This window comes from Triticum aestivum, chromosome 3D (genome assembly GCF_018294505.1).
Source record: "Triticum aestivum cultivar Chinese Spring chromosome 3D, IWGSC CS RefSeq v2.1, whole genome shotgun sequence".
Taxonomy (NCBI): domain Eukaryota; kingdom Viridiplantae; phylum Streptophyta; class Magnoliopsida; order Poales; family Poaceae; genus Triticum; species Triticum aestivum.
In genome coordinates, this window is record NC_057802.1 from 532,255,416 (window position 1) to 532,327,504 (window position 72,089).

Consider the following 72,089-nt stretch of genomic DNA (forward strand, 5'->3'; position numbering starts at 1 on the left):
GTAATGAATTGTGGTTAATGCCCTGAATACTGCCCTCATGATTGAGCCCCGATAACCGCTCGAAAACTGATCTACCGTCTCTGACCACCGTGGAGTAGCTCCGCTGATCACCGGAGTGAGGAACAATTGCCTTGCCCGCCCTACCCACCAGAGTCCATTCCTTGTCAAGCTCAGGATAGTAAAGAGCTTCTTCCCGGCGCCAGTTTGGGCCACCAAAGTTCCAAAGGCTAAAAACCAACTCAAAATCCTTTTCAATGATTCTACCCACATTATATTCTCAAAACCTACAGACTTTGAAGCTACTGGGAACTTGTAAGATTTGTCCCGTAGGAAACGAACTCGAAATCCTTGGGCATAGCCACCAAACGTGGCAAGAAGAGAAACACTAACCGTGTGCACATAAAGCTTGAAAGATGCTCGGCAAAATGATACCACCATGGTGAACTCCTTTTGATGAAATCCCGGAGAGAAAACCACCGGGTGACCAAACTTGGTCCTCATCTCCACTTGAAACTTCTTCCCACGGTCGAAGTTGAGAGAAAAGGGCACCATCTTGAGAGGAGGGTGGCTACCAGGGCCGGAGTGGCCACTGGTAGGAGTTGAGTGGCCGCCGGGGCCGGAGTGGCCGCCGGCGCAAGGAGGGTGGAGCGCTTTAATCCAGATATTCCTTAGCAGTCCCGAGATTCGATCGTCGGTATCTCAATACCTAGTTCAATCTCGTTACCGGCAAGTCTCTTTACTCATTCCGTAATACATCATCCCACAACTAACTCATTAGTTACAATGCTTGCAAGGCTTATAGTGATGTGCATTACTGAGTGGGCCCAGAGATACCTCTCCGACAATCGGAGTGACAAATCCTAATCTCGAAATACGCCAACCCAACAAGTACCTTTGGAGACACCTGTAGAGCACCTTTATAATCACCCAGTTACGTTGTGACGTTTGGTAGCACACAAAGTGTTCCTCTCTTGTTTTTGTAAATATTATTAGTTCATCGGTCCCGATTCAGCCTATTATGAATGAACATGTTTGCAATGACAATTAGAGATTATAGTTGCTCGTGCCATGCTTGATTAGCTATGAGTTATAATGGTTTACCTTGCGTGCCAACATGCTATTAAAATGGTTGTGATGTGGTATAGTGGGGTGGTATCCTCCTTTGAATGATTTAAGTGACTCGACTTGGCACATGTTTACACATGTAGTTGAAACAAATCAACATAGCCTTCACGGTTTATGTTCATGGTGGATTATATCCTACTCATGCTTGTACTCAATGTTTATTAATTTTAATGCATGTTCATGACTGTTGTCGCTCTCTAGTTGGTCGCTTCCCAGTCTTTTGCTAGCCTTCACTTGTACTAAGTGGAATACTGCTTGTGCATTCAATCCCTTAAACCCCAAAGTTATTCCATATGAGTCCACTATACCTTCCTATATGCGGTATCTACCTACCGTTCCAAGTAAATTTGTATGTGCCAAACTCTAAACCTTCAAATGAAATTCTGTTTTGTATGCTCGAATAGCTCATGTATCAACTAGGGTTGTCCGTATCTTCCATGCTAGGCGGGTTATTCTCAAGAGGAGTGGTGAAAGAACATGCGGTGCCCCCATGTTTGGTTTTGGTAATTGATGACAATCTCTATGGACTAATGGTTGCCTTGAGTTATATTTGAAGGATTTGTCCATAGGCATTTCTTGAAGTTCATGTGTTGGTTTCAAGGAGTTTATGTGGTGACCAAGGTATTATTAAGGAATTATCCAAAGATTGGTCATGTGAGAGTTGAGCTTATTGCAAGCATGTCTTGGAGAAGAAGATTGTGTGATCATTCATGTATATCTTCAAGACATCATCCAAATGAAGAGAGTTGAAAAGATTCATGGTTGATCAAGACTAAGTCAAGAGTGAATCAACTTGATCAACTCACAAAGCGTAGAAGATGTACCGAGAGGGATCAAGCGATCCCATGGTGTGGTAAGCATTGTCAATTACGCTTTGTGTACTAACCCATGATCTTCGTGAGAGTTCTTTGTGGGGTTAGGTTGCGGTGTGCAAGTTCAAGTGAAGCATCATGAAGAGATCAAATGCTTGAAGCTTGCCGTCCATTGTGGTGACAATGGACTTGTGAAGATGTTGCGGTGTGCAAGTTCAAGTGAAGCATCATGAAGAGATCAAATGCTTGAAGCTTGCCGTCCATTGTGGTGACAATGGACTTGTGAAGATGTGCGGAAGAGTGGCTCACCCATAGTGGAGCATGGGGGAGCAATCAACTAGTCTTCATCGAGCCAACGCAACCAAGAAAGGTGGTCCAACTTGAGGGAGTCAAGATCGTCATCATCTAGCTCAAGTGGACCATGTGCAAGGCAAAGGTTTTCTCTTGATAGGTTTTCTATTTTACCGGTCTCATGATGGTAGTTGGGAGACCGGGTTATAGGATCGATTGCCGTACTATCAAGGGGGGCTCTCGATGAGTAGCTTGATCGTATCGTTCATAGAGAGCTCAAACCATTGCATCCTTGCATCATCTTTTTTGGTTATTGTTTGGTTCTTCTCTTTGTGAGTTTTGGAGCTTATGGTCATCTTGATGACAAGCTCGAGTTCATCGAAAACGGAGTTCACTCGCATCTTCTATGATGTTTTCGATGTTGGAGGTTATGCCGGTTCTTCACGGTTGGAGGTTTCACTCCTCTATTTGTTGGCACTCCTCTATTTGTTTTGATGCTACTCGTCTTCCTCTATCCAACAAGCTTGATTTTGCTCAATTCGGAGCTCATATGCAGAAGTTATGGCAGTTTTGGTTTCCTAGCGGTAGTACCGCGGGCCGGAGCGGTAGTACCGCTTGGGTGCTACAAGCGTTAGTACCGCTCTAGAGCGGTGGTACCGCTCCTGAGCGGTAGTACCGCTGGTAGCCCCCAGCCGTAGTACCGCTGCGGTCTCGTGCTAGTACCTCCTCGATTCGAGGGGTCTTTTTTCGTGTCGGGTTTTACGGTACTAGCCACGGCAGTGGGGGCCGTTGTACCGCTCGTATGCGGTAGTACCGCCCTGCCACCGCGGTAGTACCGCTCTGGGCCCAGCGGCAGTACCGCGAGGGGGAGCGGTAGTACCGCTTATAGGGGCAAGCGGTAGTACCGCTGGCCAAGCGGTAGTACCGCTCTCTGCGGGGCTGAAGTGGGGGTAACGGTTGGATTGTTCCCCCCACTATATAAGGGGGTCTTCTTCCCCATTCTACTTTATCTCTTGAGCTCGTGTTCTTCCCCCATTGTTGACCTTCTTCGAGCTTGCTAACTCTCAATCCCTCCATGGATTCTTGCTAGTTTTTGAGGGAAAAGAGAGAGGAGATCTAGATCCACATTTCCACCAATCACTTTCTCCTCTATGTGAGGGGAACCCATTGGATCTAGATCTTGGAGTTCTTGGTGTTCTCCTTCTTGTTCTTCCTCTCATTTTCCTCCCTAGCATTAGTTGCTTCGGTGGGATTTGAGAGAGAAGGACTTGGGCACTCCGTGTGCCCTTGCCATTGCATTTGGTGCATCGGTTTGAGTTCTCCACGGTGATACGTGGAAGTTACAAGTTGAGAAGCTTATTACTCTTGGGTGCTTGGTGCCCTTGAGCTTGTTCCTCTTGGGTGCTTGGGCGCCCTAGACGGTTGGTGGTGTTCGGAGCTCAATCATTGTGGTGTAAAGCTCCGGGCAAGCGTCGGGGTCTCCAATTAGGTTGTGGAGATCGCCCCGAGCAATTTGACGGGTTCCGGTGACCGCCCCCAAGGGTTGCCAAAGTGTACGGGTTCGGTGACCGCCCCCAAGGGTTGCCATTTGTACGGGTTCGGTGACCGCCCTCAAGGGTCCCTTAGTGGAATCACGGCATCTTGCATTGTGCGAGGGCGTGAGGAGATTACGGTGGCCCTAGTGGCTTCTTGTGGAGCATTGTGCCTCCACACCGCTCCAAACGGAGATTAGCATCCGCAAGGGTGTGAACTTCGGGATACATCGTCGTCTCCGCGTGTCTCGGTTATCTCTTACCCGAACCCTTTACTTATGCACTTTACTTTGTGATAGCCATATTGTTTCTTGTCATATATCTTGCTATCACTTAGTTGTTTGTCTTGCTTAGCATAAGTTGTTGGTGCACATAGGTGAGCCTAGTTGTTGTAGGTTTTGTGCTTGTCAAATTAACCGCTAGGTTTATTCCGCATTTGTTCAAGCCTAAACCGTAATTATTTTAAAGCGCATATTCACCCCCCCCTCTAGGCGACATCCACGATCTTTCAAGTGGACTCCGCTCCTCATTCACAAGAAAATGGCTGGTCACCGGGATGCCCAGTCCCATGCTTTATGCAAACTAAATCAAAATAATTGCAAACAAAACTCCCCCTAGGACTGTTGCTAGTTGGAGGCACTCGTTGTTTCGAGCAAGCCATGGATTGATGCTTGTTGGTGGAGGGGGAGTATAAACTTTACCATTCTGTTTGGGAACCGCCTATAATGTGTGTAGCATGGCAGATATCGCCATCTCTTGGTTGTTATGTTGACAATGAAAGTATGCCGCTCAAAATATTATTTATCTCTATTTGAAAACTGAGCTCTGGCACCTCTACAAATCCCTGCTTCCCTCTGCGAAGGGCCAATCTATTTACTTTTATGTTGAGTCATCACCCTCTTATTAAAAAGCACCAGCTGGAGAGCACTGCTGTCATTTGCATCCATTACTATTAATTTATATTGGGTATGACTATGACTGGATCTCTTTTACCATGAATTACAATGTCTAGTCAGTCCTTGATCTTTAAAGGTGCTCCGCATTTATGTTTTGCGGTCTCAAAAAGGGCTAGCGAGATACCATCTTGTTATATCATATCATGATTGTTTTGAGAAAGTGTTGTCATCCGAGATTTATTATTATGGCTCGCTAGTTGATTATGCCATTGATATGAGTAAACATGAGACCTAAGTGTTATTGCGAATGTGGTTAGTCATAATCTTTGCTGAAAACTTGAATGCTGGCTTTACATATTTACAACAACAAGAGCAAACAGAGTTTGTAAAAGTTTTTCTTTATCACTTTCAGTTTATCAACTTAATTGCTTGAGGACAAGCAAAGGTTTAAGCTTGGGGGAGTTGATACGTCTCCGTCGTATCTACTTTTCCAAACACTTTTGCCCTTGTTTTGGACTCTAACTTGCATGATTTGAATGGAACTAACCCGGACTGATGCTGTTTTCAGCAGAATTGCCATGGTGTTATTTATGTGCAGAAACAAAAGTTCTCGGAATGACCTGAAACTCCACGGAACATATTTTTGGAAAATATTAAAAATACTGGAAGAAGAATCCACGTCAGGGGGCCCACACCATGTCCATGAGGGTGGGGGCGCGCCTGCCCCCCTGGGCGCGCCCCCCTGCCTCATGGGCCCCCTGACGCTCCACCGACCTCAACTCCAACTCCATATATTCGTGTTCGGGGAGAAAAAAATCAGAGAGAAGGATTCATCGCGTTTTACGATACGGAGCCGCCGCCAAGCCCTAAAACCTCTCGGGAGGGCTGATCTGGAGTCCGTTCGGGGCTCCGGAGAGGGGGATTCGTTGCCGTCGTCATCATCAACCATCCTCCGTCACCAATTTCATGATGCTCACCGCTGTGCGTGAGTAATTCCATCGTAGGCTTGTTGGACGGTGATGGGTTGGATGAGATCTATCATGTAATCGAGTTAGTTTTGTTAGGGTTTGATCCCTAGTATCCACTATGTTCTGAGATTGATGTTGCTATGACTTTGCTATGCTTAATGCTTGTCACTAGGGCCCGAGTGCTATGATTTCAGATCTGAACCTATTATGTTTTCATGAATATATGTGAGTTCTTGATCCTATCTTGCAAGTCTATAGTCACCTACTATGTATTATGATCCGGCAACCCCGAAGTGACAATAATCGGGACCACTCCCAATGATGACCATAGTTTGAGGAGTTCATGTACTCACTATGTGTTAATGCTTTGGTCCGGTACTCTATTAAAAGGAGGCCTTAATATCCCTTGGTTTCCATTAGGACCCCGCTGCCACGGGAGGGTAGGACAAAAGATGTCATGCAAGTTCTTTTCCATAAGCACGTATGACTATATTCGGAATACATGCCTACATTACATTGATGAATTGGAGCTAGTTCTGTGTCACCGTATGTTATGATTGTTACATGATGAACTGCATCCGGCATAATTCTCCATCACCGATCCAATGCCTACGAGCTTTTCATATATTGTTCTTTGCTTATTTACTTTTCCGTTGCTACTGTTACAATCACTACAAAACCCAAAAATATTACTTTTGCTACCGTTACCGTTACTTCCATATTACTTTGCTACTAAATACTTTGCTGCAGATACTAAGTTATCCAGGTGTGGTTGAATTGACAACTCAACTGCTAATACTTGAGAATATTCTTTGGCTCCCCTTGTGTCGAATCAATAAATTTGGGTTGAATACTCTACCCTCGAAAACTGTTGCGATCCCCTATACTTGTGGGTTATCAAGACTATTTTTTGGCGCCATTGCCGGGGAGCATAGCCGATCAACGGGCAAGTCAACCAAAGTAACACTACTATCAGCGTCCGTCTTCCTCTTGAAGATCCATTTATTTTCTATGGCTTGCCGATCAACGGGCAAGTCAACCAAAGTCCACACTTTGTTCTCATACATGGATCCCATCTCAGATTTCATGGCCTCAAGCCATTTTGCGGAATCTGGGCTCACCATCGCTTCTTCATAGTTTGTAGGTTCACCTTAGTCAAGTAACATGACCTCCAGAATAGGATTACCGTACCACTCTGGTGTGGATCTTACTCTGCTTGACCTACGAGGTTCAGTAGTAACTTGATCTGAAGTTTCATGATCAATATCATCAGCTTCCTCACTAATTGGTGTAGGTGCCACAGGAACCGGTTTCTGTGATGAACTACTTTCCAATAAGGGAGCAGGTACAGTTACCTCATCAAGTTCTACTTTCCTCCCACTCACTTCTTTCGAGAGAAACTCCTTCTCTAGAAAGGTTCCAAATTTAGCAACAAAAGTCTTGCCTTCAGATCTCGGGAATTGTCTTATTCATCCCTTGCATGTTATAGTTCATCTCTTCCATCTTGCAGCTGTAGAACTTATTGGAGACTTCATATCTCTCAATCCGGGCATTTGCTTGAAATATTAACTTCAACTCCTGGAACATCTCATATGCTCCATGACGTTCAAAACGTCGTTGAAGTCCCGCTTCTAAGCCGTAAAGCATGGCACACTGAACTATCGAGTAGTCATCAGCTTTGCTCTGCCAGATGTTCATAACATCTGGTGTTGCTCCTGCAGTAGGTCTGGCACCTAGCGGTGCTTCCAGGACGTAATTCTTCTGTGCAGCAATGAGGATAATCCTCAAGTTACGGACCCAGTCCGTGTAATTGCTACCATCATATTTCAACTTTGCTTTCTCAAGGAACGCATTAAAATTCAACGGAACAACAGCACGGGCCATCTATCTACAACAACATAGACAAGCAAGATACTATCAGGTACTAAGTTCATGATAAATTTAAGTTCAATTAATCATATTACTTAAGAACTCCCACTTAGATAGACATCCCTCTAATCATCTAAGTGATCACGTGATCCAAATCAACTAAACCATGTACAATCATCATGTGAGATGGAGTAGTTTCAATGGTGAACATCACTATGTTGATAATATCTACTATATGATTCACACTCGACCTTTCGGTCTCAGTGTTCCGAGGCCATATCTGCATATGCTAGGCTCGTCAAGTTTAACCTGAGTATTCCGCGTGTGCAACTGTTTTGCACCTGTTGTATTTGAACGTAGAGCTTATCACACCCGATCATCACGTGGTGTCTCAGCATGAAGAACTTTCGCAACGGTGCATACTCAGGGAGAACACTTATACCTTGAAATTTAGTGAGAGATCATCTTATAATGCTACCGTCGATCTAAGCAAAATAAGATGCATAAAAGATAAACATCACATGCAATCAATATAAGTGATATGATATGGCCATCATCATCTTGTGCTTGTGATCTCCATCTCCGAAGCACCGTCATGATCACCATCGTCACCGGCGCGACACCTTGATCTCCATCGTAGCATCGTTGTCGTCTCGCCAACTATTGCTTCTACGACTATCGCTACCGCTTAGTGATAAAGTAAAGCAATTACAGGGCGATTGCATTGCATACAATAAAGCGACAACCATATGGCTCCTGCCAGTTGCCGATAACTCGGTTACAAAACATGATCATCTCATGCAATAAAATATAGAATCATGCCTTTGACCATATCACATCACAACATGCCCTGCAAAAACAAGTTAGACGTCTTCTACTTTGTTGTTGCAAGTTTTACGTGGCTGCTACGGGCTGAGCAAGAACCGTTCTTACCTACGCATCAAAACCACAACGATAGTTCGTCAAGTTAGTGATGTTTTAACCTTCTCAAGGACCGGGCGTAGCCACACTCGGTTCAACTAAAGTTGGAGAAACTGACACCCGCCAGCCACCTATGTGCAAAGCACGTCGGTAGAACTAGTCTCGCGTAAGCGTACGCGTAACGTCGGTCCGGGCCGCTTCATCCAACAATACCGCCGAACCAAAGTATGACATGCTGGTAAGCAGTATGACTTGTATCGCCCACAACTCACTTGTGTTCTACTCGTGCATATAACATCTACGCATAAAACCAGGTTCGGGTGCCACTGTTGGGGAACGTAGTAATTTCAAAAAAAATCCTACGCACACACAGGATCATGGTGATGCATAGCAACGAGAGGGGAGAGTGTTGTCCACGTACCCTCGTAGACCGAAAGCAGAAGCGTTAGCACAACGCGGTTGATGTAGTCGTACGTCTTCACGATCCGACCGATCCAAGTACCGAACGTACGGCACCTCCGAGTTCAGCACATGTTCAGCTCGATGACGTCCCGCGAACTCCGATCCAGCAGAGCTTCACGGGAGAGTTCCGTCAGCACGATGGCGTGGTCACGGTGATGATGTTGCTACCGACGCAGGGCTTCGCCTAAGCACCGCTACGATATGACCGAGGTGGAATATGGTGGAGGGGGGCACTGCACACGGCTGGAATAGATCAACAGATCAACTTGTGTGTCTAGAGGTGCCCCCTGCCCCCATATATAAAGGACTAGGGGGAGGAGGCGGCCGGCCAGGAGGAGGGCGTGCCAGGGAGGGGTCCTACTCCCACCGGGAGTAGGACTCCCTCTTTTCCTAGTTGGAGTAGGAGGGGGAAAGGAAGGGGAGGAGAGAGGGGGAAGGAAAGGGGGCGCCCCCCCCCCCTTGTCCAATTCGGACTAGAGGGGGAGGGGGGCGCGGCCAGCCCTAGCCGCCCCTCCTCTTCTCCACTAAGGCCCATCTTGGCCCATTAAACTCCCCGGGGGGTTCCGGTAACCCCCCGGTACTCCGGTATATGTCCGAAACTCCCCGAAACCATTCCGGTGTCCGAACATAGTCGTCCAATATATCGATCTTTACATCTCGACCATTTCGAGACTCCTCGTCATGTCCGTGATCATATCCGGGACTCCAAACTACCTTCGGTACATCAAAACACAAAACTCATAATACCGATCGTCGTCTAACTTTAAGCGTGCGGACCCTACGGGTTCGAGAACTATGTAGACATGACCGAGACACGTCTCTGGTCAATAACCAATATCGGAACCTGGATGCTCATATTGCCTCCTACATATTCTACGAAGATCTTTATCGGTCAAACCGCATAACAACATACGTTGTTCCCTTTGTCATCGGTATGTTACTTGCCCGAGATTCGATCGTCGGTATCTCAATACCTAGTTCAATCTCGTTACTGGCAATTCTCTTTACTCGTTCCGTAATACATCATCCCGCAACTAACTCATTTGTTACAATGCTTGCAAGGCTTATAGTGATGTGCATTACCGAGTGGGCCCAGAGATACCTCTCCGACAATCGGAGTGACAAATCCTAATCTCAAAATACGTGAACCCAACAAGTACCTTTGGAGACACCTGTAGAGCACCTTTATAATCACCCAGTTACGTTGTGATGTTTGGTAGCACACAAAGTGTTCCTCCCGTAAACGGGAGTTGCATAATCTCATAGTCATAGGAACATGTATAAGTCATGAAGAAAGCAATAGCAGAATACTAAACGATCAAGTGCTAAGCTAACGGAATGGGTCAAGTCAATCACATCATTCTCCTAATGATGTGATCCCGTTAATCAAATGACAACTCATGTCTATGGCTAGGAAACATAACCATCTTTGATCAACGAGCTAGTCAAGTAGAGGCATACTAGTGACACTCTGTTTGTCTATGTATTCACACAAGTATTATGTTTCCGGTTAATACAATTCTGGCATGAATAATAAACATTTATCATGATATGAGGAAATAAATAATAACTTTATTATTGCCTCTAGGGCATATTTCCTTCACTAGGGGACGGCCGGCCCTCCCCTCCTCCCTCCTTTATATACGTGGGGAGGGGGCACCCTAGAACACAGAAGTTGATCTTTTAGCCGTGTGCGGTGCCCCCCTCCATAGTTACACACCTCGGTCATATCGTCGTAGTGCTTAGGCGAAGCCCTGCGCCGGTAACTTCATCATCACCGTCACCACGCCGTCGTGCTGACGGAACTCTCCCTCGGCCTCAACTGGATCAAGAGTTCGAGGCACGTCAGCGAGCTGAACGTGTGCTGAACGCGGAGGTGTTGTACGTTCGGTACTTGGATCGGTTGGATCACAAAGACGTTCGACTACATCAACCGCGTTACTAAACGCTTCCGCTTTCGATCTACGAGGGTATGTGGACACAGTCTCGCGCTCGTTGCTATGCATCTCCTAGATAGATCTTGCATGATCGTAGGTAAAAATTTTGAAATACTGCGTTCCCCAACAATTTTTTCACAAAATGATATGTATCCGTGCTCCAAGTGCATCGACTGAGTTACGCTTGACGCAGAATTATCCTCCAAACGGATATTTTACGTACAGTAATTTCAAAATGAAATAATACAATGCTCAAATGATAGTGCCTTCTATAATTACGCTTGACGCAGCAAAGATACACAGGACTCTAGAAATGCAAAAGAACATGAGCTGCATATGAATGACATGGAAGAAGCCGAGATACCTTTGCAAAGGATAGCAGGCTGACACCAAGCACAATCGTCCAGCATAGATGGCATGAAATTTACATTGTCTGTGTAGTAATGCAACATGCCTATATCAGCAAGCATGTCTACTAATCACCTATAATAGAGTATCAACAGAGTGCAGTGAAACAAGATACCAGAATATCTATTTACAACCCACATATTCAAAAATCACAAAATTAATGTCTTTATGCATAATAAAACACCATATATTTTTTTCTTAAATATATCCAAAGCTTTTAGGCTAAATATTAGTACTATATACCATGAAGAAGGATTACTCCAGTAGACTTTCCAATCATCTTCACATGGCTGATGCTAATGAGTCCATCCCTGCTCTTATCACCTATATAAAACAAAGACCATCAGTTACAAAAACCACATTATACAATCCATGAAACATAGGAGGGATCTCAGGGGCAGGAGGAGAGGGGGATCTCACCTTGGCTCCGAGACTGTTGGGTGCCGTCGTGGAGGTGCTCTGAACCAGGAAACACCAATAATAACCACAAAGGACTGGAAATAACCACTTCCATGTAACTGAGAACTGAAAAAAAGATACAAAAAGGAAAGGTGGATTGAACATTTTCTCACAAAGCGTATAGAATTAATTCCTTGGATAAAACAATACCATCACACCAGATAAACCAACATAAGATCATTTTGATTAACGGAACCATAAACACGTTAGGCATAGAACCTCAATTATCTTCCTAACCAACCATGTGGGCTATCTAATCCCTAAGATAAATAAATAAGCAAGGATCAATCAAAACAAACCAACACCGCTCAGATTTGTAGCATTAGTTGAACCAGTGATTAAGGAGCGAGAATGTGTCCCTTATGAAAAAATAGCATTAGTTGAACCAGTGATTAAGGAGCGAGAATTTGTACTCAAATTTAATATGTGTGGTATTCAAAACTACTAAACTCTAGTGTCAAAAGAGATGTGATGCATAGACCTTTTCAGGACCTTAACCTTGTTTGGATAAATGCTCAGGTTTAACATCATATTTCAGGATCCTAAAGCATTCCAATCTTTTCTCTAAAAACTGACCATATGTGCGAACCCATGCATAACAGTCCTAAGTTGGACAACACTCAATCTTAGTACATAGGAAAATCAAAGGATAATAAGCAGGCCACGGTATTTCATACCAAATGAAGAGATACTAACCGACTGGACTGGAGTCATCCTTGAAGTTTGAGATCTGCAGAATATGCCCCCTTTGTGTAAAATTAAGAAGTTCTTCCAGAATACGCCCATCTGCAGAAGCCTATGAACCACTACAATTGTCTTCAGTGCTACCTGTACGCTGCAAAAGATGGGATGGCGAAAATCAATTGACTGCTTATAAGATTCTGAAAGATAGGAGAGGCTGAGGGCTAGAGCAGATCAGAGAGGAGGAGGATGGGACGATGAACTCACCGGAAAAGGAGGAGGCCAGTCCGATGCGCCCGTGCAAGGCTGTACCTCATGGCCAGCGGGAAGCGGAGCCACGCATGGGGTCGAGGGAGGAGACGAAGAGGAGCGGCCGGAGTCCACCAGAGCCGCGGTAGCCGGGGCCGGGGCGGGACGTTAGGGTTTGGGCGGCGCCAGATCGGAGGGGTGGAAGGAAGAGGTCGTGAGGGGAGGAGGCCGGGCGGCGGCGGGGAAGGAGGAGAGGGAGGCGCGGGTGCGGGAGGAGGAGGCGGCGCGAGGGGTGGAAGGAGGAGGCCGTGAGGGGAGGGGGCCGGGCAGCGGCGTGGAAGGAGGAGAGGGGGCGCGGGTGGGGAGGAGGAGGCGGAGCGAGCGGGAGAGGAGCCGGCCAGGGTTGTCTCCATGGGAGCAGCCCTTTTATACCCCCAGTGCGCGAAATGAAGAAAATGCCCCCGGCGGGGCAGGCTATCTACGCGCGGTGGCACGACCGGGGCTGACACGGTTTATTGCAACGGTCTCAGTTTTTATCCGACGGACGAGGTCAACCGTGGGCGCGATCCAACGGCCGAAAACGCATCAGGAACGAGATCGGACGGCCCATATGCTCTGAGCTCTGAGGAGGCTCGGTGCTCCCTTCGTTTCTTCTCTTTTGATTCCCATTGCCAATACCAACTTTCCCCCTTTCAAATAGATTCTTTTGATATAAGTAGTTTCGTTGTTATGGTGTCTTCCAAGGATAAATATTGTTTTTTTAACAGGGGCTTCTACAGTGCACACATGCACGATATACATCCACCCTCCTTCACGGTCACTTGCAGCATGGTCAAATACACAAGACGTCTTTCTCAACAAAAGAACAGACACACACAAGAAGACCCCATCAGAACAGAAGCGCGCAAGATGCTTGGTCATATCTCCTTGGAAAAAATTGTAGCTGCAGTGAGCTAGCCATCGACTTATCATGATCGCAACTGACACTGACATGAACACACTGTTATGAACATAACAATCCAAGGAAGTCTTCCAGACAGACAAGGCAAATTAAACTAAGGATCACAAGCGTGCAGTTGCTCCTACCCAGCCATAAACAAACCGGAGTGGATCGAACGGTCCAAAGCCGCACTGATTGATGTTGGTTTTTCGCATGCGAATTAATGCGCGTCCGAACAAGAACAATGACACCATACGCTCTCTGTCAATCAGTCACAACTTTTCCAAAATTTTAGCGGGAGGAGACGTCTTCGTCGACTACGAGGCGCTTACGGTGATTTAGTAAAATCTCATGATGGTATGCCGATTCGGTCTCTCGGATGTGCTCAGAGAGGTAGGGTGTGCGCATGTGCGTTCATAGGATTGAGTGTATGCGTGTTTACATGAGCGCTTACGCGTACTGTGTTCGAAGAAAAACCGTTTCAAAATTTACATCCATTCCCAACATTGTTTCTTATTCCAAACAAATTAACCCATGACTGAACATCGGCGACATGCAACTATGCATGGCAGAGGATCCAGTTCAGAAGATGTGGAGGATGTCCTGGATGAAGACGTTGCAGAGCGGGCAGTTGCCGCGGGTGTGCCGGAGCTCGCGGGAGCAGAGGCGGCAGAAGGTGTGGCCGCACGGGATGAAGGCCGCGCCCTTGTGCCGCACCATGCACACGCAGCACACCTGCAGCTCCTCCTCTTCTTCCTCTTCGTGGCGCTCGCCGCGACCGTCCTCGTCGTTGTCCTCGACCGAGCCGCACCGGGACGCGCCGCCGTCCTCGCCCGCTTCGTCCCAGTGGCCGTCGGCCTGCTCCATCAGCGTCATGAGGGACGTCGACGCCGCGGCCGGCGGCGGCAAATCATTGTCCTCCGCCTCCTCTTCGACGTCGCTGCCGCCCTCGTCGTCGACCACGGCGCGAAGCGACGGCGCGCGGGAGAAGGCGGCGGACGCCTCACCGGACGTGTAGTTGCTCTTGCCGCTGCTTCTCGGGGCGGCACGGCTCGCCGCAGCGCTAGGCTTGGTCTCCGACCCCGCCGCGTGCCACGCCCCCGCGGCGCGGCGGAGCCAGAGCCGGTGGCGCAGCGGCCTCCAGTTGATCGCACCGCCGGCCCCGCCCTCGCCTCGAACGTCCCGGTCGATGGCGTCCATGAGCGTGCACGGCCTTTCCTCGTCGTCGTCGTCGTCCGGGATCCTGAGGAAGTCGCGGATGGCCGGTTCGGCGGGCGTGGAGAGCTGCTCCTTGAGCGTCATGGCGCGCCGCAGCTCCGGCCGCCGGTCCATCGGCAGGCCTCGATCGGCGGCACGGCGTCTCGTTCGCGTCGGGGGGTGGTGACTGCGGTGGTTGAGAGGACAGAGAGGCGGGCTGCGGTTGCGCGCGAGTGGGGAGGACGGGAGACGCCGTGGACTGGAGCGGGTCTCGCGGGGTTTTTAAACCCTGGAACGCAATTACCGCAAAGGCGCGCGGATGGGAGCTAAATTACGCTGGGTGCCACGCTAAGTCTGACTTACTACGGGCGCCTGGCTTCCACCATGCTATTGGGCAGTGGAGTAATTTGCCCACTTGATGTACTAAAATTTGACAACGGAATCGCTGGAGGTCAAGAAAACTATTTCGAAATCCTGTACTTGCAAGTCTGCCCACTTGTGATCTAAATTTTGACGACGGGATAGCTGGAGGTCAGGAAAACTATTTCGAAAATGGGTACGTACTTGCAGATTGCTGGTGAATGTGACGGTACGTTGTAGTAGAGAAAATATAGCAGCGCCTGCCGCTTGAACAGTGGGTTTTCAAACTTTGAAGAAACAGAAGTACTGGAACAGTGCGCGCACGGCACGGACGTACGCGATGCGTGCAAGCAACGGAACCTGGTACGTACCACGGCAACAGGAGCGGGCTCACTTTGTTTACTGTCGCCCAGGCATGCATGAGAGTTGGTGCTACATGCACCTCGAAGTAATTGTGGTCGCGTCGGCCAAGATGAACCTCGCCTCCTATTTATTTGCCAAGATGGAACTGCATCGCCATTCTGGGTTGATGAGCGCGCACCTGGAAGTGCCGTGCGTACTGCCTAGTATCTATTTTCTGTACACTGTTAGCATGATGCTGTAGACACTGAACATTGCTGTTGATTTGCAGTAGGCACTGACTGAACATTGCTGAACTGAAGCCCTGCGCACCTAACCCAACCCGGTTTTGGCCTGCATGTGTATAATATGCTGTAGCGAACGTATGTACGTAGAGGACGCGCGTTGGTTGGTTGGTTGGCCGGGGTCCGCGACAGGAACCGAAGCCATTGATTGTATCTCTACTCCGCTGTAGTGTAGCGAGCGTGCGTGCGTACGTACGCAGCCAGCCGTGTATTCGGCTGGGTAATGAACCCCCTCCCCGTCGTACGTCCACGTCCGCTACTGCAACCACTAAGGCAGCTACGTCTGACTGACCTATCCGCAGCATTGCCCGTCTGTCCAGCACTGTATGGCTACGCGCGTGGCCCGCACGCAGACAGCGGGAGGAAAACCAGGCGAGACGATGGGACGATGGTCCGATGATAGCACCGTCTCAACTCCCACGACGGATGGTAGTATACACTGTATACTGCGTGGTGAACCTGAACCTGGAAGGCAAGGAAGGAGGCGGGGGCGCGCGCCGTAGCCCGTAGGTGGTGGCATGGCCGTGGCGATGGCGACGGCGACGATGCGCAGGGGAGGACGCGTCTGGCACAGTCTTCTCCGCAGGCCCGGGAGCGACCGACCGCGACGCGCCCGTGGCCACCGTCGTCTCGTCGTCGTCGTCGTCGTCTGGCCCGTGATCGAGGCGGAATCATCGGGTCGATGGGGCCTTCGAGTTTTGGCGATTTCCTCCTAGCTCGCCTTGGCAGCCGGCCAGCCTGTGCCCTCTGGTCGATCGGTGTCACGTACGCTTACATTCCGTTGTGGGGTTTACGGATTTTGTTGGTATATACTCCTACATTGCCACGCTACGTCGGGCCTCGATCGAGTTCCTGCACAAGGCCTCAACATATATCTACCATTCTTAAAAAGTTGCTCCCTACTTCTCCCTATTCTGTCAACATGCAGCCCGTCCACATCATCATCTAGCCATGTCAGCAATTCCTCCTGATTTTCCTCGTCTATTTCACCTTAACTATCGCGAGCATGAGTGCAATAGATAATTAGCAAAAAACTGAACGCAAGCGTCCATGCGTCCCTTGCTTGCCATGCATAATAAACGATACTCCCTCCGTCTAGGTGTGTAAGTCACATTAGAAGGTGCATCGCGACCTAGGTGCAAGCTGATTGGAAGAGAAGAAAATTTGGACTGGTTCTCCTTCCAATCAAACTGCAGATTTCTTTCTTCTAAACGTAGCATTTAATCGTAGCAATTAAGAGGATGATGTTTTAGCTACCCACGCAGGCCCACGTACTTCTAGCATGCAAAGCCGCTTTAATTTATTGCCTAATCAACGCATAGACGTGCTGCATGCATTGGCCATTACCTGAGAAAAAAACAGGAGAAAATGAGTTTTCGCTGGAAGATAATGAGGCATAGGAGGCAAAGCTCGCTGGCGAACAAGACCGGGAGGGAATCGAGACGGAAAATTGATGAACGGCGCCTAAACGTTTTGGGAAAACCTGATTTTCGTAAGGTGACTTACACACCTAGACGGAGGGAGTAATCAAAACTTGGATGCGTTGGTTTCACAGATATAGCCATTAATATAGAAAACTGCTAACTATGTACACAGGACATGAATAAGGAAATTGCTTTGACTAATGAGAACAGTTTAATACTCCGACGACTAGGTTCCTTCGTCTTCCTGAAGGAATAAATCTCCAAGGGTTCCCTACAAAAATCCCAACTGATTCTCCCATATATATATCTCTACCCCCCTCTCATACTGTGCCGCCGCCGGCCATGGGTCCATAGACGTTGGAGTCCCGCAAACTGCTGCCATAATACTTGAATGTGTATGCCCCTGGTTTGTTCACATCCGCAGTCGAACACCACGTCGAGTGGCACCGTCCACTCGAACGCGACAACCCGCACCCTTCTGGCCGGTCAGATCTCCGATGAGCACTACTACTCGCAAATCAGCTGGCACTGGTCGTGATCTTCCGACTCACGTCCGGTACACTCCCAAGAAAGGCGCCATCCTGGTGGTGATTCCGGACCAGTACATGGTCGTCGAGCGCTTCTGCAGTGCTCGCCACGGCCTCCACCGCTTCTCGGCGCGAACGCCGACGCCGGGTACGCCTACGCGTGGGTGGGTGATGCCGAGCGCGAGTGCCCCGGCCAGTGCTCGGGTATGCCCAATAGTTTATGGACTGGTATTGCACTGAAAGAGTGTCAGGTTCTCTTACCTTCTACTCATGTGCTCATGTATTTTTATGCAATGGAAAACATAGTGATTTTTTAATCAAGTACTTCCTCCGTAAACTAATATAAAAGTGTTTACATCACTAAAATAGTGATCTAAACGTTCTTATATTAGTTTACAGAGGGAGTATATTGGATGCATGCCATCATTCTATTTTTGTTCATGAAATGCTTCCATGGATTTTCAAGGAGATTACCCGACGCTTCTATTTTTGTTCTCTTATCTGCTAGCGAAGGCTTGAGATCTGCTAGCGAAGGATTGACAATTTGTCCCTAGGCTCCCCCGAGTCGCCTACCCGCGCCGCCGGCGGACCTCCCCCCACCCCATCCCCTGCTTCGCCGCCGCCGGAGGGGACGCGGGCTAAGCCGCGCGTACTCCAGGGATGGTGGCGGCGGGGCTCTCACGGCTGGCGTTCTCGCGGATCCGAGGCGGCGGCCTCTGCTCAGGCGGACGGTGGGCGTCGGTAGCAGCGCCACGCGACGGATGCCGCTCGGTGGTCGGCGCTGAGCGCGGATCTGGGTCGCCCTGCGCGAGGTGAGGGCGCCCGGAGCTCTGCTCGGCCTCGGGGCCGCGGTGCCGGCCTCCGTGCTCCGGTGGTCCACCTTGGGTCGCGCGGCGGCGTCCTGCCCATGGCCTCGCCTCCTGATGGTTCTGGGCCAGCCGCGGTTCGCGTTGGGGGTGGATCTTGAGGCTTGGTGGTGATGTGTTTCGCTGGACTGGCTGAATCCGATTGGATCGGCCCATGGTCGTCCGGCTTGGGGCAGAGGAGGGTGGTGGCGGCTCGCTGCTGGAAGCTAGGCTGTGTGCTGTAGGTGGGGGTGGCTGCGTGGAGGAGGGGTGGTGGGCGGTGGAGGTGCTGCAACAGCAAGGTTCGATCCCCCCGCCTTCAGTCTGCATTGCGGGCGCTTTGGATCTGGCCTCCCGCAGGCGTGCGGTGGCGCGCGTGGGGCGCGTCGGCGTGCCTGATGTATGACTGTAGCCCGGAACCATGGTGGTTCTTGGCCTCGGGCAGCGCCCCTCTGCTCCTTGCCTGCATGGTGCTTGGTGGGGCACGGTGGCTCACGTTGCGTCCGGTGGCTCTGCGTCCGGCCGGCCATTGGTGGATCTGGCGTCGAGTGCTGAGTTTGGACGTCGGTGGTCTCCGCGAGGTGCGGCTGGCTGAGGCGGTTCGTCGTGCTTCTTCATCGTTGGAGGGTTCGACGGCAGTGGTGGTCGGCTGCCGTCTTGCTGTAGGGATGTGCTCAAACTCCGGGTGAGAACCCTGCATCGGCTCTGTTGATGCCGGCGGCAGCAGCGTCTACGGACGTCGTTTTTCTCGTAGGAGGTGCCATCGTGGAGCTACATCACCTACAGTTCTTTGTTTGTGGTCTCCGAGTGAAAACCCAAGATCGGGCTTGCCGGATCGGATGACGGTGTTGTGTGCTCGACAACACTACCTCCTTGGAGGCGTCGTCTTGGAGACCCAAACAACGGCTTCTGTTGCTGTGTGTGGTGATGTGTGGTGCGTTTGGTGGTGGTGGTGCGGCCTGCTCAGGACTGAGGGTGGTGTGTTCTTCTTCAGGTGTTTCTCTTCGACTGTCCTACGTGTGGTCTCCGGCCTGCTACTATGCATGCTCATGACCCTGTTCTGTTGAGGCGAGCCTCGGGCTCTTGGTCTCGTCTTGGTTCACCTTTGCTCAATGATGACGCAATGACGCCTCCCCGACTTGCTAATCGTCTTGAACTTCCGTGACAGAGCGCTCAGTCAAGGTTCGTGTTAGTTTTGGCACAAGGTTCGTGTTAAGCTTTGGCACTCGTTGATTGTGGATGCTCCTCTGTTGTGCCGTGGGGTTTGATACGCACGCCGGTGCGGTGCGTTAGGCTGTTTATAGAGTCTTGGTATTGTGATCCCTCGACGCACCCCTCATCTACCTGGTCCTGTTAGTATGCTAGCTAGGTCTTGCCTTATGTTGGGCGTCATGTTCCTCTCCTTTCCTTATAACACTTGTTACTTGTCTGGTTTTTGGCTTGGTTTTCCTCATAAACGGGGTCAATTTGTTAAGGTTTTCGATCCGGTTTTCCTTATAAACTGGATCACTCTTCTAGCATTATGGCCACTTTGAGCAATATATTCAGGTGGAGGGACTCCTCCCCCGGTGATTCTAAAAAAAAGGGGGGGATTATCTTTATATCTTCCTAAGTGACTTGCAGCTAGCAATGCTGGATTGGTATCTATACCTTTTTTTGCAACGAGGTAACTATGCACTAACTCTTTTTGTATGATGATTGGTTGTTAATGTTATACACTAATATTGGATTGATTTTTTTCTGCCATAGTATGCTGCTTGCCAGCCGTTTCTACACTGGAGCACCTTCAGTCATTTGTGCACCTACAGATGTGTAATCCAGATTATATATGTTTGATATTTTTCGACAAAACTGTAATCTTAATTTTAAGTGACACCATTAGTTCAATGGCAAAATCTGTCCGAGCATTTTATATGCCTTAGGTATTGTGACAGGATTAATGTAAATACTTTTGCCTCTCTTCATAGCCGTCTTAAATCACCACATTAGTTCTCATAATGACCAGTAACATCTTATTGCAGAGGTTACATCTTCTTCAAGTTTACTAGTGATTGAGGCGCCATCATGTGGCGTCGCTTAAGAGAAAGCTGTGTCCACGTTTTCATTTAAAGAAAATACATAGAGTCCTCGAGTCCTCGCCTCCTTCTAAAAAACATGTCAAAAAAAATATCCTCACCTTCATCTAAAAAAAGGTAAACAAGAAAAAAGAAAAAAAAATACCACAACAACCTACCAGCGAGTGCCACTTTGCATAATCAACCATTTAAAAAAATACCAGAGGTCCTCATCTTCATCTAAAAAAATACATTTAAAAAATGATCCATGCCTTCATCTAAAAAAAATTGCAAAAGATTTCTTACGTGGCCAACCAGCTTGCGCCACGTGGCATAGCTGGTTGGCTGCCCTTCATGTGTAGCTTAATGGTTTGCAAAAGCTTTCTCACCGCGGCCAACTAGCTTGCGCCACGTGGCATAGCTGGTTGGCCGTCCTTCACGCGTAGCTTAATGGTTTGTAAAAACTTTCTCACCACGGCCAACCAGCTTGCGCCATGTGGCATAGCTGGTTGACCGGCCTTCACACGTACCTTAATGGTTTTAATGCGGGGCTTAAAGGGAGAGCGCTGAGTTACATAACAATCTTGCATTATTATACCCGTGGAGTATCACTATGATAGTACCTTACATCCTTGTGGTTGGTGTAGCATCTTATGCTTAGGTAGTTGGTAGTTACTCGCTTGGAAAATTATATTATGTTCTGTATATACTTCACCGGTGGTCAGTAGAAAATAATAAGACATGCATTTTGAGGTTCTAATGTTTGTGATCCTGAACCTGAATATTCTCTATAATTATATTATGTTTTAGAGATTGCTTCCGCTTAAGATTTTCCATGCGCATTATAGCCGCTTTTTACAAATTCCCGCCGCAACGCGCGGGGTATCTTTTAGTGTACCTAGGGATGAAACCAGAGCGGAAACGAGCGGAACTAGACGCTATCAATTTTTTTTTACAAAAGCAAAAATGAATACAGAAATGCGGAAAATAGATTACTATCGAAAACAAACACAGGGCGAATACAATGCGGAAACGGCAACAAAAACAGGTGCTTAGAGCATCTACATCCGGGCGTCTCAAACCCGCCTCATACACTCGGGCAGGCCGCGGGGTCATGATTTTTTGACCCAGACGGGCTCCTTAAACAGGCCTCAAACGTCTGGACTGACCGACACCCTTCATATCCAGCCCAAATATGGGGTGGATATGGGGGTGCCCGGTCGCATCCGCCACGTAGGACTGACGAAGGGGTCCCACGCGGACTCGCCCGAAAACCCAGCGGTTCGACGGATGCCTCCTCCGTCGCCGCGGTGTGAATGCCGCGTGGCGCCGCTCTGGCTCGCCGCCCAAGACCAAATCCGCTTATTTAACCCAGCCGGCGTCCCGCAACTCTAGCCCATCCACCTCCCCCCTCTTCGCGCCGCCAGTACGAGTCCATCCACCTCCTCCCTCTCCCCCTCCGTCGCTCTGCCCATGCTCCGGCGCTCCGCCATCGTCCGGAGGAAGATCACCTACTACGCAATGCTCATGCCGGAGTGTCGGTACGAGATCCAGCAGGAGATCCGGGCGATACAAGCCGCGCGCCGCCCGCATCGCTGCCGGGTTGCCTCCGGACTCGCCGGAGCTGGAGGAAGAGGAAGAGGAGAGAGAGGAGCTGGCTCCGATGGAGGTGGAGGAGGCGGAGCAGCCGAAGCCGAAACTGCCGGAGCAAGAGCTGCCTGGCTTCAACATGGAGCAGGCGGAGGCGGAGTTCGCCGCCGCCGCCCAATTGGAGGAGATGGCAGAGCAGCAGGCCATCTTGGAGTCCATCCAAGATGAGACCTATGTGGAGGCCAACCGGGCGTTCCTCCGGCAGGAGCAGGCGGCGTCCGACGCGCTCTTTGCCGAACTCGACACAGAGATAGAGGAGGAGGAGGCCGGAGCGGAGCAGCTGGAGGCGCCGAAAGAGCCGGAGCTACAGCTGCCGTCCATGCTGCCGGAGCTGGGCACGGAGATCGTTGGCATCTCCGACGAGGAGTAGCTAGGTGATCAACGTAGTACGTAGGTTTATTTCGTTTGCATGTCTTTGTATGAATTTAAGAATCTAGTATGAGATGTCCAGATGCAACTCGTATTTGAGGGTCATATTGGACATATCCAGCTGCAGATGCTCTTATGTTCCGCTGTGGGTGGGGTTTACGGATTTTGCTGTACGTCCGGCCTCGATCGAGTTCCCGCACAAGCGCCAACATGGACGTGCTGCTGCTCGGTGCGTAGCGCGTACGCACTCGACCAAGATCGCGATGCGTCCACCGCCGATCGATGATGCAGCGCATGTCCGTCCGTTGGAAGCTCACGGAACCGGGTGGTCACCGCGCTGGTCGGCTGCTGTCCCCGCCCTGCCGCGCCCGTGCAGGAGTTGAATTGTCGAGAGCTTGTGAGAGATCGTACGTACTCCTACATGATTTCCATGCGATGAGGTGAGAATGAGATCGATCCCTGTGTATGGCCCAAATAGGACCTGAGCAGAGCATAGATCCACATCCACCCACCCATGCATCGTACTCACGCACGGATCAGAGTAAATGGCCATCACAGGACAGAGGCCGCGGGATTTAATCCTCCTCCGATCCAGGGCCCGTGGATCGGTGGATGAGCCAAGGACACCACCATCATCACCACTAGGGCAGCATCAACTTCTCTTCTGGACTTCGGACCGTACGAGGCTGCACATGCTCATCAGCCTCCTCCGTGCTACCGCTAGGGTACCACATACTGCTGCTGCTGATGATGGTGAAGAGCTCCATCAGTGGTAAATTTGACATTTTTGACCTATAATCGAAAGCAAATCACAGAATGAACTGGTTCCGAAACTATTTCACACCCCTAACCCTTTTGTGTAGCGCCCGCCACGCCGGCGCCACACCCTACGGTGCAGCGCCTAGCTCCGGGGCGTTGCACCACTGTCCACCGTGGCAGCCCACGGGCCCGCACCCAGCCGTGCAACGCCTCCGAGCTAGGCGCTGCACCTGTAATGTGCAGCGCCTAGCCGCTAGGCGTTGCACGTGTAATGTGCAGCGCCTAGCCGCTAGGCGCTGCACTGTGACTTATATGCAAACGCGCCAGCCCTCTCCTCCCCCACCCTCCCCATTGGCAGTTACAGAAAAAAGGGCGGCGGCCATCTGCACTCCCCCTCTCAATCCCCTCTCCCAAATCCTTCCGATCCGACGATTTGGTCCGTGCATTTGTTCACCAATTCATCGTAGAAGGTACTCTCCTCCGATCCCCTTCTTTCTATCCATAGAAAATATTATGTTTTGAAGATTTGGGGAACCCTTGTTTGAATCTTGCATGTATTAGATTTGGGCAACTTTTGTTTGAATCTTGCGTATATTAGATTTGGGGAACCTTTGTTAGATTAGAATGTGGTTTGGATAGATAGGTTGACATGTTATTTATATAGTTTGGATACATAGATTGACATGTTTTTTGTATGGAGAAGTAGATTGACATGTTATTTGTATGGAGAAGTAGATTGACATGTTATAGTTTGGATACATAGATTGACATGTTATTTGTATGAAGTAGGCCCAAGTAGGGGGAAGCACCATATGCTTTGGATCTTGCATGTAGTAGGCCTACTTTAGTTTTTTTGAATTGAAAAGATAATCGTGTTGACAAGAAAGCTTTGTTGAAATTGTTAGGATGGTTTGGCTTCTCGATGATCACTGGGACCATCAACACCGGTCGTACGCTATGGCGGTGCAACAGCGGGTAATACTGAAAGTGGCCGGTGTTATGAATTTCGTATGTTTGTTCAAACACAAATGCCCCATATGTAATGTTATGATTTGTTTGTTTGTAGGAGCTTGCACCTCTGAAGCTTCGGTCTCACGGGATCAGCCTTGGAGGGATGAGCTATGATGAGCGGTACACACCTTATGTTAGGGAGGCAGGACTTCTCCCTTTTATTGAGTTGGTCCGCCGGTCGACGCCACCCAACAATGCTGCAGCACTCACCGCGCTTATTGATCATTGGAGGCCGGAGACACACACTTTCCATCTTCGGACCGGGGAGATGACCGTGACGCTGCAGGATATCGCTATGATCACCGGTCTTCCTATCGATGGCAATCTTTTATGTATGAACACCGATTTTGAAGGGTGGCGCGCGCAGATGCAAGCCCTTATCGGTATGGTTCCTTCGGAGCCTCGGGAGCCAGAAAGGGAAGATAAGAAGAAGGAAAGAGTCGCAGCGGGCGCTACTTTCACGTGGATATCATCGCACTTCGCTCATTGCCCCGATGATGCTAATGAGGACATGGTGAAGACTTATGCTCGTGTCTACATGTGGTACGTGGTATCGAGGACAATGTTTGCTGATGGCACCGGCAAGAATGCTCCATGGATGTGGCTGAAGGCGTTGACCGTCTTCGATAGCAAATGGAGTTGGGTTCGGCGACACTAGCTTACTTGTATCGACAGGTATGAAGTTGTTTCCTTTTCACTTCATTGATACATTATCAATGCGCTCTTGCGGCAAATTTGACCATGTTCTTTTTTATGTGCAGTTGGACGATGCCAGTTGTAGGCACACTGGAGGTATTGGTGGTTGTCTGCTCGCACTTTCCATATGGAGCTGGGAGCGTTTGCCGGTTGGACGACCTAAGACCGTGAAGTACGGGGATTGGGACGATAAAGACGACCCACTACGGCTCCCCACTTGGGCTTACAAGTGGGATGTGTTAAATGAGACGACGGATGATCCCTCTATAATGTACAAGTTGTACAAGAGCGAGCTGGACGCGATCACGCCTGAGCAGGTGAACCGACCTTGCATAAGTGATTATCATGCTTGTATCTTCACTCGATATCAATTTTGCATTCAATCCCATTTTGCAGGTGGAATGGGAGCCGTATGGAAAAGGAGAGAGTTTTGGTAACCCTATAGAGTTCAGGCTTAATCCGATGTGCATTAGGGATAGGGATCTCTGGCATATGCGGTGCCCACTGATATGCAACTGGGCGGTTGAGCTTCACCTGCCACATCGGGTGTTCCGCCAGTTTGGTTTGTTCCAGTCACACCCGCCGGAGTGGGAGGACACGGACAAGTTGCTACACGCGTAAGATATAATTAACCTTGAGCACTTAGCAGCTTCTCGACGGTTTCGATGATGTTAATATCTTGTTTCTAACTTGCAGGTTGGATAGGAAAAAGCAGCGGAAGATCAAGGATTGGGCCAGCCATCACAGGAAGTATGTCGTGCAGTTCGCTCTTAGTGTGGAGCAAGCAAGGGCTGGAAAACGAGCCCAGCTTCGTGAGCACTGCCCGGATGCGTTCAACAACTATCTCACATGGTTTCTTGCAAGTACCCGCGTGGAGGTATGCCAGCCGGCGTATGCTGAGGAGATTCTGGAGGAACCCACCGTTTTTGATGAGGTAGCCCAGCACCAGTACAACGCATTAGTCAGGAAAGGCAACTCGGTGATCCGAGTCCGATGCATATGCACGGGAAAAAGGGATGGAATGGTCCATTGTCTCTTGCAAATGATATTTGTCGAGATCACCCACATTGTTGTCATGGAGATCAACTTCATTGTCATCATCTGCATACTCATCGTTGTCCTCTTGCAAAGATTCATCTTGGTTGTTTCTACACGGGCTCAATGTTGGCCTCACTTCTTGGGTCAAAAAAGGTTCTACAATTTCATCTTGCTTCAAGGGTGGGGGGCTACGAGCAACCAAAGGGGAGGGGTTCCGGTTCAAGTCCAATTGCAAACTTGACTCAACCTTCTTCGTTGCAAATAACTCAAGAGCCTTGTCTAGTGATTCGGCCACCGTCTCCTTGTATGCAACCCAACGTTGCTCCGAGTTTACACGCATTGTCTTCCAACGGATGTGCATTCCAAAACCAACATTATGCCTTCCCTCCAACTCAATGATATCACTAGGGTCCATCCAATTCAAATCTTTCCTAACTTGTTGCAAGAGCTCCGCATAGCTAGGACTACTATCAAACACAATGTCAAGCTCATCCGGGTCCGGTTCTTTATTGCCTTTCAAAAAGGCGTCTTTGTCCCCATGATGAACAAACACACATGTTCTTCCCATCCCTATAAGCAATGAACACAAGGTAACATTGCTTCCATAAGTACTAATCCATGGATTAACACCGAATACAAACCCTAATATATATATAAAACAACAACCCTAACCCTAACCATAACCCTAACCCTAAACCTAACCCTAACCATAACCCTAGCCCTAAACCTAAACCTAGCACCAACATAAGAACACCCATAAGAATAATCCTAGCATACTAACAAAACCTAATCATATAAATTGGCAAACAAACATCTCACATCTCCATGCAAATCTCTAGATCCAAACTAAACTAGGGTTTCCCCAAACTACCAACAAATGAGCAATGGGAGAACTTTACTTCGATCAAAACAAGGGGATCGGAGATTATTACCTTGAGGGAGGGTTTGACTTCGAAATCCACAGACAAATTCTTCAAATTTGCAAGATTTGAAAGAAGATTTGAGAGGGGGGGAGAGTGGGAGAGGGGGCAAAGCTCGGGGAGAGAGTGGGAGAGTGTATGGTGGGGGGGTGGGGGAGGGGGAGGGGGCCCCAGCCAAGTGGCTGGATAAGTCACAGTGCAGCGCCTAGCGGCTAGGCGCTGCACATTACACGTGCAACGCCTAGCGGCTAGGCGCTGCACATTACAGGTGCAGCGCCTAGCTCGGAGGCGTTGCACGGCTGGGTGCAGGCCCGTGGGCTGCCACGGTGGACAGTGGTGCAACGCCCCGGAGCTAGGCGCTGCACCGTAGGGTGTGGCGCCGGCATGGCGGGCGCTACACAAAAGGGTTAAGGGTGTGAAATAGTTTCGGAACCAGTTCATTCTGTGATTTGCTTTCGATTATAGGTCAAAATTGTCAAATTTGCCTCCATCAGTGCCGCAAGAGGATCATAGAATCGATCGATCTCCGTAGCAGGCAAGACAAGATCTCGGTACCAATTACTGCGAATCCTGTCAGTTAATCTTAGTACGGGGGGAAAGTAGGGACGCCACTGCTCATCTCATCATTCGGCTGTCTGTCCGTCTGATCATTGGATTGGATCATGGACACCATCATCACCACGTAGGGCCTGGTATGGTGGTACAAGCAGGGTTCAGACTTCCAGAGTTTCAGGCATGGGATGCAACAGGGATAAGTACATGTACTCCCTCCGTTTCAAATTACTCGTCGTGGTTTTAGTTTAAATTTGAACTAAAACCACGACGAGTAATTTGGAACGGAGGGAGTAGCAGTGAGGCTGGGGTACATATATAGGTGCTGCAAATTATATAACTTAATCTCACCAAACTACACATATGTCCATATTAACCTGATTATCACATCAACTTTTCCCACCTTTGAACAAGAAAAGAACAGCACCATCCCAAACACACTGCCTACACACACTTCTAGGCCTGCTCTACCAGTCAACCAACCCTAACAAAGCCAGCACAGGTCAAATGTTGCAGCAGCAAAGAACAACCCAACCCAGCCATACACACTTCTTTGGCCACAAAAATCATCTAGACGGCTAAAGCTAGCACGGCGGCAATATGAACGAACTTCGTCAGCCTCTCGTTCTTGTGATGGTGATGCTGCCCTTCCCCCCTTCGGTGTGGATCTTCGTCTTGTGGACCACCGGCTTCCCGGAGATGGCCGAGGCCTCCTGGTACGGCGCGGACGCTTCGTCGATCTTGTGCTTGATCCTGTACGAGGGAGGCGCCAGGATCTTCTGGTTTATGTCCCTCAGGGTGGTGGCGCCATGGAAGCCGCACGGCTTGATGAGCTCGAATGGGTAGGCCACCGACGCCACTTTCAGCTTCTTTGCTCTGATGACGCTTCTTCCAGCTGTGAATCAATCAGGGAACGATGTATGAGCAGCGGACAACGAACTTGCACAGATTGTGCAGCAGTATGCAATCAGTAAACTGTGTGAAACATAGTTGGTTAATGGTGCTTTGATCAAACTGTGGTAGAGTAGGCAAACCTTTCAGAGGTGTAGGTTTAGCTTGCTGAGGTTTCTTCTCAACTTTCATGATAGGCTGCTCCTCGAGCTCGACCAACGAATTCTGAAGAACTGAAACAAAGAGTTCTAGCATCAGTAGCTTTACAATTGCGATAACAAGTGATGATTTGTATACTGGGACCATTTTACTAACCAGAGATATTTACTTCCACAGCAGCACTAGGACTTTTCCTGTCGAGAAGGATCAGAAACCATGAGAAACATAAATACTTAAAAGATGGCAGTTAACAGAAATACTGTTAAGCCAAGCACAAGGTGGACCTCAGTAAAAAAAAACATACACTTCTTCCGGGGGCGAACGATTCTCACTATCTTGTGAGCAATCAACCAGCCATTGTTCAGGTAGTTCCTGTGTCCCATCACACTGTAACAAATGCTCGTCACCTGCAATCAGCTCTAGGATTAGGATAAATGGACAAGAATCAACTCAGTGTAGTACTTCCCAGAGATGATGAAAGACCTACTAGAGAAATCCAAATCCACTTGCAGATTTTCCAAGAGCCCATCTGTCAGAGAACAGTCCATCTACATACAAACCAGTACATATTGATGGAGTTAAATCACCATTGTAATGAATGTAAACATCAAATGGACACAGATTGTTGACATAAAAAGGTATTAGTCCATAGGTAACTCCATTGCAAGTACCTCAGCATTGTCTGGACAGAACTGCAGCATACGTCTTCGTTTAGCTTGCAAGGTTTCCTTTCCTTCATCAAAGTCCTTGATAATAATATCTGCATTGTACTTGCATAAGGTCACTAAACTTGAAGTGCATTCTCAGCATACAATAAAATTGTGATATTAGATAGGATGCCAATTTCCTTTCACCTCCTTTTTTTTGGCGAAAGGGGTCAGGAATTACATGTAAAATCCATTGTTATGACTTCTGGTTAAAGGTTAAATCATACTTAGTTCAGTTGCATTCTAGACAGTTCTAAGTGGTGGTTCAAATCAAACTTATTTGAGGGGTACTGCACAAAACAAGTTTCCACAACTGCTAACTACCATATGACTATATTATATCTACTGCTCTGCTTGCATACAAAAATGCAACCAAAGACGTGTTTCCAGATACTTTATCATGAAAAAGGAAGTTATAAATCAACTACGCATGGCACGGATATAAACAATGAACATTTCAAACAAAACAGCGGCTCAATTCACATACAGGTAGTAAAACATACTAGTGACTTCACACTAGATGCTTAGACATCCTTCACTGATAGTACAGTATGTTAGTGGCCAGAGGTAACCACGATATGTTAGTACAGTATGGTAGTGGTCAGAGGTAACAATGGTATGTAAATGAAAGAGCATTTTTTTACCTCCTATATCACAGAAGGGTAAATCTATGTCTGTACATTCTTTAATTGGGGTTTGCTCATCGAACAGGCTCCAAGAATCAACCTCGTTGTGGTTTGCTTCAGCCCACAGGGAGGTAGATGGAACTGCGAAATCAGAAGAAAAATTCTCATCAGTTAACCGGATGCAGTTTTAGGACAGTAGGAATGGTGAAAAAGCGTGCTGCAAACCTGGTAACAGATCCTTCTGCAAATCAAACTCTTGACTCTGCCAGTCCCACATCTCACTGCACAAAGTTCCACATCCAAGAGCATTGTTAGAGATGAGCATTCAGGTTTCAACAATTGCTGAAATTTTTACAAAAAATAACGAGTAAAATGCAGAGTACACATCTTCGAACAGGCTTACTACAGAACAACAACTGCAACTTGAACATTTCAATGTTTTCCCTCAGGAAAATGTAAAATTCCCCAAGTTTATCTGAATAAATGGTGAAAAACTCAACTAGTGTACTGGCAGTCTGGCACATTTCAATGTTTTCCTTTTCTTCCGAGATACCATAATGTTCAGGAACCTAAGACCGCTGCCCGCTGTATCAAGCGCAAACAATTTGCAGAAAAACAAAATCTAACAGCGCAATGGTAACTCGCAGTAAAAAAAAAGGAAACCTTTGAGGATTAGGAAAGTTCGGGCATTCACATCAAGAAACAGCCTGGCATGGGCGAAACAGAGGCAGGAGAAATGGAAGGAGGCCATGAACAGCAGCTAGCTAGGGTTTAACAGCAAAAGACAAGACCAACACCAACACACACACGGCCATCCCTAACCGCAACCAACCGCAGTACGGCACAAAAGAGGAAATTAAAAGCCTCCGTCAAAAGAAGGCATGATCCTTTATTTCTCTCCCAGAATTGGAAGTCTTTTCCCAAACATCATACGAGGACGAAAAGATCAAGAGGATGATGAGGACGGAAAAGGGCGGTACTAGCAGCGCGCCAGCGCCGCACCCAACCAAGAAGTAACCGCCGTACCGAGAAAGCGAAATTAGGGCGGCTCAATCAGCCGACGAGGACAGGATTAGAGCCCGAAGAAGAAACAAATCGCGACTCCGCGGCAACCAACAACAAAAAAAGCACCCCGCTTTTTCTCCGACCGCGCCGTCGCGCCGTACGGTGGTTGGCGAGGATCAAGAAGCCGGACGGAGGAGGAGGTGGACGGAGACGCACCTCTGATCGCCAATGCCGCCGTCGAAGTCCATCATCCCCCGCGGCGGGGCGGATCCGAGGCCGGCCGGCGCCGCCGCTCTACGGGACGGCGAAAGGGGGAGAAAGGCGGAGAAAGAAAGGGACCGGAGGGAGGCGAAGTGGGGAGCGGGTGGAGAGGGACGGAGGAAGGAAGGAACTGGAGACTGGAGAGTGGGCGCAGTGGTGGTGGTGGTGGTGGTGGGAACAGTTTATCCCTCTCTCTCTCACAGTCACCGCTCCCTCGTGCTTCTCTCGACGCCCAAAGGGAAGGAAGGGCCCCCGTCCGTCCCCGAGAAAACAAAGCTTGCGCCTTTATTGCTGCTGCCCCTCCTCCTCCTCTCGCCCTCCAACGTGACCGCTCAAGGGGGCGCGGAGGCCGAGGACTGAGAAGACGATGATTATCCTATGACTAATTGGGCTATTCGGGCGACCGCCACGGATCAGTGGCGAGTACTGATTAATTCAGGGCAGTTGCAGGTTAGGCTGCCCGGAGGGAGGCTTGTGGCGGAAGGAAGGGGAGAGAGAAACCGTGCGGCGCACATTGTACGTACTCCGTGGTCGTACCACGGCGGAACCGGTGGCATGTGTGCGCCGTGCCTCGGCCGACGACCGTGCCCGGGTGCACCACCGGCAATTCCTTTCTTTTTTCAATAAATTCTTCCATTACTCAGAGTTTAAATGTTACAGCTTCGTTCCAAAAGTTCCATGACCTTTTTTTTTCGTTTCCAGAAGTTCCATGACCTTGTCCGGTTCAGAGCCTAGCCAAAACCATAGTCCGGCGATGCACCCTATCAAAACTAGGCAAGGCATAATGACTCCTTGTTATGTGAACATTTCAAGTTTCGTCTTAATCTTTACTTTCGTGTGGAGCGTACAAAAAGAACATAAGCTCAAACTTTTTCGCCACAGCCTAAAAATGGTTTTAGCTCCTCGCACTAAGGATGGAAAACACAATTTAAGAATGGTTCCTCCTCCGTTGGGCGATGTGGCGCTCACGTCGATCGCCTCGTGCACGAACCAAATGACTATGTGTATCCCACCAGCGCTCTTCTTTCGCGAACTTTCTTCCCCTTCAGGCCGAAGCTTCCTCGGTGTATATCGCTCCACTCGGCCAAAAGATGTTGTGCTGGCGTCGGTTACCTTCCCGACAAAGCTTCCTCAACGCCTAACGCTCCCCCCGGGCAGACGTTGTTGTGCTGGCGTCGGTTACTTTCCCGACGAAGCTTCCTTGGCGCCTAACGCTCCCCTCGGCCACACGATGTTGTGCTGGCGTCCGTTACCTTCCCAACGAAGCTTCCTGGACGCCTAACGCTCCCCTCAGCCAGATGGTGTTGTGTTGGCGTCGGTTACCTTCCTGACGAAGCTTCCTTGGCGCCTAACGCTCCCCTCAGCCAGACGTTGTTGTGCTGGCGTCAGTTACTTTCCTGAGGAAGCTTCCTTGGCGCTTAACGCTCCCCTCGGCCAGACGTTGTTGTGCTGGCGTCAGTTACTTTCCCAACGAAGCTTCCTTGGCGCCTAACGCTCCCACGATGTTGTGCTGACGCCCGTTACCTTTCCGACGAAGCTTCCTCCGCACATAACACTCCCCTCAGCCACACGATGTTGTGCTGGTGTCCCTTACTGTCGGTGCCAAAACCGACAGACCTCGGGGGTAGGGGGTCCCGAGCTTTGGATCTCGGACAAATGGTAACAAGAACAGAGAGACAATGTTTTACCCAGGTTTGGGCCCTCTTCATGGAGGTAAAACCCTACGTCCTGCTCTTGTTTATATTAATGGAGATGTATCAAGTACAACGTTGATCTACCTCAAGATCGGTGGTCTTGTTACCAATTATCTTACTATCAAACTATCTTGTAGCATTTTGCAGAGAATACCTTGCTGAAAACGGCCTATCAATTCCTTCTGCTCCTCGTTGGGTTCGACACTCTTACTTATCGAAAGGACTACTGTTGATCTCCTGTATTTGTGGGTCATCAGTGATCAAGTTTTCCTCAAGCTTCAACCTTATGCTCAGTCTAGTGTTTCTCATTGAGCAAATAATAAGCTTGATTTTAAGTACTATGGGCCTTATCAAATCATTTCAAGTAGGCAGTGTTGCTTATCGACTTGCTCTTCCAAGTGATAGTCGCATTCATCCGGTCTTTCACGTTTCTCAACTCAAGAAGGTCGTTGCTCCTATGGTTCAGGTGTAATCTTCCTTGGCATCTTCAATTGCTTATCTTAAGTTCCCGTTGCATGTGTTGCAGCGTCAGATTCGTCAGTAGGGAATCACACTATTCCCCAAGTGGAGTGGAGCCAAGGTGAGCCAGAAGCTACTACTCGGGAAGATCATGACTCGCTGAAGCAGCGATTTCTGCGTGCACCGGCTTGAGGAAAATCCGTTTCTCAAGATGGGGGCCGGGGGGGGGGGGGGGTCAGCGACCCAGATCCTTTGCTCCCTATGGACAAGGCGGGAACATAAGAAGAGGAGGTGATTCAAGATATGGGTTAGGAGACTTCAAGGCCGCCCCGAGCCAAATGTTTACCGGCGTGGTTAACCGATCCGAATTGGGTCAAACGAGCCTTGTAATATAAATACTGCACACCTTATCCTATAGGAGGTAAGAAGGAACGGATGGACGGCTCTCGCCGAATTCTTCTATAGGCTTCTAGTTGTGAGGCTGGTTTGGTGGAACAACTAAATTCAAATTCGCCATGGTTTCCATTTTCCTAGCTCGAGTGACTTAAGAGGAGAGGGAACCTCACAGGAAGAGATTTGTTCCTTTGAATCAATGGGAAAGAAAAACTCAATGATTCACGGGTTCCCGGAAACAGAGGAATACAGAAAATATAGGATTTGTACTGTCATGTCTTTTGATGTGTACATGATTTCAGTTTGCTTAATTTCATAATAGAAAAACAACTAGTTCTTTCCAAATTGTTTGAGTGGACGATAAATTTCCTATGAAATACATGACTCGATCCTAGAAATCAAGTTTCTAAGGAATCTAATCCTTCAAAAATAATATGAAAAACTTTAAATCAAAGAGGCCATCAATGTTACTTGGAACTTGGAAATGTAAAAAACATTCGTGAAATTTCGGCCATACATGACCTATGCTTTGGCCTTGTTACGAAAAGTTTGGTAGTAAGAATATTTACTTCTACATAGTACCTGCATCCGAAATGGAGTTCATAAAGTCAAGGTTCGGATTCTCTTTCAATATTCCTCCAACTATCACAATTTGAAAATTTGGATCCTTCAGATCTATGCTTCTCTTCATCGACGACGTTGGTCCTGTGAAGACTTAACACAAGGACTCGTGACTGTCTAGTACAATATGATTTGCCCGACTCCAATAAGGGAGGGGCGATAATGGCGGCGTGCCTTCGGTCCGTCTAGTGTTTGTAATTGTCGTTACATGGACGTAGTTTTTACTTTTGGCGTTCTTTGTAGATCAAAAGTTAAAAATTTATCACAATTAGACAGTTCGAGTATATGTGCATTCAGCGTCGTCCTTTACTTCTTTCTTTATAGCGCGAAACGCTCGTCGTATTTCTCCTGTGGAAATCGGGCTTCATTTTTTAATACGACGACGTGCAGGATCTAGCGGCGTGATTGGATCAGCGAAAACAACATGAGCGGCAATAAATGCATTAATTATTAATCAACCATGAAAGAAAGACGCGAGATCGACGGAGTCGAATAAATGGGATACTCGAGGCTTCATGTGACTCGTGGCACTCATTGATTGAGATAGATCTCCCCCTCGCCATCCCTCACGCGGACGCCTCGCCCGCCACTGACGCGCGGGACCCCAGTGGTGAGGCCCACCTGTCGGGGACAACCTCGTAACCCTATCCAGGCCACCGTGTCACGAGGAGAAGCGGTGGCCGGAGTTAAAGCGGCGGCCCGGGCATCTTCTCTTCCGAGAAAAAACAGAAAAAGATGGGCTGGGCCGCACCTGCGCTGCACATGGGGGGCAACGGCGCCATGGCCAACAACAGAAAATTCGGAGAATGTCAGCCCCGTCTGATTCGTCGGGGGAGATAACGTTTGTCTATGCGACGGGATGGGGTTAGCCGGTTGGGTCTAGGATAAAAGATGGTTAGCTGTGTGATTTACGCTGCTGCGTGTACAGTACAGCGCGGCCCTTGATCCGTCCTTGTCCTGTGTGTAAACTGGTGGCGGTCAAACAGATGGGGTAAGTCGGATTTGGATCTCGATCTACTACTGCACTGCACTGCCCACTGGTTTACGGATCTGGAGGGGTGAAGGAGGGAGGGAGAGAGCGACCTGCGCGTGTTCGTGGCGACGTCATACGGATGCTGCCCCTCGATCGTCATTGGATGGGTGCTCTGGGTGAAGTTTCCGCATCAACGGACACTGGGTGGGTACTGAGATGAGATGGGATCCGCATCCGTCTGCTTCTTTGAGTTGAGACTATTATTATGTCACTTGGGCTCCGTCGTCCAGGTGTGTATAATGCTGATTCTGTTCGACCAAATAAATTGGTTAGGCCTACTTTGGTTCATATAGTAGGAAATCATAGGAATAGAAAAGTCATAAAAATGAGATGACATGTTTCTCAAATCCTATGCGTAGGAATAGGAAAGGAGATGTTCCTTGATTCACATCATAGGATTTTTTTCATTGAGTCTAGGCTAATGTTTATTTTTCTATGAAATGTGGTGGATAAGAAGAATTCCTTCATAGAAATAGGATTCTATTCCTACAAACCAAAGGACAGTAAAGAAATTTTTCCTACATAAATCCTATCCTATAAAATCCCTATAAAATTCCTCCAAACCCAAGAAGGCCTTAGTTTTGAGCAATCTGTCGAAACTCTCGACCATCTAATACTAATAGTACATGTTTTCAGCATTCTGATTATAACAATCTAATTGTGTTACTCCCTTCGTGTGTCAAAAACGCTTTTATATCATGAGATGGAGGGCGTAGTTAACGTAAGGCTATTTGCACGGGAAACATCATGCTTCCTCTGTCCAGGACGTTTTAGATCACTATAATACTAGTGTATGATACTATCTTTATAGGGCATAGTATCATACTTTCTTCGTCCATGAATAAGTATATGTTTGACATCCAAAATTTATTCACAAAAAGTGTAATTCTATCTTTCCAATGCACTTTAAAGTAGAAAAAAATGCTTCTCTCATTACACGGTAATCAAGACCAATAACATTCAACACATTGTCTCCTCACTTTCTACATCCACTTAGGCCCCTCCCAGTGCTCCATCTTGTACATGTGCTAAGCCTGCCATATAGACGAAAAACCTGATGTGGCAAGTTAATTAAGAGTAGAGAGATGAGTGGTGATACCAGGATTCCAGGAAGAACAATGCCAAGCGCGTGAACCTAGGTAAAACATTTAAATGAAAGAAGCCCAACACTGCATGGAGAATTTTAGTTGCTAAATCATTAAAGGAAGGGAGCTTAGCTACAAGAAGCTAAGCACATATGCATTGAGAAGTATAGTTGCTAACCTATTTAATGTGGTTAGCACCTCATCTAAGCACCGGTGCATTGGCAGTAGTCTTAGCTCATTGGAGGTGAGGTAATTAAAGAAGAGAGAGATGGTAGCTTCCCTCTCGAGCGAGATAGACACATGAGCGCCGCTTCCCCTGGACGATCCCGCGCCCGACGCGGCCCCGCGGCTTTCCCCGCATCCTCCCGACCTTCTGAGCCTGTGCCGCTCGACTCAGCCGCCTCTGCTGCCCGAGCTCGGCGCCCACCTCTCGCCTCTGTTGTCCGAGGAGGAAGAAGACAAGTCAATGTCGTACATGGTAGTTCTTTTGTTCGCCAACTCAGCCCATGGGCAGGCCGGGCCAATTTGTGACATCAAAGTCATTAGAATTTATCTTTAGTGTTTTTTGTCAGTGTCAATTTTTTGGTGTGGTGCAAAGTGCACCAATTTCCAAATTGGTGTTTTTCTGCTAACCGCGTAGCAAATGTGGTGGTCCTGTGCTTTTTACTCCATGGTGGGAGTATCATGCATGTCAACTGGGCAATTGTTCATACTCATAGGGTTGAGTATTATATTATGATACCATATTATCATAATAAGTTATATGCTACTCCCTCCGCCCGGGTTTATTAGGCCTCTCAGCGTCACAAGCATGTAGACTAGGGGGAGGAGGTCGGTGTGTGAGCTACTGGGAAGAACCGTACGACGTTGTGCTCGAAAGGAGCCAAGGGCAGTTGTCAAAAGAGCTCTCTCGCATAGGGTGGCGAGACCTCTTGCCCAGCTCCACGCATGCCTCCACACCTTGATCTTGTCGACATCGAGTTGTCCTGGGCGTCTATTCACTGCCTTCCCTCAGAAGGCGGGTAAGGAGGGACGGGGCGGAGGAGGAGGGAGCAACACGTGACGGCTACGGTGCCACGCAAGACCTAGTAGATATGCCCATGTGGAGGAGGAAGGAGACCTAGCCAACATGCCCATGTGGCAGTGTTATTTTCTAACTCAGCACAATGGGTGGGCCCGGGCAGTTAGTGATATCAGCGAAGTGCTTAACATTACCATCAGTTCTTTCTGCTAGTGTCAATTTTTTCGCTGCGGTGAAAAGTGCACCAATTTTTGTTTTGAGAAATAAGTGCACCAATTTATAAAGTGGTGGTTTTGTACTAGCCGCGAATGTGATAACAATTGTTATGTGCTTTTTACTGCCCACCGCGGGTGCTAAATAAGAAAAATCTGAGATAAAGATAGATACAATGAATCTCTAGAAAAATTGCAAACAAAATTGAACACAACCAGGAGTATGTCATGCCGACGAAATCGCAAACACAAAAAGTGATTTCTCCCCAAAAAATACATAGAAAATGAATGACCCTAAATGTTTCCTTCTGGTGAATTTCCAAAATACTCAGTAGCAACAAAACATGTCCTTCTTGAGATCAAACTGTCGAAGCATGTGGATGTTATATTATGATGCCGTTTCGAAACGACCGGCCAAACTTGTCGTACCCTATCAGAGCTGCTAGTGCCTAAAACATATTATTGTGATTCATTTTAGCAACTAAGTAATGCACCTGAGGAAAATAATACTAAGCCGTACAGCAGCCAAACCAACAACACTCCCACTGATAGCTCACGGAGTCACGGTTCTGACTGAACTCAGTCAGCACGCTACAAGAAGACATGTCGACAAAGACGAAATATTCCAATAGCCCGTTCCCGTCTAACAACAACAGGCTTATACTAAGAGTAATAATAATAAGATAATCCAATCAAAGCAGCAGGCTCATGTTAGGAAATCTCAACAGTAATCGCTCGAATACCCATGCAGCGGCAACACAAAACTAATCCTCCCCAACACCGTGTGCCCAACGTACACGGGACAGAACGGACTGTCGGCAAAGCAAAGCGAAACCAAACACACAGAAAGCTTCGAGGAACTAAAACAATCACAAATCATTGGGAGTACTAAAAAGACAGTACTGGATAGGTGGATATATTAAGGGATGGATAAACGAGTCATGACAGGCCAAAGTACCCAAACGGCACTAAACAAAAGCCCCCCTAATGTCCTTCAGCTATGGCATGGGGCCAGAGCCTCACAAGTTCTTTTTAGACTTTCATTCGTTCATGTGCTCTCTAATGATGGATCAGAGTCTTGTAGACCGACAACGAGCAGGACTTTCGACGGCTTCTTCTAGGCGCTTGGAGGGAGACGGCAGCCTCCAGTCTGGTGGAGCATGGCGTCGATCTCGTCGCCATCTTCCATCTCAAGCTGAAACAGCAGCGGCGAAAGAAGATTCAGAAATCTGAAGGGGGTTATTGGTTGAGGAATTGTGAGAAGGTGACCCCACATACCTCATCTGGGGTCTGCTCGGCACGGAGCCTGCGACCGTCAAACAGGAACGCGATAGCTTTCATATCCACAGACTGGCGGTCGCAGTAGGCATTCATCAGCTTCTTCAGCTGGGTAGATCTCTTGATGCGAAAGAACACCTCATTGCCATCCTACACACCAGGGGTCAGAAAGGTGAGACTAGGCGCCAATGAAACAGAGTAAGCAACTTATTAAATATACAATGAGAAGTAAAACACAACATCATCCTACTGCAACTACTGAAATCAACAACCATCTACAGGATAAATCCCGCAACCTTAAGTCATACTAGCATAAATCAGTGCATCCTTTCAGTTTGGTCACTGAATGTAGTCTGTTTTTACCATGAGGTGCTTCTAACCAATATCAAGCAATTAGAGCACTACCTTCTCTGAACTTTGAAAGATGTTATGAGAACATGTTCATAGAGGGTAGTAAAACAATTGTAAAAAAAAGGTTTAACATGAAACCAAGTATGAAACAAGAATCTGCTGCTTTGGTCACTAAACACAACTACCCCAAAATAAACAAATACACTACAGGCAATATTGTTAAGACATTCTTCAAATCAAACCACCCCATTATATGGTTTTGATGGCTTTCCCAACTGCAAGTTACTAAAATATGTCTACAAACTGGTAACGAAATAGAGATGCTTAAAACAAAACTTTTGCCTAACTATTTGGTCTGAAAGTGTTCCCTTCTGGTAGCCACCTCACAACTGCACATTACCAACAGTGACCAATACCATATTAAATTCTAACTGTTGACAGTTTGGATTCAATCACCTTCATTTTTTAAAAGATGTTCAGCAACACTACAGTTGTCCTAATTAAACAAGAAAAAAAAAGCCTCACACTGTCCTTAAATTAGCAAGCATATTGTCAAACAACCTCAAAAAATTTGGTCTGAAAAGCTTTACCAACTGGTCACTACCAGTGCCAGCATCGGTCTATTGACATACAGAATAAAGACGCTTCAGTTGAAACGTTTGCCTAACTATTTGGTGCGGATAAGTGGTCCTTCTGGCAGCCACTTCACAACTGTAGATTACCAAGAGTGACCAATAACATACTAAATTCTTTGTTTAGAGTTTTTGCCACCAGAAACTGGACCCAATCACCTACGTTTGATAAAATAAGTTCACTAGCACTACAATTGTCCATATGAAACAAGAAAAGAAACATAAAAACATCACTGTCCTTGCATAACAAAGTTTCATGAACAAATTAGCATGCACAAGGAGCACACTGACACCAGCATACAATGGTTGCACAAAACGGTAACTACCTGACAAAAGAACAAATGGGACAACGTTAACTGAAAATTGACTGACAAAATGCCGGTACAGAAGACACATCTTACTGCAAATATTCTGAAGCGATCCAGGTGTTGGGTTCTAGTGTTTCATCTTGCTACTGTTGCCCCCATTGTTTACTTCCAACAGAAATTCAGCATCAAATAACTAGTGCTAGTGGTGCAGAGTTCAATCTTAACATCACGCAGGCTTGTCAATTCACTACATGTAAAGAGTACATCCGCGACACCACGGCCGCGCGATAGCGCATATCATACCGCGAACGAATTTCTAGGAAAACCAAGACCACACAACACGCCGATCCCACTCAAATCGACGCGATTCCGCCTTCTATATCACAGGCCACACCTTGGACACCCAGGGACACACGGCCGTCGCGACTAGGGCAATCTAAATAAGAACACAGGGGACGCAGGCAGAGAAGGAAGGAACGGGGGAACAGACCTGGCCCTTGACCTTGAGGTTGATGTGGGCGCCGCCGCCTTCGCCGCCCGCGCTCGCCGGCTTCTTGTCCTCCTCCCCGCCCGGCGTCGACATCTCCTCGGCCCCTCGCGCGGCGTAGGACTGATCTGCAGCAGCGTCGCCGGGAACGAACGAGGAAGGTCCGGCGATCGCGGCTGAGGTTTTCCCGGGGTGTGCCGCCGGGAGCAGGCGAACTCGGCGGATCTTATAGGGCGGCTGCCCAGAGCCGGATTTGATAACGGGCCCTCGCGTCCGCGATCCCTTCCCCTTCTTCCAAGCCTGCGCGTGTGGGCCGCGTGGCTCCGCGCGTCCGATTGGCGGGCCGTCCGTCCGTCTGTCGCCTCGTGGGCCGCGTGTGCGTGATTCGCACGCGGGGAATCGGGACAGATGCCGGGTCCCACCGACCCGTGCGCCTTTTGGGTTCTGGAGTAGTTACCGTTTGGAAAACGTTAAAAATCATCCGGTTGATCTTTCTTTCTCGTAAGCCTCCTTCTCCACGCGCCACGTGCCCGCTTCAGACTGCCCACCGCTTGCCCCAACCTTATCTTATCTCTAACGAAGCTCCTCCTCCACTCACTTCTTTCTTCTTTCTTCCCCTTGCATCTCACAGCCACAGGAGATTAGCCACGGCAAGCACCACTGTAGTACCTTGGAAATCGGAAGTGTTTGACGCGCGACCGCTGGCAGTACCAGCCGGAGCTCCTCCGCTGCATTGTTGTGGCCTTGTGGGCGGCATAGCGTCCATGGAGGGGAGCCATGGCGGGCACCACCACAGCAACGGGGAACCAGGAGGCAGGAGGTACTGCCGGCGATACGAAACGGCGCTCGTTGACGAACGCCGGTGCTGCAACGCTGCAACGCATCCACGGTCGCCGGGATGCGGGGCAGCAATGCGTCCATGGCCGTCGCGCTGCGCTGCAACCTCGTCTGCGCTGCGATGCAGTCTCGTGCTCCGATGCAGTACTCGCGCGACGGCGGCGGAGCTGCAATGGAGCGTTCGTCGCCGGAGGCGGAGCTGCAATCAAGCGCTCGGCACCGACAGCGGAGCTGCAATGGAGCTGCAAGTCGCTGGCTGCAGAGCTACAATGGAGTGCTTCTCGCCGGAGGCAGAGCTGCAATGGAGCTGCCTGCAAGTCACCGCCTGCAGAGCTGCAATGGAGCGCTCCTCGCCGGAGGCGGAGCTGCAATGGAGTGATTGACACCGACGGCGGAGCTGTAATGGAGCTGCCTGCAAGTCGCCGCCTGCAGAGCTGCAATGGAGCGCTCCTCGCCGGAGGCGGAGTTGCAATGGAGTGATCGACGCCGACGGCGGAGCTGCAATGGAGCTGCCTGCAAGTCGCCGGCTGCAGAGCTGCAATGAAGCGCTCGCGGCGGCTCCCCGTGTTACGATGCAAGCACTTACGCGATGTGTCCCGGTGCTGCATCGCACGCTTGCTGGCGGCTCGATGCAGCGTACCCAACGACTTTTGGAGGGAGCCCACTGTTGCAATGAAGAGCTGCTGCCATGCCTGGAGTCGACGATGTTGCCAAGATCGGCGGCCGTGATGCGTTTCAGCAGGTGGCCGCTCTAGACCGGTAGTCCGTGAGCACCGTTACCACGCGCCGAGCGGCTTTGCTGCAAGGCGAGGAACGACGCTGGGGCCGAGGCTGTTGCTGCGAGCGAGCATGTCATGGCGGCTGTGAATGCGAGCTAGTTCAGGGCTGCTCGCCAGAGTTCACCGCCCTATCTCAGGGATCCCGTGTGTCGGGCGACTTTTGGCATTGGCTGTGACTCGAGGAAGACGAGGCTACGCGTGGTGGTGTTTTGCTTGAGAGCGACGTGACCCAAGTTGACCAATCCAACGTTTGTTAGAGTTTCGATCGAACAGCTGGGGACCCGACTTATTTCGCTAGGAAATAAGTCGGATGATTCGTAGCAGCCCCCCGTACCGTTTCGCCTCGCTGGCTAAGAGAAAACACAGCGTCGGTTCGTGTCCGTCACTCTTTTTTTCTTTGAGTGGAGACCGTCACTCTAATTTGAACGACCGAAATCACTGTTTCAACCTTTTTCTGACTTAAGCACGATCTAACCCTCGTAGTTGTAAAAAAAAACACGATTTAACCCTTATTAAAAATTTCATGATTTGACATTTTCCTTACCGCCATCGTCCTTGGTGATAGAGATACACAACCTACCGCGGAGGTCAATGGTTGTGGAACTTACCGGCGCCATCACGGTCATTCAACGTGGAAAATGACCTACCACCATGGGGCATGGCGGTATAGCTAATTTGAAGCGGCAAGATTGCCAGCGGTAGCCGAAGTGAATGGGTCGGTAGAATTTTAAGCAATAAATGAAGTGTGTTGCATATGAAAGCAATAGCAAACTCAAGGTTTAGAGGTTAGGTTTGCACTACAAGGTACGGGGTTAGATTCCAACTTTAGGCATATTTTATTTTCTATTTATTTTGGTTTTGTGCAATAACATGAAATAGTTGTTCAATTAGTGTTGGATATGTATTATTGTTAAAAAACACATTTTTACTTTGACGTGCATAACTTAGAAAGTAGTACATATTTTGTGATGTGAAGCCCATCTTTACTTTAGCATACATACATAACTTTGACCCACTGCTCAACGACACAAGTGCTACTACGCGTGGTGCTCATGTTACAACTCAATTTTTACATGTGCTAATGCATGTCAGTGTCTTGATCAGCTAGGGTCTTATTGTTTTTCCTTTTTATTTCGCCGATTTAAAAATTCAAAAAGAGATGGAGTACTTAAACCATACATTGCAGCAGTGAATCTAGAAAGTAAATAGAGGTCAGGCTCGAATACGCAAGGAGGCGCTGAGATGGGCCAAGAAGCAGCTGATTTGCTAGGCTGGGTCGTGATTATTACTAAATATTCCGGGTCGGTGGATTCGTCGGGCATCAGACTGCAGGTTGAGAGGGGGGGGGGGATGTGGGCAGGAGGCCTGCATCACCAGCCCCCCCCGCGGTGGTCCATGGCCTCTTGGGGAGGGGCGCGGGCAAGGGGCCCGTGGAGGCCTCTCCCCGCGGGGTAGCTCAGGGCGGCACGGACAGGAGCACGGGCAGGAGGCATGTACCTCCCCTTCTCCGGTGTCGTCCCCTCGCAGCGTTGACGGTTTGGGGGGGGGGAGTGGGACTGTCGAGCAGGTGGCTCCATGGCCTACTTCTCCCATTGCCACAGTGGGCGATTCCCGCTTGACCGCGCCTTACCCTTCTTCACCAGCAACGAGGGAAGGGCGTGGGAGCGGGGAACACACGCCTCGGGAGAGGACTACGGAGGAGCTTATCGCTTTCGGTGGGATCACGGATCCGGTGACGTCTGGCAGGCGTGTCAGCAAGCGGATCCAGGGTCAGCCCGATGCAGATGACCTGCAGCTAGCGCGCGTCAAGAGGGCGGCCAAGCTTCGGGATGTCGAGGCAACTACAGGTATGTCTTTCGATAAGCGTTGTTCAATTCTACATTTCACCGAGCATGAAATTATTGATAAGGCAAACGACTTAGGCATATCTTTGGGTTCGAATGAGAAGGAAGTTGCGAAATCTGTAAATGATCTGTTAGATTTAGAAGAGGAGAGGGCTTCTGAAATAATTCGGAATCTCGCATCAGTCAAACCTATGAATGACGATGACATGAAAAATTTAGGCATGGTTGCTCTTGAAAACATATGTAATAATCTCTTGCCAAATCTAGAAGCCGAAGATGAGGAGGGGTCAGAGAATGCGGACACTGTACAGCCTCTAATGATGGAGGGCACTGTCTCGTGTTCTGTCGATCCCAGGTTTCCGAAGGGTGATGAGGAGAAGCCCAAGAGACCCTAGAAACCGAAAATTTATCCTACTTCGGTGGTCCGTAGAAGTGTTAGGGTTAAGTTTAAGAAAAAACTCCACGATGACCTATGAAAGGAATCTTTTGGAATAGCAGATGTCTAGCTGACTTGGCTAAATGAAGGTTCTTGGCAGAGACAACGACAGAGCAAAAATTAGATTTTATTGCGCTACTCAAAACACGAAGGGATATTTCACCTCACAGTTCCTTGGAACTTTATCCGGAGGAATATATTTTGACTGGCACGTCTTACCTCCTAGAGGAAGATCTGGTGGGATATTACTAGGGGTTTGGTGTGAAACGCTTGAGGTGCTTAAAGTGGTTCGGGGCGATTTTGAAGTCAAGTTTCGGGTGAGATCGAAAGTAGACGGCTTCAGATGGGCTCTCGTTGCTGTATATGGGGCAGCACAACCCGAACTTAAACCGGATTTTTTAGCCGACTTGGTGCAGATCTGTGGAGACGAGACTCTTCCAATCCTAGTCGGAGGTGATTTTAATATAACACAGAGGAGAGATGAAAAGAACAATGACAATTTTGATGGACGTTGGTCTATGATGTTTAACATGATTATTGAGAGTCTTAATTTGAGAGAAATTGAGCTCACCGGTAGACAATTTACATGGGCCAATTCGTTGCCCACTCCAACTTATGAGAAGTTGGATATGGTGCTCGCTAGTGTGGAATGGGAACAAAAATACCCATTAGTGTCGGTTCATGCGATGCAGAGGGTGATCTCAGACCACACACCATTACTAGTAGACTCGGGAGAGGCTACCCATATTGCAAACAAGAATGCTTTCTCTTTTGAACTAGGTTGGTTCGAGAAAGAAAACTTCTTGGAGATCATTGCACGCGAATGGGCAAAGCCTGTGAGTGGACGAACAAGTATTGAGAGATGGCAAAATAAGATTAGACATCTGAGATAGTTTTTGCAAGGTTGGGCCAGAAACGAGAGTGGGATTTACAGGCAAGAAAAAGAGCGACTCACCCAATTAATAGAGGTGTTAGATTTAAAAGTTGAAGTTAACCTTCTTACGATTGGAGCAGAGCTCAAAGTCCGAAGTTGAGCAAGGCTTACGAGCTCTCCTTAGATAAGAGGAGCTCAAGTGGGCATTGTGGGCTAAAGTACTTAAGGTTGTCCAAGGGATGACAATACACAATTCTTCCATATGATCGCAAATTGTAAACATATGAAGAAGAGAATAATACAGCTTGAACAGGACGAGGGGACAATTGTGGGACATGAGAACCTGAAAGCTTATATCTCTAATTATTATGAACAACTTTTTGGGCATCGGGAAGCAAGCACGGTGTCCCTAAATGAATATGTTATTGGAGATATTCCTCAGCTCCGGGCAGAGGAGAATGATATTCTATTTGCACTGTTTACTAAAAAAGAGGTTCTCAATGCAATCTCACAAAGAAACCGAATAAAGCACCGAGACCAGATGGGTTTCCAGCTAAATTCTATAGGAAATGTTGGCATATTATTAAATATGATCTTATGCCTATGTTTCATGATTTTTTAATGACCATTTAGAGTTGTTTCATATTAACTTTGGTATGATTACGTTGTTGCCAAAGAAAGAAGAGGCAGTTCAGATCAAACAATTCAGGCCAATATGTCTTCTTAACGTGAGTTTCAAAATATTCACGAAAGTGGGTACCAATAGATTGACACAGATTGCTCACTCAGTGGTACAACCAAGTCAGACAGCGTTCATGCCAAGACGACACATACTTGAAGGGGTGGTCGTTCTACATGAAACACCGCATGAAATTCATTTGAAGAAGCTAGATGGGGTTATCTTCAAAGTGGATTTTGAGAAGGCATATGATAAAGTTAAGTGGTCTTTCCTTCAGCAGGCAATGCACATGAAAGGATTTAGTGAGGCCTGGCAGAACCAAGTGGGTTGTCAAGTCCAGAGGGTAGTGTCGGCATCAAAGTTAACGATGATATCGGTCATTACTTCCAGACACACAAGGGACTGAGACAAGGGGATTCCATGTCTCCTCTCCTATTTAATATAGTGGCCGATATGTTGACCATTCTTATAGGCAGAGCCAAGCAAAACGGTCAATTGGAGGGTTTAGTCCCTCATCTGGTCGATGGGGGCGTCTCCATTTTACAGTACACTGACAACACTATTTTATTCATGGAACATGACATTGCAAAAGCGCGAAATATGAAACTCATATTATGTCTCTTCGAGCAATTGTCTGGCCTAAAGATAAACTTTCACAAGAGCGAGTTGTTTTGCTTTGGAAGAGCCAAAGAAGAGCAAGACACTTATAGACAACTGTTCGGGTGTGAATTAGGTTCTTTGCCATTCAGTTATTTGGGCATACCGATTCATCACCGTAAGTTATCTAGTAAAGAATGGAAGTGCATCGAAGATCGAATTGAAAAAAAGCTTAGTTGCTGGAAGAGCAAGCTTATGTCGTATGGAGGTCGGTTAGTGCTGATTAACTCGGTACTTACTAGTATGCCGATGTTCCTGCCATCGTTCTTCGAGATTCCGAAAGGGGTGCGGAAGAGACTTGATTTCTTTAGATCTAGATTCTTCTGGCAGTCAGATGAGGCCAAGAGGAAATACCGTCTAGCGCGATGGGATATCCTTTGTCGTCCCAAGGACCGGGGGGCCTTGGTATTGAGAACTTGGAAATCAAGAATAAATGCCTTATGAGTAAATGGCTCTACAGGTTAGAGACAGAGCCGGAGGGTATGTGGGCACAGATTCTGCGCAATTACAGTCGAAAACGCTCGCCCAGGTTACCGTGAGACCAACTGACTCACCATTCTAGAAGGGACTCATGAGAACGAAGGACTTGTTCTTTCGTAGGGTCAAATTCTTGGTTGGCAATGGAATGTCAACAAGATTTTGGGAGGATACATGGTTAGGAGAGACGCCCCTAGCTGTACAATATCCCGTCCTTTATAACATTGTGCAACGTAAGGAGGATTACGTAGGCACAGTATTCCAAACGATTCACTTGAATATTCAGTTCAGACGTGCGTTAGTTGGTGAGCGATGGGATGCCTGGATGCACTTCGTTCGGAGATTGATAGACGTTCAATTATCCGACCTGCCGGATTCGACGAACTGGAAGTTAGCTGGAAATGGGGTATTTACGGTGAAATCTTTCTACATGGATCTGATTAATTCTGGCCCAATCTTGAGATTGTTACATATTTGGAAGGTTAAGGTGCCCATGCGTATTAAAATATTTATGTGGTTCGTTCACAAGCAAGTAATCCTCACCAAGGACAACTTAATAAAGAGGCGATGGGTAGGTAGTTCACGTTGTTGTTTTTGTGATCATGATGAAATAATACAACATCTATTCCTTGATTGCCCACTCGCCAAATTGCTTTGGAGAACGATCCATGTAGCCTTTAACATTAATCCTCCAGTTGAATTGAATCGTTGTTTGGAACGTGGTTAGCTGGGGTTGAGCATATTATTGTGGCTTGTATTCGGATTGGAATATGTGCGCTTCTTTGGGCTATATGGAATTGTAGAAATGATATGATTTTTAACAGACAAAACACTTTATCTTTCTTGCAAGTCATCTTCAGAGCTACCGCATGGATCCGTATGTGGTCCTTACTCACTCCTATGGACTCCAGGTAGCCTTTGGTTACTGGGTGCAACTAGTGGGAGATGGTAGCACGGGCTATATTCAACCGGTTCGGATGGCGGTCGCATAACAGGATAGAAGTCTAGGGAGCTTATCCTTTACATTGCCTTACCGGTTGCGATTTTGAGCATGTACTTTCCATTTCTTTGTTTCACTCCGCTTGCGAGCTGTAATACTTTTATGACTATGTGCTACTTCGAGAATTTTTAATAAGATGGCTGCATGCATCATTATACCTTACCATTCAGCTCACTAGTCACTTAGGCTACCGCTGACAATCCCGCTGGTTCAAATTAGCTACCTCTAGAGAGCGTGGCGGTAAGGTATAATACCCTACCGCCGAGGCCCTTGGCGGTAGGGTATTTTTCACATCGAAGGACCGTGATGGTGCCGTAAGTCCCACCATCATTGACCTCGATAGTAGGTTGTGTATCCCTACCGTCAAGGACAATGACGGTAGGAAAAATGTCGAATCGTTATTTTTTTAGAATGAGGGTCAGATCATGCTTACGTTAGAGAAAAAAGTTAAAACAGTGAACCCAACCAATTTGAGCATCTCTCGTTTTTGTAAAAGTATATATCTAATTTTAGCCTAAGATTATCCTATCATCAAATATTGGAGTAGCCAAAATTCTGATCAATCTTTTGCTAACTCGTGAACTAGAGCGATCAAATAGACATGGACAACAAATCAAACAAGCACCAAAATATTGGTCATAACATGGAAAATTAGTATGACGAGTTTTGATCGACATCAAAACATGCCTTAAACTTCTCATCTCGATGTGCCAACATTTTTTTCGACAAGGACGATGCAAGTTTACACGACAGCTGCACGACTGGAAATCCAGCCGTTTTGCTTGCACTTTGATACATGCATGGACGATGTTGTTAGGACATATTCCTCTCAAATAATTTTGGTGATTGATGATAATGCTATTTGCGGACTAACTGTGTGCATTGAGCATTTCAGATATTCTTATATATGGCACAAGACGGTTATATTGCCCTCGGTGAAAAAAAGAGTGAGGACGATTTTTTTGACGTTTCTTTTCGGTGGACATACGTACTGTTAAGAGGGGTCCACTTTGAAAAGGCATGGGTGAAATCAACATGTACACAACCCCACATGCACCCACGTACCCTTCATGCAACTTTGGAGATCCATCTGTTCTGTGCTTGGGCAAATTGATAGCACCGAGGCAGTAGTACAACTCTAGCTAGCAGTAGTACCGCTTCAGCGGTACTACTGCATGCTAGTGCTGCTTGTACTACCGCTTGTTTTCAGGATTCCGTTGTCTGAGTTTATTTAGCATAAGTAGGGCGGTAGTACCGCCTGATGTCTACTACGCAACCTTTCTTCTTGTAGACTCGTGTTGGGCCTCCAAGCACAGAGTTTTGTAAGATAGTAGCAAATTTTCCTCAAGTGGATGGCCTAAGGTTTATCAATCCGTGGGAGGCGTAGGATGAAGATGGTCTCTCTCAAACAACCATGCACCCAAATAACAAAGAGTCTCTTGTGTCCCCAACACACCCAATACAATGGTAAATTGTATAAGTGCACTAGTTCAGCGAAGAGATGGTGATACAAGTGTAATATGGATAGTAGATATAGGTTTTCGTAATCTGAAAATATAAAAATAGCAAGATAGCAAGTAACAAAAGTGAGCAAAAATGGTATTGCAATGCTTGAAAATAAGGCCTAGGGTCCATACTTTCACTAGTGCAAGTTCTCTCAACAATGATAACATAATTGAATCATATAACAATCCCACAACATGCAACAAAGAGTCACTCCAAAGTTCCTTTCACGGAGAAAATAAGATGAAATTGTTTGTAGGGTACGAAACCACCTCAAAGTTATTCTTTTCGATCAATCCATTGAGCTATTCCTATAAGTGTCACAAACAGCCCTAGAGTTCGTAGTAAAATAACACCATATGATACACATCAATCAACCCTAATGTCACCTAGATACTCCAATGTCACCACAAGTATCCGCGGGTCAATTATACAATATGCATCAAACAACTTCAGATTCATAATATTCAATCCAACACAAAGAACCTCAAACAGTGCCCCAAGATTCCTGCTGGAGAAACAAGGACGAAAACGTGCATCAAACCCTATGCATAGATTACCCCAATGTCACCTCGGGAATCCGTGAGTTGAGTGCCAAAACATACATCAAGTGAATCAATAGAACACCCCGTTGTCACCACGGGTATCCCACGCAAGACATACATCAAGTGTTCTCAAATTCATAATAGTATTCAATCCGATAATAGTGAAACCAAAGGTAAAACTCAATTCATCACAAGAAGGTAGAAGGGGAGAAACACCATATGATCCAACTATAGTAACAAAGCTCGCGGTACATCAAGATCGTGCCAAATCAAGAACACGAGAGAGAGAGAGATCAAACACATAGCTACTGGTACATACCCTCAGCCCCGAGGGTGAACTACTCCCTCCTCATCATGGAGACCGCCGAGATGATCAAGATGGTCTCCGGTGATGGTTTCCCCCTCCGGCAGGGTGCCGGAACGGGCTCCCGATGGGTTTTTCGTGGCTATAGAGGCTTGCGGTGGGGGAACTCCCGATCTAGGTTTCTTACTGGAGGTTTCGTGATTTATAGGAATTTTTGGCGTCGGTCTCATGTCAGGGAGGTTCCCGGGGGACCCACAAGCCAGGGGGGCGCCCCCTACCCTTGTGGTTGCCTTGGGACTCCTCTGGCCCAACTCCGATGCTCTGTGGGCTTCTTCTGGTCCATAAAAAATCACCGTAAATTTTCAGCTCGTTTGGACTCCGTTTGATATTCCTTTTCTGTAAAACTCGAAAACAAGGAAAAAACATAAACTAGCACTAGGCTCTGGGTTAATAAGTTAGTCCCAAAAATAATATAAAATAGCATATTAATGCATATAAAACATCCAAAACAGATAATATAATAGCATGGAACAATCAAAAATTATAGATACGTTAGAGACGTATCAAGCATCCCCAAGCTTAATTTCTGCCCGTCCTCGAGTAGGTAAATGATAAAAACAGAATTTTTGATGTGGAATGCTACTTAACATATTTATCCAATTAATTTTCTTTATTGTGGCATGAATATTCAGATCCATAAGATTCAAAACAAAAGTTTAATATTGACATAAAAATAATAATATTTCAAGCATACTAATAAAGCAATCATGTCTTCTCAAAATATCATGGCCAAAGAAAGTTATCCCTACCAAAATCATATAGTCTGGCTATGCTCTATCTTCATCACACACAAAATTTGATCATGCACAACCCCGATGCAAGCCAAGCAATTGTTTCATACTTTTAATGTTCTCAAGCCTTTTCAACTTTCACGCAATACATGAGCGTGAGCCATGGATATAGCACTATAAGTGGAATAGAGCATGGTGGAGGTTGTGAGGAGAAGACAAAAAGGAGAAAGTCTCACATCAACTAGGCATATTAACGGGCAATGGAGATGCCCATCAATAGATATAAATGTGAGTGAGTAGGGATTGCCATGCAACGGATGCACTAGAGCTATAAGTGTATGAACGCTCAAAAAGAAACTGAGTGGGTGTGCATCCAACTTGTTTGCTCATTAAGACCTAGGGCAATTTGAGGAAGCCCGTCATTGGAATATACAAGCCAGGTTCTATAATGAAAATTTCTCACTAGTATATGAAAGTAATAACATAGGAGACTCTCTATCATGAAGATCATGGTGCTACTTTGAAGCACAAGTGTGGAAAAAGGATAGTAACATTGCCCCTTCTCTCTTTTTCTCTCTTTTTTTGTTTTTTTGTTTGGGCTCTTTTTTAGGTACGGAGTCTCATCCAACTTGTGAGGGAATCGTAGCTTCCATCATCCTCTCCTCACATGGGACAATGCTCTAGTAATAATTATCATCACACTTTTATTAGTTACAACTTAAGAATTACAACTCGATACTAGAACAAAGATATGACTCTATATGAATGCCTCCGGCGGTGTACCGGGTGTGCAATGATCAAGGGTGACATGTATAAAAAATATGAATGGTGGCTTTGCCACAAATACTATGCCAACTACATGATCATGCAAAGCAATATGACAATGATGGTATGTGTCATAATAAACAGAACGGTGGAAGTTGCATGGCAATATATCTCGGAATGGCTATGGAAATGCCATAATAGGTAGGTATGGTGGTTGTTTTGAGGAAGGGTATACGGTGGGTTTGATGCACCAGCGAAAGTTGTGTGGTACTAGAGAGGCTAGCACCGGTGGAAGGGTGAGAGTGCGTATAATCCATGGACTAAACATTAGTCATAAAGAACTCACATACTTATTGCAAAAAATTATTAGCCATCGAAACAAAGTACTACACGCATGCTCCTAAGGGGGATAGATTGGTAGGAAAATACCATCGCTCGTCCCCGACCGCCACTCATAAGGAAGACAATCAAAAAATAAATCATGCTCTGACTTCATCACATAACGGTTCACCATACGTGCATGCTTCGGGAATCACAAACCTTAACACAAGTATTTCTACCAATCCACAATTACTCACTAGCATGACTCTACTATCACCATCTTTATATCTCAAAACAAATGCAAGGAATCAAACTTCTCATATATTCAATGCTCTTTATGAAAGTTTTTATTATATCCTTCTTGAAACTGATAAACTAGCCCAAAAAGATATACGTGAAGATCAATGAGTAGTTGAATAATTATGTAGCTGTGTGAAGACTCTCTCTCATAAATAAAATTTCAGATCTTAAGTACTTTATTCGAATAGCAAGCAAAACAAAATAAAATGGCATTCCAAGGATAGCACATATCATGTGAAGAAGCAAAAACTTAGGTTCAACCAAAACTGACCGATAATTGTTGATGAAGAAAGGTGGGATGCCTACCGGGCATCCCCAAGCTTAGATGCTTGATACTTCCTGAAATATTATCTTGGGATGCCTTGGGCATCCCCAAGCTTGAGCTTTTGTGCCTCCTTAATTCCTTTCCGCAACGACATTTGGAACCGTCGCCTAGTGAGTGACGGCGATAGGGGGGTCCTTCCCACACGACCCAGAAACCGTCGGGGATATGCCCTCGTGGCACACACGCTCGGCAAAATGAGTTCGTGTGCGACCGGCGAGCGCTCAAATACGAAAATACGTACAGTAGAGCTAAAAAATACAATTATACATGCAAAATTGTTTTCGGTCGCAAGTACATCGCACACAGTCAGTCCCCGCTAAAAGTTTCCGTTCGTATGTACATCCCACACTGTCGCTCCAAGGAAAACGTTTCCATTCACAGGTACATCACACACAATTTTCCCCGTTAAATCGTTTGTGATAGCGTTGCCATTGCACACGATATTAACAATTTTATCGTTTGCGTTATTGAATGCATCACACATGGTGCATAGAAGAAACTGTGTGGCAAAGGTTGTCTATCACACACAATTTTTATGTGGTAAACGTTTGCGCAAGGTGGCCTAATGCAAACAGTTTTCAAGAGGATGTCGTGTGTGCAGTGGAGATTGATCGCACATGTAGTGGATCCTAGAAAAGTTTCTGATCTCCACGTCTATCGCAGACGTTTCGCTTTTCGCAAACCGTGTGCAGTGTAATCCCTAATTTAAAAATCACATGTTTTGAATTTGAAAGTAGGCAATCACTTATTTCATATCCAACCATGTTTGTTACAAATATAGGTTCAACCACCAATGCACAATTACATATACTGAAGAACTACGAAGCACCAAGTAAAGAATGATGAACCACAGTTGTACTAAAGACTGCAAAGAGAGAGGCGAAAGACATTCTGGTTGCTGAAGAAGGTGAAGCGGAATGCCCATATTGTGCCCTCCTCCATGCGTAATGCGCGCACGACTCTAGGTCAACCCCTTGTGACGGCTGCCCGTCCATCCTTTACTGTCTTCATTACGACTTCTCAATGCTCATTGTAGTCTGGATGAAATACTTTAACCTTCATTGCGTGTCCACCAATCATGTACTTTGCGAGGTAATCTTGAGTGAACTGCTTCGGGAACCACTGCGAACGAAAAAGATTCAGACATTGTTGTCTAATAACTCATTATGGGCAGTAATAGAGAAGGCTGCAGAGTTTGTAGTTATCATCCTACATCTCACTGTTGTGTTGGATAGAGCATAAACAAATAATTTGCTTGCCACCATTCGTATCTTTTTGCTAATAATCCTTATCAGTTTCCTCACTTGATGCTTGTTCATGAATATCTCATTGCCCCATACGCAAAAAGGGTCGATGCGTGGATCCTTGCCAAGGGCATATGTACCTACAAGCAACAAGTCAATATTAGAAGCTAACAAGTGTCCAGGCCTGGATCTATATGCACTACATTATGGAACGACGGGGGGAGTACAAGCCGAGGAATAAAGCTAACCTCGGCGGAAAATGGTGGCCACTCCCGTTGTTGTCCTACATAAGTAGCGGAAAGGCATGATAAGTACAACAACCTTAACATCAAACAAATATAGCAAAGGTAAACAACATCATCTCCAAATGATAGCTTGAATGTGTTGGTTTTAACATGCTGTTAAAGCAGATATAAAATGGAAGGCAATGTTACTGACAGCAGGCTTAACAGCCATCAAATATTGCAATTCAAACTGGTATTGTTGAAAATGAATAGAACATAGGTAATGCTTAAACATCACACTGGATAAATGTGTAAAACTGAAATAAAGGGCATGTGTTAACTACACCAGGAATAACTGGAACCAAATATAGCCGTTTAAACTGGTATTGATGTAGTTGAGCGGCACAGTTCTGACTTGCACATAATGAACAACACATTGTGAATGACTGAAATAAACAAGGCATAAACGACCAGTATAACAACCAAATATAGCCATTGAAAACTGAACAGAGTCTCACTGCAACCAACCTAACAAGCAAATACAGATAAACAAGGCATATGCTTGAAAACTGGACAAATGCTCACTGCAACCAACCTAACAAGCAGATATAGATAAACAAGGCATCTACTTGATAACTGGACAAATGCTAAAAAAACCAACCTAACAACCGAATACAGATAAACAAGGCATCTCCTTGATAACTGGACAAATGCTCACTGCAACCAAACTAAGAACCAAATACATATAAACTAGGCATCTGCTCGATAACTGGAAAAATGATCACTCCAACCAACCTAACAACCAAATACAGATAAACAAGGCATCTACTCACTATAAACAACCAAATATAGCCATTCGTGAAACTGAAGTGGACACTTCATACTTAAACATCACATAGCCCTATTGAACAATACTTTTTTGCATAACTGAAATAATTAAACACGGCACAATTAAAGCACCGCATGGCAAATGCTACTACAACAAAGGGTACGGGTTGGCAAGCTAGAAAAGGTAAGATTTGCTGATAGAATGTTTCCTCACATTTCATGGACGGGATCCTTCGAGTTGGAAGAGCACAGACCCATGGTGCACTCTCTGATGTCACAGATGGGCTGTTTCACCTTGGAAGAACCTGTGGGGGTGCCCTCCTCGTGGTCGTGGTCGTGGTCAATGATATCTGACTTGGCAATTGAGGATCCCAAGCCGCCGCTATAGAACGTGTCCTTCAGAAATGACAAAATGGGCTCAATGGCGTATAAAGCTCGCAAATCCTTCACCGCTTGGAGGAGGAGATCAGCGGCAGGGCCGTCGAAGAGATCGACGGCGGTTGAACTAGAGGGGTTGGGGATGGACCACTTAACCTGTGACATGGCCCGCGTGAAGCCGTCGCTGTGGACGAGCTTGATGTCGTGGCCAGCTTTCTCGAGATACAGTAATATGCTAGCCCGCTGACAAGAAGCCTTCGGCATGGCAAAGTAGTCAACGTCTTTGCCTGCTTCCCCGACGACATGTTGCTCCGGGATCGACAGGTCGGGGCAAACGGCGGCCACCTCGCCAACGTCCACCGGAGAGGCCATGACAAACCTCTTCTTGGCCGAACGCTCGTCGGGCTCCCCAGGATACGTGGTCAAGCTTAGGCTGCGACATTCACGAGCAGTGGATGTGGATCTGGCGGGGAGGGACACGCAGGCCTCATCTAAAAACTCAGGGGAGTGGGGTGACGGTATGGGAATCGCTGGGTAACCTGAACTTTATTATCTAAGCTAGGAGGAACGGGGGGGGGGGGAGGGGTGGGGAGGGGGCAGGTGGGGGACTGTGAAGGGGGGGGGTTTGAGGATACGCCATGGCTATTGAAAATTTTAGTAATGGTGGGTGGAGATGGTGGTGGACGAGGGAGGGCGACCATTCAAATGCCTCGGGTACTGCAATTTTACTATTAGGTCGGTGCTGGAGGAGTGTGGGCGATGGTTGAAGTATGACGACTACTAAAATTTGGGTAAAGGAATTGATGCGGGGCGGGAGTGCCCAAGATCGCGCACGGTCCATTAACAATATGCGTGTATGATAATAAGGAAAAGTGGCGCGGAACCGCCGATTTTTGCAACGCTCAAGGCGGGTAGTTTGTTTTTATATTTCTAGCTAGCTGGTCTATCACACACGGTTCGTCCTAATTTCCAAATAAACTTACCCGCCTTTAGCTTGCATAGGTGGTGGTTTTACAGCGCAGTTGCATCGCACACGGTTAAGCCAGTACCTCCACCCTTTGCTCGCGCTTGCGCGGTCGTGGTGATTTTACAGCGCACTTGCATCGCACACGGTTGAGCTAGTACCTCCACCTTAATTTTCTCGCACTTGCGCAGGCGTGGTGATTCACAGCGCACTTGTATCGCACACGGTTAAGATATTATACCCGTGTCCGTTGAGCATCATCAGAGTCTTTGCAACAAAAAATAACGTTAGAGAGGGTCAGAAGACAGCCACGCCAACATGTGGCCCAAATATATATGAGTGAAAGGGGTGGTCTGTGATGTTCAAAATTCCAATGCACAACTTTGACCGCACGGGCCCACGGTTGGGCACGTCATCGAAGATCGATGAGAGGGGCCAGAAGTCAAGAACCACATGGAGTGGCCAAATATATGCAGGAATATTGGGGATGTTTAAAACTTTAAATACACAATGCATAACTTTGGTGGCACCTGCCTCGCAAACCTGAAAGCACCCTTGGATATATATATATATTGTACCTAGCTAGGATGCTTGGCCCACCACCTCCCACTTCGTGTCAGCGGGGCGGATGCACGTAATGATCGATACTTTGGTCATATATACATGCATGTCGCCATGACCTACCATAAGACGGACCAATGAATCTATCGTTTGGTCAAACGACAACTGTTGTTGTCGATAAACCGCTTGGGCCAATAGATTGAACCATCATAATAATCGCACGAGAGGGACCACAAAACCAGTACCTCTTGCATGCGGCCGAAAATAATGTATGCTGGGAAGGGGTGATGTGTGTTTTCAATATAGAATAATGTCCAATTTAGATGTGGTGCCTACCTCTCGATACAGACAACAACTATGAAGGCAAGGTAGTTAAGGACGAGATACACAGGGTATGATGTAGGTCGAACCCAGCAATCCGAGCATGTGGGAGGGAATCCTGACAACACATGAGCTCGAGCTTTGGTTGAGCGACATGTGACGGTGACGGGCCCTAACACGAACTAGGAGGAATCCATTCATGGCCAACACATACCCCTCATTATCGGTCAAAGGGATGACATTTATACACTCGGAGAGCCCACATATATGCGTGTCATCACAAAAAAGCGCACAAGGGAGACGTGGTCGATCAGAAGACCCCCTATACACTGCATGCGGCCCAAAAATATATATGGGTATGGTGGTGTGTGATGTGTTTAAATCCCAAATGCACAACTTCGATGGGCCACCAACTACATTACAAACTGAACAACGTACCCGACTCCAAGCCTGGTTCAATACGTACAATGTCAGTTTCCCAACTTCGAGGTGGCGGCGGCGGGAGGGGGGGGGGTCGTCCCATGCACGCGCTCAAACTTTATTTGGTCTAGCATGGGACACATCTATATCTATACCCCTATATAGTGTGCGAATAACTTTGAAAGTTGGTCGTTGGATGAAGCCAATCTGACGGTACAGAGATGGCAAATCCGAGCACTACTGGCCGTTGGATATCATCTACATTCCACCAGATTCTGCCACGTGTACAATCTAGAAGACTCCATGGCTGAACTTAAGCATAATGCACAAACCTCAAAACACAAGCACTTCTCCTTTGTTCTCTAGAATCTTCCATATCTTAGTTTCCCAAACTTTTTTTCTAAATGAATTGTCACTTTTTGTTTTTACTTTATGCTTTACAATGCACAATTCCATGAATCTTAAAATAGATTTTTTTATAAAACTAATTGATTTTGGATGAGATGAACTATAAGAATTAAACGAACATCTACATCATGCATATATGACTCAAAGCTTACATGCTATAGTGTGCTATTTATTCATAATTTGGTTACAAATCTCATGCGTGCAATGCACGTGTACCTTACTAGTATCAATAGGAAACCACCATGGTCAAACCCTTCTCGTTGTTGGGTCAAAGGGATAGATTGTGCGGGCCCCCGTAATTGTCGGTAAAGATAGTATACATACCTCGGCGAGCATACAGATATGTGCCGCGTCTATAAGCCACATAAGGGAGATATGCTCGAGAAGAACACCCTGCATGCAACCTGAAAAAGGTTTATATAATCGCCATGACAGGTCAAGTCAATCATTCTTTAATTTTTTAGAGCAAAAAATAACCCATAAAAACATAGTAGGTTTATATAATCGCCATGACAGATCAAGTCAATCATTCTTTAATTTTTTAGAGCAAAAAATAACCCATAAAAACATAGTCTACAAATTAGCAAAACAAGGATCCCAAGGTTTATATAATTGACATGATAGGTCACTATAGAGATATAATATATCTCTATAATGACCGTGTCATGGCATTTAAATGAAGCTTGAGATATGCAACTTCCCACCGGGTCACCCATCCTTGGACTACTCCACCCCGAGCACGCTTAACTTCTGCATTCTATTCGACTAGGCTAGCGGATGGGAAGCCGCCCCTTGCTGATAAGAATTGCCTCCTTGCCATTAAGGCGTTTCACGCTGATCACCCTATGGGACCTACTCCCTCCTATCACACACATTTGTGCTTTTAGAAACTGTGTGGGATATTTACATGGCCGCTGTGTCGCCGCTAGCCTTCAATGGGCACTGACACTGGTAGTGGGAAAACGATGGGAGAAGAGGCGGGAAACCGATGAGAGGAGTGGCGAGAAACAGTTGCCTGTTTAGAAAACCTAGTAGAGAAGGAAGCGTGAGCAGCACGACGCATGCACACAGTGCTTACCCATGTACTGCATGTGCTGTCGAAAGGGCTCAGGGTTGCCGTTCGAGCTGGGAGCATCCAATGGTGCACACTTATGATCCCTGGGGTTTGGGTTCTGGCCAATCAGAACGCACGACTCAGATCGCGCGCGCAGCAGGGGGAGGGGGCATCAGCCATGGTTTGGTAGGCACACGGCTTTCGTGAGTGAACCGTGTGCTATTTGAAAAGATTTCGTGAGAAGAATCTCGGTTTTTAAATCCCCGTAAATCCAAAACTAACCTGAAAATCATGAAACCTGGCATGGTGTCACGACATGGCACATATATGTCAAGGAATTTTTTTTGTCCATTTTGGCGCAAGTTGTATTACAAGCCTCTTACAAACCGGAGCTTCTCTCAAAGAGACCTCATGGTTCCGATAGGGAAACATGTCCCCCTTGTGGGCGAAACGTAATCACTGCCTCTTTTCGCCTTGTATTTTCTTCCACGGGCAACATGAAACGACGGGATATCCGTGCTGAAATTTAAACTTATTCAGGCTTCGTTTGGCCTTTTTATACACTAATTGAGTTTCCTAGGCATTTAATGCCCATAATTCAAATCTGAAGTTCAAATACATGCTCCAGTTCACCAAAATGGCTAGAAAATTTATACATGTGTCCTTGGGTGCATGTTTTGTTCCCATGCCAGGAATGGGAACGAATTACAACCGTACCAGTGTCCTGGTTCATCCTCAAACATTTTGAATCTCGGTTTTAAATCCCCATAAATCCAAAACTCACCAGAAAGTCAGCAAAGGTGGCATGGTGTCACGTCATGGCACATATTTGTCGTGGTAAAAACATTGCCAATTTGGGCCAAGCTTTATTACAAACCTCTTACAAACCGGAGCCCGTCGCAAGAACCCTTGTGGTTTCGATAGGGAAACGTGTCCCCTTGTGGGCCAAACGATAATCGCTCCCTCTTCTAGCCTCGTATTTTCTTCTACACGCAACACGGAACAATGGGAGATTCGCTCTAAACTTTGAAATTATTCAGGGTTCGTTTGACCTTTTTTATTAATTAATTGAGTTTTCTAGGCATTTAATGTCCATAATTCAAATCCAAACTACAAATACATGCTCCAGTGCACCCAAATGGCTAGAAAAATGTACATGTTTCCTTAGGGTGCATGTTAGATCCCATGGAACGAATGGGAACGAATTCAACCATCTCGCCGTCCTGGCTTGGCCACAAACATTGCAAATCTCGATTTTTAAATCTCTGTAAATCCAAAACTCACGAGGAAATCATGAAACTTGGCATGGTGTCACTACATGGTACATATAATTGTCCAATTTGGGCGAAGCTATATTACAAGCCTCTTACAAACCGGAGCCCGTCGCAACCCTCGTGGTTCCGGTAGGGAAACATGCCCCTCTTGTGGGCGAAACGATAATCGCTGCCTCTTCTCGCCTTGAACTTTGTTTTCTACATGCAACATAGAATAACAGGAGTGTCGAGCTGAAATTTGAAACTGTTCAAGGTTCGTTTGGCCATTGTATATATATTACTAATTACTAAGTTTTCTACGCATTTAATGTAGTCCATAATTCAAATTTGAACTACAAGCACACACTCCAGTGAAGCAAAATGGGTGGGGCATCTTACATGTGTCATTGGGTGCATGTTTAGGTCTCATTTAAGGAATGTGAATGAATTACAAACTTGTCGTCATCCTGAAACAGTGAGAATCTCGGTTTTTAAATCCCAGTAAATCAAAAAGTCACCCAAAAAACATGAAACTTGGCATGGTTTTATGACATGGCACATATATGTCGTGGTAAAAAAATCAACCAGCTTGAGAAGGCGCGCACTGATAACCCACAAGTATAGGGGATCACAACAGTTTTCGAGGGTAGAGTATTCAACCCAAATTTATAGATTCGACAAAAGGGGAGCCAAAGAATATTTTAAGGTATTAGCAGCTGAGTTGTCAATTCAACCATAGCTGGAGATTAATTATCTGCAGCAAAGTGATCAGTAGCAAAGTAGTTTGATAGTTTTGATAGTAGTGACAACAGTAATAGTAACAGTAACAATGATAGCAGTAATTTTGTAGCAAGTGTAACAGTGATGATAGAAGTAATAACTTAGCAGAACAATATAAGATAAATTCGTAGGCATTGGATCGGTGACTTGTTGGATGATATTCATCATGAGACAATTATAACCTAGGGCGATACAGCACTAGCTCCAGTTCATCAATATAATGTATGCATGTATTCCGTAAATAGTCATACCCGCTTTATTAAACGAACTTGCATGGCATGTTTTGTCCTACCCTCCCGTGGCAGCGGGGTCCATAATGGAAACTAAGGGATATTAAGGCCTCCTTTTAATAGAGAACCGGAGCAAAGCATTAACACATAGTGAATACATGAACTCCTCAAACTACGGTAATAACCGGAAGAAGTCCCGGTTATTGTCACTACGGGGTTACTGGATCATAACACGTGGTAGGTGACTATAACTTGCAAGATCGGATCTAGAACATGGATATAATGGTGATAACATAAACGGTTCAGATCTGAAATCATGGCACCCGGGCCCAAAGTGACAAGCATTAAGCATGGCAAAGCCATAGAAACATCAATCTTAGAACATAGTGGATACTAGGGATCAAGCCCTAACAAAACTAACTCGATTACATGATGAATCTCATCCAACTTCACCGACCAGCGAGCCTACGAAGGAATTACTCACTCCCGGTGGGGAGTATCATGGAATTGGCGATGGAGAAGGGTTGTTGATGACGAAGAACGAAGATCCTCCTCTCCGGAGCCCCAAACGGACTCCAGATCTGCCCTCCCGAGGAAGAACACGGCTTGCTGGTGGCTCCGTCTCGTGGATCGTGATAATTCTTTCTCCTTGATTTTTTTCTAGAAAAATAGGATTTTATAGCATCGGTTTCAGGGTCTGCGGGGCCACCAGGTGGGGACAACCCACCTGGGTGCGGCTGGTGAGGGGGGCGTGCCCTGGTGGGTTGTGCCCACCCAGGTGCCCCCCTTCGGTAGGTCTTAGCTCCAGAAATTTTCTTATTTGATATAAAAAATCCTCGCAAAGTTTCATTCCATTCCGAGAACTTTTATTTCTGCACAAAAACAACACCATGGTAGTTCTGCTGAAAACAACGTCAGTCCGGGGTTAGTTTCATTCAAATCATGCAAATTAGAGTCCAAAACAAGAGGAAAAGCATTAGGAAAAGTAGATACGTTGGAGAGGTATCAACTCCCCCAAGCTTAAACCTTTGCTTGTCCTCAAGCAATTTAGTTGATAAACTGAAAGTGAAACAGAAAAACTTCGACGAACTCTTTTGCTCTTGTTTACATAAATAAGCTTAAACATCATCCAGGTTTTCAGCCAATATTATAACCAACCATGTCGACAATAACTCTTAAAGATTATAATGATTCATATTAATGACATAATCAGCTAGCGAGCAATAATAAGATATCTCAAACAGAAACACGTTGTCAAAACAACCATGATATAATATGACAATAGTGGTATCTCGCTAGCCCTTTCTGAGACCGCAAAACATAAATGCAGAGCACCTCCAAAGTTCAAGCAACGACTAAACATTGTAATTCATGGTAGCAAAGATCCAGTCATGATGCACCCAACATTAGCTACACACAATGCATAAGTCATGACAGCTGTGCTCTCAGGTTCTAGCGCTTGTTTTAGAAGGTGATGACACAACATAAAAGTAAATAGATAGTCCCTTCGCAGAGGGAAGCAGTGATTTGCAGAGGTGCCAGAGCTCAATTTTTAAAACAGAGGTAAATGATATTTTGAGACATGCACCCTTCTCATTTACTTCACGACCATCAGTTATCAATATCTTCCATGCTAAGCACGCTAGTGGCGGTTCCCAAGCGATAAAAAGTAGAGGTTTTGACTCCATTGGGAGTTTTTGTTTGATTATGCGAGCGATTAACTCTTTTTGAATTTTGCATTTTGGGACTGGGCATCCCTATTACCGCCCTTTTCTCATGCGATGGCGAGTGAATAAACACTCGACCTGAGAATAACCCGCTTAGCATGGAAGATACCGACCACCACCTGTCGTTCCATGAACGATCCAGGCAGACAAAACGGATAGAAGTTTTTAGAGGTGGCACATGCAAATTTACTTAGGACGGCAGGGTAATACCGCATATAGGTAGGTATGGTGGACTCATCTGGAATAACTTTGGGTTCAAGGTTTTTGATGTACAAGCAGAATTCCCACTTAGTACAGGCGAAGGCTAGCAATTAGATTGAGAAGCGGCCAGCTAGAGAGCAACAATGATCATAACCATGCATTATGCATAAGTAACATTGGACACTAGCATGAGTAGGATATGAACACCATGAACATAAATATCATCGAGGCTATGTTGGTTTTGATTCAACTACATGCATGAACATGTGCCAAGTCAAGCCACTCGAACATTTATAGGAGGATACCGTATCATCATACTACATCACAATCATTTTAACGCAATGTTGAAATCCAAGATAAATCATTATCCACTCCCAGCTACTTATGCATGGCATGAGAAACTATAATCTCTAATTGTCATTGCAAACATGTTTAATCATAATGGGCTGAATCATGGATACTAGGTTAACCATATTTACACAAACAGAACAAGTCGAGTTCATACCAGTTTCTCTCTGGCACGACCAGTTCATCGAATGTCATTATTATTGCCTTTCACTTGCATGACCGAATGATATGAAAATAATAATAGCGCAAGAGTGCTGTGGACTAAGCTGGAATCTGCAAGACATTTTATTCAACAGGAGAAGACATGGTAAAATGGGCTCTTTACTAGATCAACAGTTATTCATATGAGAGCCACTCAACATTTTCATCGTGGTCTTCTACTTGATATAGCTCGAAAAAGAGGAAAAGAAATTCAGAGAAACATACTGAAATATTTTTGGAGATTTTGGTTTTCTTGAACAAGCAAATAAAAGGGAAAAGCAAAAACGTGAAAAACTATTTACACGGGAAAGCTCCCAACAAGCAAAAGAAGAACAAGGAAATCTTTTTGGGTTTTCTTTTTAGTAATACTAAGCATGCATAGAAAGTAAACTAACTACAACTAATTTTTTTGGTTTTTCTAAAGTTTTTCAAACACACAAGAAGAAAGCAAGAAAAATAAATCTAAGCATGGATGATACAATGAAAAGTGTGGACACCGACAATTGGAATATGTGAACATGAATGTAAAGTCGGTGGGTGATACGTCTCCAACGTATCTACTTTTTCTCACACTTTTCCTCTTGTTTTGGACTCTAATTTTCATGATTTGAATGAAACTAACCCCGGACTGACGTTGTTTTCAGCAGAACTACCATGGTGTTGTTTTTGTGCAGAAATAAAAGTTCTTAGAATGGAACGAAACTTTGCGAGGATTTTTTATATCAATAATAATAATTTTTGGAGCCAAGACCCACCAGAGAGGGGCCCCTGTGTGGGCACAACCCACCAGGGCACGCCCCCCTCTCCTGGCGCGCCCATGTGGGTTGTACCCACCTGGTGGCCCCGCAGATGACCCCCCTGATACTATAATCACATTATTCCAGAAAAAAATCAGGGAGAAAGAATTATCACGTTCCACGAGATGGAGCCGTCGCCAAGCCCTGTTCTTCCCTAGGAGGGCAGATCTAGAGTCCGTTTGGGGATCCGGAGAGGGGGATCTTGGTTCTTCGTCATCACCAACCCTTCTCCATCGCCAATTCCATGATGCTCCCCACCGGGAGTGAGTTATCAGTGGAAACACGTACTCCCCCAAGCCTAGGCTTTTGGCCTAACTTGGTAGTAGATGAGTAGTAGGGGTGCTGAGGAGCAGGCATCCACTCATCCCGCTCCTGAGGTTCCTGTTGTGCTGCCTCCACAACAGCCTTAGCGTTCCAGTAGGCGATGATGTCTGCAGGCATAATCCTATATCCGCCCCTGGCAACAGAATCAAACAAAGCAGGCAATGGAATAATATCATGAGTTCTCACACTAAAAACCAGGTTATATGGAATAGGGATGTTGGGAGATTCGATATCAGTGAAATGGTGGTGATCCATGGCTGCACGATCTAGGTAAACTTTGGTAAGAGGGTAATCATGATGGCGTATCTCAACATTAAAGTGAGCCGCCAAACGAGTAGCATAAATCCCACCATGTATTTTGCCCTGAGATTTATTAAGATGGAGGCAATGAGCCACAATAGCTCCCAAGCTATAAGTGTTGTTGCCCTCTAAAGCACGACGTAAAATAGCAAGGTATGGTGAACTAAGTGCACCCACCTTCTCCCTAGCAAGCAAGCATTTTGTAATGAAAAGTGCAAAGTAATGAACAGCAGGAAAATGCAAGCCAGCGGCAGTGGTAGCTGACACTCCTCTCTCATCTCCCACTGTCAAAGTGCGATAAAAGGCCTCAAACCCAGCCGGCCTAGGCTCGGCTAAGCTCCCATCAGAAGGGATCATGCATATGTCACAAAATACAGTAAGTGGTATCTGATGGTTCTCAGCATATGAATCAAAGCCCACTTCAGGAGGATTATTCCTAGGCAGAAGAGTAAAACTTTTAACAAAGATATTTGTGAGGATTTGGTGCTGGTCACACTCATCTGTGATGAAGTCGGTGAGGCTGGCATTAGCAGCATATTGCATGAACTCCTGAAGGATTCCTGCCTCTTCCAGGAATGGGGTGTGCAGCCATTCACATGGCCGTACTTCCGCTAACCTCCGAGGACGGAGATCACTATCAGATGACTCCCCAATAACACCCTTGGAGTTCTTCTTGGAGCCAAACTTCCTAAAGATATTCATGATTTTCCTATGAAGAAAATTCTGAAATTTATTAGCCCACAAAAATTTCTCAACGAAACTTCACAAAATTGAGACCAACTACTCATAGGGATGCATAGAGGCCAAAACAAGCATTCAAACTACTTAGAACTCTAAGAATTTAACATGCAAGCACATCTACAGCAGCACCAAGAGTAACTAATTATTCAAAATATAAACCACTAAAACAAAAACTAATTGGACAAACGGTGGAGTCACATACCAAGCAACAATCCCCCGAAATAGTTTCGGAAACGGAGCTTTGAGCAAAGAGATCAAAATCCACGGGTTTGAGGGCAAGAACACGGGAGAGAGAGCAAGGGAGATTTTTTTTTCTAGAGGTAAGTGATGAAGTGGGCTGAAGGGATAAGTGAGGGGCCCACGTGGGGACCACAACCCACCAGGGCACGCTTGGGGGTCCTGGCGCGCCCAGGTGGGTTGTGCCCACCTGGTGCACCTCCCTCTGATATTATTTGCACCAGAAATTCAGAAATATTCAGAAAAAATCGTATTAAATTTTCAGGGCATTCTGAGAACTTTTATTTTTGGGTCATTTTTTTATTGCACGGGAAAATCAGAAAATAGATAATACATGGCAATTTATTTTATTTAACTAATAAAAATAGAAAACTAAAAGTAGGGACAGAAATTAGTGCTTACTAAATTCATCAACTTCATACCGTTCAAAAATGATCCATTAATAAGGTTGATCAGGTCTTATTAACAACCACTTTCGATTAGCAAGAAACCGAAGAACTTTCGTAAATCACTAAGTTACCTCAATGGGGATATGAATGTCCCCAACAATAAGCATTTCATATTTCTTTTTGACAGTAGGTAGAGGTATTTGAAAACTTCCAATAGTGATTGTCGGAGATTTTTCAATAACATTAATACCATTCACTTGGAATTGTTTCTTCGAAAAGTGCACCATATGTTCATTACCATTGATATGAAAAGTGACCTTGATTTTATTGTAATCAATAACAGCCCCTGCAGTATTCAAGAAGGGTCTACCAAGGTTAATCGACATGTTGTCGTCCTCTGGCATCTCAAGTATAACAAAGTCCGCCAAAATAGTAACATTAGCAACAACAACGGGCACATCCTCACAGATACCGATAGGTATGGCAGTTGATTTGTCAGCCATTTACAAAGATATTTTAGTAGGTGTGAGTTTATTCAAATCAAGTCTTTTATATAAAGAGAAAGGCATAACACTAACACCAGCTCCTAAATCACACAAAGCAGTTTTCACATAATTCTTTTTGATAGAGCAAGGTATAGTTGGTATTCCCGGATCTCCAAGTTTTTTAGGTACTCCATCTTTAAAAGTATAATTAGCAAGCATAGTGGAGATTTCAGCTTTCGGTGTTTTTCTCTTATTTGTGATGATGTCTTTCATATACTTTGCATAAGGAGGCATTTTCAAGATATCAGTCAAGCGAGTACGCGAAAAGACTGGCCTCAGCATTTCAGCAAAGCGTTCAAATTCTTCATCATCTTTCTTTTTGGTTGACTTTGGTGGAAAAGGCATAGGTTTTTGAACCCATGGTTCTCTTTCTTTACCGTGTTTTCTAGCAGTGAAGTATCTTTTATCATATCTTTTATTTTTAGGTTGTGGGTTATCAAGATCAACTGGTGGTTCTATCTCTACATAATTATCTGGTTCTTTTTCATTTGGTTGAGAGTCTGCATGAACCTCATCATTATCTTTTTTATTATCACTAGGTGAGTGTTCATTACCAGATTGAGTTGCAGCATCAGAGATAGAAGTTTCATTATCATTATCAGGAGGTTTTTCTATTTCAGGTTGACTAGAAGTATGCAAAGTCCTATCATTTTTCTTTTTCTTTTTCTTTCTAGAAGGACTAGGTGCATTAGTGTTGACTCGTTGTGAATCTTGTTCAATTCTTTTTGGGTGTCCCTCAGGATAAAGTGGTTCCTGAGTCATTTTACCTCCTCTAGTTGCAACTCTAACAGCAAAGTCATGCATATTATTATTCATTTCATCAAGCAATTCTCTTTGTGATTTAGCAACTTGTTCTAACTGAGTTTGAACCATAGAAGCATGTTTTCCAACACCTCTAATATCATTTGAGATTCTAAATAACAAGTCACTCAAGAGAGCAATCATATCAGAATTATATTTCAACTGTTTCATAACATTTGCATTGAAGTAATCTTGTTTTCTAATATAGTTTTCAAACTCATAAAGGCATTGGCTAGGATGCATATTGTGTGGGTTATCATTATCATTGAACTTCATTAGAGAATTTACCTCTACCACCTTAGGCATTGGTGGTATATTAAGCCCATGTATTTCTTCAATAGGAGGTAAAATTTTAACATCCTCAGCTTTAATACCTTTTTCTTTCATAGATTTCTTTGCCTCTTGCATATCTTTAGGACTGAGATATAATATAACCCTCTTCTTCGGAGTGGGTTTAGGCGGTGGTTCAGGAATAGTCCAATCATCATAATTTTTCAATATGTTATTCAATAATTCTTCAGCTTGTCCAACAGTTCGTTCCCTGAAAACACAACCAGCACAACTATCTAGGAAGTCCCTAGAAGCATCGGTTAGTCCATTATAGAAGATATCAAGTATTTCATTTTTCTTAAGAGGGTGATCAGGCAAAACATTAAGTAACTAGCAAAGCCTTCCCCAAGCTTCTGGGAGACTCTCTTCTTTAGTTTGAATAAAGTTAAATATTTCCTATAAGGCAGCTTGTTTCTTATGAGCAGGAAAATATTTTTCAGAGAAGTAGTAAATCATATACTAGGGACTACGCACAAAACCAGGAGCAAGATTATTGTACCAAGCCTTAGAATCACCCTTCAATGAGAAAGGAAATAATTTGAGAATAAAGTAATAGCGAGTTTTCTCATCATGAGTAAAAAGTGTGGCTATATCATTCAACTTAGTAAGATGTGCCACAACAGTTTCAGTTTCATAACCATGGAAAGGATCAGATTCAACCAAAGTAATTAACTCTGGGTCGACAGAGAATTCATAATCCTTATCATCAATAAAGATAGGTGAAGTAGAAAACTTGGAATCACATTTCATTCTAGCATACAGAGATTTTTCTTTATACTTGTGTAATAATTTCTCTAGATCATCTCTATCATTACAAGCAAGAATATCTCTAGTTGTTTCTTCACTCATAACATAACCTTCCGGTACTTTAGGCAATTCAAATCTAGGAGGGCTAGTTCTAGCAGGTGTTTCAGGAGATCCAGTTTCAAGCTCATCATCAGATTCAACAACATCATGTTGTATTACTCTAGCAATTTGTTCATCAAGAAATTCACCAAGTGGCACATCATCATTATCAGGCAAGGTACTAGCATCATCATAAGCATCATTCATTGTAGGAGTAGCATCATCAATAACTTGCAACATATCAGAATTAATAGCATGTGGTGGTGTTGCAAGTTTACTCATAATAGAAGGTGAATCTAAAGCAGAACTGGATGGCAGTTTCTTACCTCCCCTCGTACTTGAGGGAGATATCTTAGTCTTAGGATCCTTCAGATTCTCATAGTGATAGTATGATGATATTCCCAAATGACTCAACAAATATAGCTATGCTCCCCGGCAACGGCGCCAGAAAAAGGTCTTGATAACCCACAAGTATAGGGGATCGCAACCGTTTTTGAGGGTAGAGTATTCAACCCAAATTTATAGATTCGACACAAGGGGAGCCAAAGAATATTTGAAGGTATTGGCAACTGAGTTGTCAATTTAGCCACACCTGGAGATTAATTATCTGCAGCAAAGTGATCAATAGCAAAGTAGTTTGATAGTTTTGATAGTAGTGACAGCAGTAATAGTAACAGCAACAGTGATAGCAGTAATTTTGTAGCAAGTGTAACAGTGATGATAGCAGTAGTAACTTAGCAGAACAATATAAGATAAATTTGTAGGCATTGGATCGGTGACTAGTTGGATGATATTCATCAGGAGACAGTTATAACCTAGGGCGGTACGACACTAGCTCCAGTTCGTCAATATAATGTAGGCATGTATTCCGTAAATAGTCACACGTGCTTTATTAAAAGAACTTGCATGACATCTTTTGTCCTACCCTTCCTTGGCAGCGGGGTCCATAATGGAAACTAAGGGATATTAAGGCCCCCTTTTAATAGAGAACTGGAACAAAGCATTAACACATAGTGAGTACATGAACTCCTCAAACTATGGTAATAACCGGAAGAAGTCCCGGTTAATGTCACTTCGGGGTTACCGGATCATAACACATAGTAGGTGACTATAACTTGCAAGATCAGATCTAGAACATGGATATAATGGTGATAACATAAACGGTTCAGATCGGATATCATGGCACCCGGGCCCAAAGTGACAAGCATTAAGCATGGCAAAGTCATAGCAACATCAATCTTAGAACATAGTGGATACTAGGGATCAAGCCCTAACAAAACTAACTCGATTACATGATGAATCTCATCCAACTTCACCGACCAGCGAGCCTACAAAGGAATTACTCACTCCCGGTGGGGAGCATCATGGAATTGGCGATGGAGAAGGGTTGTTGATGACGAAGAACGAAGATCCTCCTCTCCGGAGCCCCAAATAGACTCCAGATCTACCCTCCCGAGGAAGAACAGGGCTTGGCGGCGGCTCCGTCTCGTGGATCGCGATAATTCTTTCTCCTTGATTTTTTTTCTGGAAAAATAGGATTTTATAGCATCGGTTTCAGGGTCTGCGGGGCCACCATGTGGGGAGAACCCACCTGAGCACGCCTGGTGAGGGGGGCTGACGTCTACTACACAACCTTCTTCTTGTAGACGTTGTTGGGCCTCCAAGTGCAGAGGTTTGTAGGACAGTAGCAAATTTCCCTCAAGTGGATGACCTAAGGTTTATCAATCCGTGGGAGGCGTAGGATGAAGATGGTCTCTCTCAAACAACCCTGCAACCAAATAACAAAGAGTCTCTTGTGTCCCCAACACACCCAATACAATGGTAAATTGTATAGGTGCACTAGTTCGGCGAAGAGATGGTGATACAAGTGCAATATGGATGGTAGATATAGGTTTTTGTAATCTGAAAATATAAAAACAGAAAGGTAACAAGTGATAAAAGTGAGCGTAAACAGTATTGCAATGCTAGGAAACAAGGCCTAGGGTTCATACTTTCACTAGTGCAAGTTCTCTCAACAATAATAACATAATTGGATCATATAACTATCCCTCGTCATGCAAGAAAGAGTCACTCCAAAGTCACTAATAGCGGAGAACAAACGAAGAGATTATTGTAGGGTACGAAACCACCTCAAAGTTATTCTTTCTGGTCGATCTATTCAAGAGTCCGTAGTAAAATAACACGAAGCTATTCTTTCCGTTCAATCTATCCTAGAGTTCGTACTAGAATAACACCTTAAGACACAAATCAACCAAAACCCTAATGCCACCTAGATACTCCAATGTCACCTCAAGTATCCGTGGGTATGATTATACGATATGCATCACACAATCTCAGATTCATCTATTCAACCAACACAAAGAACTTCAAAGAGTGCCCCA

General features: G+C 46.1%; 3 protein-coding genes across 4 annotated transcripts; all 3 read right to left on the bottom strand.

Annotated features, from left to right (window-relative positions):
• Positions 1-13,987: 13,987 nt before the first annotated feature.
• Positions 13,988-15,016, bottom strand: LOC123080277 (E3 ubiquitin-protein ligase CHFR). Its single transcript, XM_044503187.1, has one exon. The coding sequence runs from the start codon at positions 14,880-14,882 to the stop codon at positions 14,133-14,135; it is 750 nt and encodes a 249-aa protein (XP_044359122.1). The 5' UTR covers positions 14,883-15,016; the 3' UTR covers positions 13,988-14,132.
• A 12,895-nt stretch (positions 15,017-27,911) lies between these two features.
• Positions 27,912-31,645, bottom strand: LOC123080278 (protein XRI1). 2 transcript variants are annotated; one of them, XM_044503189.1, is made up of 9 exons: positions 31,201-31,645; positions 30,205-30,260; positions 29,998-30,120; positions 29,318-29,406; positions 29,134-29,194; positions 28,951-29,053; positions 28,803-28,840; positions 28,631-28,720; positions 27,912-28,491 (listed from the first exon to the last, which is right to left on the bottom strand). In XM_044503189.1, exons 1-9 carry the CDS (start codon positions 31,233-31,235, stop codon positions 28,211-28,213), a joined length of 876 nt encoding a protein of 291 aa, XP_044359124.1. In that variant the 5' UTR covers positions 31,236-31,645; the 3' UTR covers positions 27,912-28,210. The 2 variants fall into 2 exon arrangements, with proteins under 2 accessions (XP_044359124.1, XP_044359123.1); XM_044503188.1 differs by lacking the exon at positions 31,201-31,645 and adding an exon at positions 30,480-31,145.
• A 7,017-nt stretch (positions 31,646-38,662) lies between these two features.
• LOC123080279 (small ubiquitin-related modifier 1) lies at positions 38,663-41,130 on the bottom strand. The gene is made up of 3 exons (XM_044503190.1): positions 40,823-41,130; positions 39,042-39,191; positions 38,663-38,958 (listed from the first exon to the last, which is right to left on the bottom strand). The coding sequence occupies exons 1-3, from the start codon at positions 40,913-40,915 to the stop codon at positions 38,881-38,883; spliced, it is 321 nt and encodes a 106-aa protein (XP_044359125.1). The 5' UTR covers positions 40,916-41,130; the 3' UTR covers positions 38,663-38,880.
• Positions 41,131-72,089: the final 30,959 nt, after the last annotated feature.

Excerpts from the sequence above, each read along its gene's own strand:
- LOC123080277 (XM_044503187.1), bottom strand. The coding sequence starts at position 14,882 with ATGGACCGGCGGCCGGAGCTGCGGCGCGCCATGACGCTCAAGGAGCAG.
- LOC123080278 (XM_044503188.1), bottom strand. The coding sequence starts at position 30,535 with ATGGTATCTCGGAAGAAAAGGAAAACATTGAAATGTGCCAGACTGCCA. Across the intron at positions 28,721-28,802 it reads TGTGGAAGTAAATATCTCTG|TTCTTCAGAATTCGTTGGTC; the intron begins GTTAGTAAAATG and ends TCTTTGTTTCAG. Across the intron at positions 28,492-28,630 it reads TAAACCTACACCTCTGAAAG|CTGGAAGAAGCGTCATCAGA; the intron begins GTTTGCCTACTC and ends ATTGATTCACAG.
- LOC123080279 (XM_044503190.1), bottom strand. The coding sequence starts at position 40,915 with ATGTCGACGCCGGGCGGGGAGGAGGACAAGAAGCCGGCGAGCGCGGGC. Across the intron at positions 39,192-40,822 it reads ACCTCAAGGTCAAGGGCCAG|GATGGCAATGAGGTGTTCTT; the intron begins GTCTGTTCCCCC and ends CCTGGTGTGTAG. Across the intron at positions 38,959-39,041 it reads CCGAGCAGACCCCAGATGAG|CTTGAGATGGAAGATGGCGA; the intron begins GTATGTGGGGTC and ends CTGCTGTTTCAG.